Source organism: Arachis stenosperma, chromosome 7 (assembly GCF_014773155.1).
Source record: "Arachis stenosperma cultivar V10309 chromosome 7, arast.V10309.gnm1.PFL2, whole genome shotgun sequence".
Classification (NCBI taxonomy): Eukaryota; Viridiplantae; Streptophyta; class Magnoliopsida; order Fabales; family Fabaceae; genus Arachis; species Arachis stenosperma.
Genome location: NC_080383.1, coordinates 7577190 through 7649278, shown reverse-complemented (window position 1 = coordinate 7649278; position 72089 = coordinate 7577190). Strand labels below are relative to the sequence as shown.

The following is a 72089-nucleotide window of genomic DNA, read 5'->3' as shown; positions in this document are numbered from 1 at the left end:
CGCCTTTCGTGTCCCGTCGCGTCATCGCCAGCCACGTCCAGCTCGCCGCCGTCGCATCGCCATCAGAGGCCAGAACTGAGTGAGATGCCTCTGAGAGAGGGGACGAGCGTGAGAGAGGGGACGAGCGTGAGAGAGGAGACGAGGAAGAAGGACTGCCACCGTTCTGCCTCGCTACCGTCAAACTGCTACAGCTGCCGCGCCTTGTCTCCATCGCCGCTGAGCCTCAACAGCCGCCATGCCAAGTCGCCGTCACTGAGGAGAGCACGAGGAGAGAGAAGGGAGAGACTTCGCGAAAGGGAAGGAGAATACGACAGAACTCGTCGCCGGGAAGAGGGGTAACGGTGGTGTGTTGCCGCTGCTGCTGCCGTTGCTGGTCCTATGCTTCCGGTTTAAGCATCTTATCGGAGCTAATGTTGCCATCACCGTTGTGGTTTTTGGAAAAACGCCGCCGAATAGTGCCTTTGTTTTGGTTTAGGTCTTTTCCTTAAACTTGCATCGTTTCCACTTTTGCTCTGCTACTATTCCATTTATGCTACCTTGTTTCCATTCTATTTCAGCCGCTATAGCTGTGACTATTACAAAGTTGTTGCTGCGGAATTAGTTGGAGTTGTTGCTACTGCCTCGGTCTAGATTCTACGTCCTTTCGATCCATTCTATTCCAACCATTTTCACCCTTTTAATTTGCCACTCCGGTTTCAGTTTCTTCGGTCCCCTGGGACCAAGTTGTGAGTAGACTTTACATTTATAACTGTTTGGCTTTACGTCTATAATTATTTGGATATATGGTGCTTGAACTTAATACTTATAAAGATTATTATGAAATGATTTTAAAATTGGTTTTACTAATCGATTTATTAGAACTAAATGCTTATCCTTGTTAAACTCATTTTAATATGCACATGAGACTATATATTTTTATGAGACTATATGTATGTTGAAGAAGTTTTATATTATTTTAAAGTATTTGATTTTATTTAAATATGTATTTTTGAAGTATTGAAATTTTGTTGGTACTCACTTGTTTTGGAATTGTGAAATATTTTGAAATGCCTTAAGATTGAGAAAATATGAATGAATATGATTTGGATGACAAAGTATTATCTGATTTGATTTGATTCGATACCTTATATATTTGTAAGATCAAAGATTTGTTGTGTTTGAAATTATATGTTTTGAATTGGTTTGGGAGGCTCGTATTAGAAAACCGTAGTTAACGGCGGTTATGACGTTAACCTAGATGCATCTGGCTCAGACCTCAGCTAGCAGGGGCGTTGCTAGCCTAACGTGTAGGCCACACGTTGGATCTGTTATTCCGTACGGACACACTAGAGGAAAGGGCTACCCATAGAGGTGGAGCCGCCTAAGTGTGGACTTTTGATTTGATTTCTGTATGAGAACTCCCTTATTGATTCACTTATTATGAATTATTATTTTCTAATTAAAATTATTTTTGATATAATGTTTATATATGGTCTCATGTCGATTATAGATGTATTGTCTGGTCACTGGGCTGCAAAACTCATTCCGTTTTTCTAAAAAATAATTTTCAGGAACAAATACTTGAATGGGTGAGCCTTCTATTCAAGAGTAATGATCTGCAATTGGTACTCCATTTTTATTGAGTTCTTAGACGTCATATGCTCCATATATCACAGGCAGGATCCATCCATATCTAATTATTTTACCTTTTATTAAAAATATGAAATTATTATTTTAGAAAGTGTAAATTTTTTTAAAATATTTGTAACTTTCTTATTTAATTTATATTTGAGTTTGATAGGCTTGCTAGGGAACTGTTTCCCTGAGCGCCAGTCATGGTTCATTTTGGGCTGTGACACTCCTGTTCCTCTGCCTTCTCCATCTCCCGATGATTCCAGACCGGACGATGATCCTGCTCCTACCGTCATGCCTCCTCCTCCCGCTCGTTCTTTTAGGGTAAGGAATCCACCTCCTCATCTTCTTGATTACCATTGCTTTTCTACTATTCTTCATCAACATGAACCTAAGACATTCAGAGAAGCCTCCTCAAACCCAAATTGGCAACAAGCAATGCAAGAAGAATTACAGGCACTTGAAAAAGCACACACTTGGGATCTGGTTGATCCTCCTTCTGATCAGAAAGTTGTGGACAGTAGATGGGTATACAAGATCAAGACTCGCTCTGATGGCTCTATTGACCGTTATAAGGCCCGCTTGGTTGCTCAAGGTTGTACGCAAGAGTATGGTATTGATTATGAAGAGATTTTTTCCCCTGTTGCTCGTCTTACGTCTGTTAGAGCTCTTCTTGCCATTGCCGCGGTTAAAAAATGGTCTCTCAGTCAGATGGATGTGAAGAATGCATTTCTTAATGGGGATTTGAAAAAGATAGTCTATATAAAACCTCCTCCGGGATATCCTTGTCCTTCTAATAAGTTTGTCTCCTTCGCAAGGCACTTTATGGACTTAAGCAAGCTCCTCGTGAATGGTTTGACAAGTTCAGCACTACCATATGCAGTCTTGGTTTTACTTCTAGCCCTCATGAGAATGCGCTCTTCATTCGTAAAAGCGAACGTGGAGTTGTTCTTCTACTTTTGTATGTTGATGACATGATAATTACTGGGGATGATGTTGATGGTATTTTTGATCTCAAGGCCTCACTTCACCGTACCTTTGAGATGAAAGATCTTGGTTCTCTCAGCTATTTTCTTGGTCTCGAGGTCATCTCCACCGATGATGGCATCTATCTCTCTCAGGCTAAGTATGCTTCAGATCTTCTTGCTCGTGCTGTGATTACAGATAGTCGCACTGAATCTACTCCTCTTGAGCCTAATGTTCGATTTACCCCTATGGATGGCACTGTTTTGGATAATCCGACTCTCTATCGACAGTTAGTTGGCGGTCTCGTCTACTTGACTGTCACCCGACCAGATATCGCCTATCCGGTTCATGTACTTAGCCAGTTCTTGTCAGCTCCTCGTACTACTCACTATGCGGCAGTTCTACGCATTCTTCGCTACATCAAAGGCACTCTCTTTCATGGTCTTTATTTTTCTACCCATTCCTCTTTGTCTCTTCAGGCTTACTCCGATGCTGATTGGGCTGGTGATCCTACTGATCGTCATTCTACTACTGGTTACTGTTTGTTTCTTGGCGACGCTCTCATTTCTTGGCGTGCTAAGAAGCAAACGTTCACTGCTCGCTCAAGCACAGAAGCTGAGTACCGTGCCCTCGCTGACACCACTGCTGAAGTTGTCTCGGTTCGTTGGCTTCTCGAAGATTTGGGTGCTCCTCAGTCGTCTCCTACTGATATTTTTTGTGATAATCGCAGTGCTATTCAGATCGCTCATAATGATGTCTTTCATGAACGCACCAAACACATTGAGCTTGATTGTCACTTTGTTCGGCAACGTATCCTTATTGATGCTATTCGTCTCATTGCTGTTGGAACACTAGATCAAACTGCTGATATCTTCACGAAAGCTCATCACCCGACTCGTTTCCGGACTTTGTTATCCAAACTCAAGTTGGTATCCTTAGCTCCCACTTGAGTTTGAGGGGGGATGTTAGAGAATCATTAACATCAATTAGGATCAATTAATATCGTCTATATTTATATAGTATATCTGTATATTAATTATAGGATTCCATGCCTTTATTACTCTGATTCATTTAACACCTATAAATACCTCTTGTATATTGTACCTTTGATCAGATTGAATAATACACTCTTCAGATTATTATCTCATTCTCTTGTTTCTAACAAACCAATTTATTCAAAATTATAATACAAAAAAAAATGAGAACTATATTAAAATTTTACCTACGTGAATTATAAAATTACAAATTTATGTAGATTACAGATAATATAAGAAAAACTTTGTTAGCATAAAATAATTTATTTATTAGTTTGCATGCGTAAACAGTCAACAGCTACGTGTATATTCCATGTCATCAATTCATTACTATTAGTAACTAATGAAAAAGAATTATATTATTGGAGATTATTTTGTGTATTTTGAAATTTGAAAAACTAAAGTATTTAACTTAAAAAATTTCAGGAAATAATTTAAATAATTAATCGAATTTTAATTATAGAAAATAGTTTTAAAACTTTAATTAGATGGTGAGGAATTGTTGGACTTCTTCAACTCTTCTTAGCACCAAGTCTGAAGGCTCTTTGTTCAATTGGCATGTTATTGGTAGTCCAACTCTCACTTGACTCGTCCACGTAAAAGATTTGTCACTTTGGTTAAGATAAGTGTGATAGGAAATTTGAAAGGAATTGAAGAAAATTATATATATATATATATATATATATATATATATATATATATGCATTGGTTGTCACTCTTAATTAGCTGTTGTTTCTTCATTCTCCATAATTCATATCATGCAACTTCCCTGGTTATGACACTAACTTGTTATTCAACGCGCTTTGTGGAAGATCAGTCCCTACAATAATATACTAACTTGTTATGCAACTTCCCTTTTGATTTTTCTATAGTATTATACATGTGCATGTAATCTCTTCCTCACTCTCTAATCATCAAGTACAAGACAGAGTTTCAGAAATTTTGAATGTTTAGTAATTTTTATAATTTATAAAAAAATTATATCATGATTAATTAATTAGATAATTAAAATTTAAATTAAATTAAAAGTTAAAATTAATAATGATAATTCAATTAATTTCATCTAATAATTATTAAACATATTATAAAAAATAATTTATCATTTATTTTAGAAAAAATTTGATAGAATTTACTTTTTTGTTATATATACATCATCATATATGCATATCACATGTGTATAGCCTTATTATTTTTATGTAGGAATTAAGTTATACACAGATAGAGGCATACTTAAGATAGAAAATACTGAACTTTGAGGAATGACGAAAATTTTGCTTCGAAGTCTATTTTTATGCAGTGTTGTCATAATTATTTAACGGTGAAAACTCAGGTACAATTGGCTTTACGTGAAGTTAATAGGTGAAAGTCGTTAGATGAAAATTTAGTCAAAATCAGTCAAATCATCTTTCTCAATTATCAACTTAAAGTGAGTTTCCATCTTATTTAACTGCACAGTCTATAAAATTCAGCTTGCATTGAGTGCTATAAGCGTATAGTATACACCATTAGTCATCGAAATAGTATCTAATAATGACGATTATGACACCATTAGTTAACGTGTTATTTTTATGCATGGAATAATTAAATGCGATGAGGTTGTGGAAACTACACTATCAAACTAAGTTTGAAGCATATTCCATATGCAGAGAGGCTGATGTATATAAATTTGCATAGATGAGTTGCATTGGATGCCATGCACCACTCACATGCATATACATAAAAAATCTAAACATTATTACTGTGACATCATCATGATGAGGTGTTTTACTCTCTTGTTGCTTCTCCTTTATACTTCATCTTCCACTTGCTTATCGGTGATGCCACTATGCAACCACCATGACAACTCAAACCTGCTCCAATTCAAGAACTCATTTGCCATCAAACCTTCATTGTACGATGATTGGGGGTGCTCCTCTTATTCCAACAAGACAGCGTCGTGGAACAATGGTACGAATTGTTGTGAGTGGGATGGTGTCACGTGCAACGCCACGTCAGGGCACGTGATTGGGCTTGACCTGAGTTGCAGCAGCAGCATGCTTGAAGGCGAGTTTCATCCCAACAGCACACTCTTCCAACTCACGCATCTTCAACAACTCAATCTTGCCTTCAATGACTTCTCTGACTCTCCAATATATCGGAAAATTGGTGATCTTGTGAGTCTCATGTATCTCAATCTATCATGCTCATCATTTGGCAATCATATTCCCTCCACGATCTCTCGCTTGTCTAAATTACGCTCACTTGACCTTTCAAGTAATTATGAGTTGAGACTTGATGAATCCACATGGAGCAAACTCATTGGTAACACCACTAACTTGGAAAAGCTGGTTTTAGATGGCGTAGACATGTCTTCTATCAGTGAAACTTCATTGTCTTTGCTCATGAATTTCTCATCCTCTTTGTTGTTCCTGAGTCTTGCTGACACTGGATTGCACGGAAGATTTCCAACTGCCATACTTGGTTTACCTAATCTTGGAGAACTAAATTTGTATTTCAATGAAGAGCTGAAATGTGAACTTCCAAAGTCTAACTGGAGCAATCCTCTAAGGAGCTTGGATCTCTCTGACACAGCTTTCTCAGAACAAATACCTAATTCCGTTTCCCATTTGAAGTCTCTTAACCAACTACGGCTACACGAATGCCAATTTCATGGATTAATTCCTGTGTCTTTGTGGAACCTCACTCAACTAACACAGTTGGACCTTTCAGGAAATAAACTTCATGGTGAGATTTCATCTTTGCTTTCAAACCTCAAACATGTCACCTTCTTAGATCTTAGTCATAATACATTTAGTGGTCACATCCCAGATGTGTTCGACAACTTCACTAAATTAGATTTCTTGATACTTTCTTCTAACAGTCTAGGAGGTCAAGTACCACCATCATTGTTTCGTCTAACCCAGATTTCTTTTTTAGATTTGTCATCTAATAAATTAGGAGGCCAGTTGCCATCATCGTTAGTTGATCTAACTCAACTTTCTTACTTAAGTCTGTCTTCTAATCAATTAATCGGCCCAATTCCGAGCAAAAATGCCACACTTTCAAAACTAGAAGAACTACATTTGTCTAATAACTTTATAAATGGGACGATTCCAAACTGGTGTTATTCTTTGTCCTTATTGACGGTGCTAGATCTTAGCATGAACCAGCTCACAGGACCAATTAGCAAATTCTCCACTTATTCATTGACTTCTTTATCTCTCTCTCATAACAAATTTCAAGGTGATTTTCCAAATTTGATCTTTGAATTTCAAAAAAATCTCACTCAATTGGATGTGTCATCTAATTACTTGAGTGGTCTTGTGGACTTTTCTCATTTTTCAAAGTTGGAAAATTTAAATTATCTTGATCTTTCTAACAATAAATTTCTCTCTGTTGATATTAATTGTAGTGTTGAATATATCTTACCTCAACTTGAATATTTAGATATATCTTTTTGTAGTGTTACTATTTTTCCTTCATTCCTACCTAGACTACAAAATCTAAGATGGTTAGATCTTTCTAACAATAAAATCCATGGAAAGATTCCATATTGGTTCCGTGATAATCTCTTGCACACATGGAAGAGCATGTACTTGATTGATCTCAGTTTCAACCAGCTGCAAGGAGATCTTCCAATTCCACCAAATGGCATCAATTACTTTTCAGTTTCAAACAATAACTTTACAGGAGGCATTTCTTCAACAATATGCAATGCAAGCTCCCTCAATATGCTAATCCTATCTCACAACAATTTGACTGGCAAGATCCCACAATGTTTGGGATCCTTTCCTTCGCTTCAGGTTTTGGATTTTCAAATCAACAACTTTTATGGAAGTTTACCTGAAAACTTCTCTAAGAGTAATGATTTTGCGACTATTAAGTTGAGTGGCAACCATTTAGAAGGACCAGTACCACAGTCTTTGGCAAATTGCACAAAACTGGAAGTTCTAGACCTTGGTGACAATAACATAGAAGATGTATTTCCCAGTAGGCTAGAAGCTCTTCAGGAACTACAGGTACTCAGTTTGCGAAATAACAAATTTCATGGTACCATCACTTGTTTGAGTAGGAAGCACCCATTTCCAAAGTTGAGAATTTTTGATGTGTCTAATAACAAGTTTAGTGGCCTTTTGCCAATGCAATACTTTCAAGAGTTTCAAGGAATGATGACTCTAAATGATAATACCCAAATTGGTGGTTTGGAGTATATAAGTACCAATCCTAATACGAGCATTGCACAATATAATGACTCTGTTGTGATTATTATGAAAGGTCAATTGACAGAACTGTCAAGGATATTAACTATTTTCACAACCATAGACTTGTCGAATAACATGTTTGAAGGAGAAATCCCACAAATTCTTGGAGAATTGAATTCTCTCAAAGGACTTAACCTTTCACACAACAAAATCAGTGGTATGATTCCACAAACTTTGGGAAATTTGACAAGTTTAGAATGGTTAGACCTCTCATGGAATCAACTGAAAGGTGAAATACCTCTGTCTTTGACAAATTTGAATTTTCTATCTGTCTTGAACCTTTCTGAAAACCAGTTGAAGGGAGAGATACCAACCGGAAAACAGTTCAATACATTCCAAAATGATTCCTACAGAGGAAACCCCATGCTTTGTGGTTTCCCTTTGTCAAAGTCATGCAGCAATGATGAAGAACAACCACCTTCAGTGTTTCCTGAGGCAAAAGAATCATTATTTGGGTGGAAGTCAGTTGCAGTGGGATATGGATGTGGAGTGGTATTTGGAATGTTCCTTGGAAGGTTGTTTATAAAGACTGCGAAACCCTTGTGGCTTGCCAGACTTATTTGTGGCTATACTTAACAAAACATGCACAGCAGATCAGAGGCCATGCAAATTGTATGAGAGTTGTGGTTTGCTAGACTTCTTTGTGGTTATGGCTAACAAAACACCCTACTCCCAACTGAGGCCATGCAAATGGTAGGAGAATCTGTTTGCTTCATGTTTTTTCTTTTCTTCTTTTGTGTCCTATAATGCATGTGAGCTCTTTTGTTTTGTGGGATGGAGTGTATTATTTCTGTCAATTAGTAGACTTTATATGAGTTATGTATTATTATTTGTCCTCTCAATTTTTGCAACATGGTATATTCTCATTTAGCCCTTGTATTGTGTAATGGCCTCAATGTTTTTACCAACAGAAAGAATGTGATCTAAGAAAGCAAGTGAATCTATTGTCTTTTAAATTTTGTTGAGATAATCAGTACAGAAAGATATATTTTTTTATAGACTTTAATTGCGATTTAAGGTGATTGATTTGGATTTTGAGAAAAACTCATGTATCTTCTTCCATATTTGATAGGCAAAATTGTAGTTCAGCAGTTGATTCTTGAATGGTTCATCCATGGAGTTCAGCATCCATGTCATATGATAATGATCACGTAGTTTTTATTCTTTATACTTTTTAGATTCTATCCCAATCATTTTCTTTGCTTTAATGTTGAATTGTAAAGGCACTTTTATTTGTAGAAGATATTCCAATTTATTTGCTTCAATCTAATGCAATGCTAGTTGTTTTCATATGAGAAAATTATTCTGGTTGAGTTTATCAAAATTGGATGTGAAAAGAAAATATTTGTGAGTGAAAACATTTAGGTAATGATATAATTTTTGCCATGGATCCTTATCAAGTTCTGATTGCCATGTAAAAATCAATTCTATCAAGTTCTAAAGAAGAAACAGTGAAGAATGATTTTGATTATTGGAATGATAATAGCTATTGGAACTACATATTCTAAACAAAAGAGTCAATACTATATACAGTGGGATGGATTTTCCAACTGCATGTTTGTAGAAAAAATAAAAACTCAATGAACTACGCATTTTCAAAAAGATGTTAGTTTATTTCTTATTGCATTTGGTAAAAATATAATATGAAATAAAAGTGGGCTGGGAACAAAACTAATTCTCAATAATTAATATGATTGAGTAGAGGCGGGAGTTATTCCAGTGGGAGCTGGAACTCGTCCATCAGCTGCATGAGAGGTTAAGGTCGGTGAAGATGTCAATTGGTAGAGAGGATAACGTGGTTTGGAAGTTTGATAGTAAAGGCATTTTCTCAACGAACTCTTTTATGAAGATCCTACAATCGGAGACTCTGTTAGATGAGATAACAAGCTATAGTTTCACAAGTGCCATCTGGAGAGGTGTGGTACCTTCGTGAATTGAGCTTTTTGGCTGGTTTGTACTTGTTGGTAGAGTTAATACGAAAGACAGGTTGAGTAGGCTAGGCGTGATCGTTCACAGTGATAATATTTGTGTACTATGTAAGAAGGAGGTGGAATCTGTTCAGTATTTATTCCTACTTTGTGAAGCTTGGCAAGTGTGGTGCAGTTGGTTGATCTCCGTTGGTCAAGTGTGGGAAACTTCTGGAACTATAAGAGAACTGTTTGAAAGGTGGCTTGGCATACATAGGCGTAAACATGAGCGGAAGCTGTGGCTGGCTGGGTTCTTTGCAGTAATTTGGAACATCTGGTTGGAACGTAATGCTAGGATTTTTAAAAATGAGAAATCAGGTGTTGAGATCTTACAGAGAAGGACAATTCTAAGCTATACAAATTGGACTGGCAGTGATCCTGGTGGTGGTTACTGACATGGCGGGAGATGACGTTATGATTTCCTTTTGTAATACTTTTGTTTGGCTTTGCTCCATTTTGTTGTGTTGAGCTTCTTTTTGTTTCAAAAAAAATAATTAATATAATATATGATTTTATATTTTTAGTACTGATGACATTTTGATTGAAAACATAAGCTAACTGAGATTATATATGATATTGTTATGTATGATTGTTCTTATAAAAACCAATTCTCCTTCTTGTGTGAGTTTTTATTGGACTGGAAATATTTGGGATTTGAAGTTTTGGAGAACAAAACAATAGAACAAAAGTGATCAACTACTCAGATTTAGCATCAGTAGTATTTGTATCTTTGGTAGTAAGATGTTCTGAGTAAGAAAGAAGCTAACTCTATAGATATCCAAATTAAAAGTCCTGCCAGTTTTTATTATCTAAAACAATTGGACTCCATAATTCGAAAACAACAATCAAATATGCAGAGGTTTTGTCAAAAACAGCTCCAATGCTACACTACCGTGGGAATTCTTAGATCCATACTCGCTTATTAATTATTCATACGGTCTAAGAAAGATTTTTAGAATATTATGATTCATTCTCCAACTCATCCTTAATTATTATTATTTGAACTAAAAACAAAAGCTTCTATATATTAGTCATGTATGGAATATGTGTCATTAGAAGATTACAATCTTGAATGTGAAGTATATCATTTTATAGGAATAAGGTTTCACAGAGAGCCATGTATGGGTGGAAGGTACTTGTTAAATGATAGCTAAATGATAGCTACTCCTACTTGCAAGATCTATATAGGTCAAAGATTTTTATATGAATTTCTCTTTGTTATTAATTAATGTCTCTAATTCATTTAATTCTTCCCTTCCAATCAAAATTTTTATTTAGGACCAAGAACCACATTTGTCTATGTCCAATTTGTTTAATTTAGCCAACACCTAGCTCACGAAAGAATATCAAATATTTATATGTAAAATTCAAATATGTAGAGATTTTGTTGAAAACAACTCTAATACTACACTACAATGGAAAAATGATATCTCGGCGGGATTTAGGAATATTGGATGGTATGTATGATAAACAAAATTTTAGTAACTTACATTATTTTTTTTATTAGTTTAATATTAATGGTAATTAATTATAGTAGGAATATATAAGGAGTACATAAGGTTAATCTTAAAATATTTTTTTAATTTTTCTGTTTTTATTCATTTAAAATTTTTAAAATGAAAAAAACTAATTTTTTTCCAAAAAAAATATTTTGTGATTAACTTTATATACTCTTTATATACTCGTATTATAATTAATTATTATCAGCGTTAAACTAATAAAAAATAATTTAGATAGCAGACAGAATTAAAACAAAAGTAAATAAACTAACATTTAAAAAAATTCATAATCTTTTAAATATTCTCTACGTTTCTTGATTTTTTCTGTCACAGATAAATCTGACTAATTTAGAATTATGTAAAAGATGCGTAAATTACAGCAAAACTTGTCTTCGTTGTCTTACATCTGATGGAGCACTAAAAATCGCTTGCTGCTGGCGAATCAAGTTGAACTCCTAATCTCTTTCTTCTTCTCGGAAGCTTTAAAAGACCTCCTTTACCTTTTTTCCAGCTTTTCCTTTTTTTATTTTAGTGATGTTCACAAAAAAATAATTTATAAAATTTAATGAATTACAATTCTGATAAAAAATAATTTTAAATATAACTAAATAAAAAAATAAATGATAAACACAAAAATTTAATATATTAATACTAAAACTAAAGAAATTAACCATGCACATCATCTTTGTTGTTATCACCGTCTTCGTTGTCTATTTTTTCCTTTTCTATCTCCTAGTTGTCGCTACTGCCATAGTTGTCTTCTTCATCTTTATCGTCTTTATCTTCCTCTTTTTTCCATCCTTCGTTGTTGTGGTTATCTCCATAGCTGTTGTTAGCAGCCACCTTCGCTGCTGCTGCCTTTTCCATGCTTTCTTTACCTTTTTATCTTCTGATTCTGACTTTTCGTCTTTTTTCTCTTTTTCTTAAATTTTTTTTCGTTCTTTTCTTATGATTAATTATCGTTAATCTTATGTACTCCTTATGTACTTCTACTATAATTAATTATCGTTAATATTAAAATAATAAAAAAATCTATATAATAGATTTTTTTGTCTTCCCTCTCTTCTTCTCTCTTACTCTCCATCTTCTGGTTAGTCATTGTAATATTAATGCTAAAACCGTTATCTCCAAATTTTTTTCAGAAATGTTTTGATAAATCCAAACATTTTGAATGTTATCTTATCCCACTAAAAGAATCGCATGTATTCTTATGTACTTGGCATCTTTCGTATTGAATTTTATTAGTTATGTGTTTAAAATTAGAGTAAATATCCTTTAATTTCTTTCTTTCTTAATATTATATTTCACTTAATTTCTCTTAATTGTTTTCCATAAATTTAATGTGATTCGATTTTCTTACGATTACAGTGATAAAATTTTAATTGGAGTGACCATGCATGCCTTGGAAATTTATTATGCTGTCTAGAGAATAATTTACTGTAAGTTTTTAATTTTTTTTGTGTAGTAAAAATACACAAGAATATATGGTACATAAAATGTAATAAGTAAATAAATATTAATATTTGTTGAGTTATTATATTTTAAATATTATGTACTCCATATGTATTTCTATAATAAAAAAAATTACAATAAATAAATATACATCTACTCTTGAAAAAAAAAATTTAGATAACATTCTTTTTTAAATATTATACAAATGAACTCTTCTTAATAATTTTAATATTAAAGATATTTTTTAACAATTAAATCTCTTCAACAATCTTTTATAATAAATTTTTTTATATTAAGTTTTTTGAATATTAAAATTATTTAATAATTTTTTATGTGATAATTAATTATTGGTTTAATTATTCTACAAATCCCTATAGTTTCACCTAATTTTCAATTGGATTTCTATACTTTTTTCTTTTCAACTGGGTCCCTGTACCTTAATTTTTTTTCAATTAAGTCCCTGCCGTCAGAATATTCTTGGTAAAAAAAGAATATTTTTGTCATTTAGTTGGAGTGGCTAGGTGAACTAATATGAATTTTTTCCAAATACCAAAAGCACCCCTCGCATTTCATTCCAAAGGAAAAAAAACCCTAAGTTGCTCTCGTCTCATGTGTCACCTGCGTCGGTCCGTCGTTGGCGTCCGTGTCTGGCATCAACTGCAACGGACGCTTGGTGGTGTGCTATCCGTCGCCTCCTTCCCTCAGCGCTGGCCCATCTGCGTTGTTCTGTTCGGACGTCTTCTCCACTGTTTGTCCGGCCAAGGCGTCGCCGCGCCACACCGTGCCGAGCCTCCGAGCACCTGGCCTCTCGTCCTCGCGTTGTGCCTCTGCTCCATCTCCCGTCACTCAAACTTTCTGCAAATAGGTGACAGAAAAAAGCCTCTTTTTTTCAGTTTTAAAATTTGATGTTTATGCTAATTTTATTTTTTTTAAATATGGCATTGGTTGATTGTTTTTGCTGTGATGGTGCTGCTTTAAATGGATTCTGTTTCTTTTTTATTAAATGAATTCTGCTTTAAAAGGGGGATTTGTGAAAGTGTTATTTTGTGAAAGTGTGAAGGTGTGATTTGCAATAGTTTAGTTTTGTGAAGATGCATAATTCGACGGTTCTTTTTTCATGTTTTGGGTTATGGAATTAAGCAAGATAGGAAGATGTATTGCAAGATTTGAGCTGGGGATTATATTATGATAGTTTTCTTGTTCAAATAATAAATTGTGTTGATGGTTTCACAATCATTGCCTTGCTTCTTTTCCATGTTCTGGATGTATTCTGAATTGGGATGACTTCAATTCTGATAAAATTTTTCTAATTATGTGCTTGAATGGAGCTACTAGGGTTGGAAAATAATATATAAAAGAAAAGCAAGCATAGGCTTAGGGCATTAATAGGTCAGAGCATGGGGAATCTTGCGCACAGCAATTTTTAAAAATATGGCATTGGATAATGAATTTTGTTTATTCTTGAATGTTGATTGTTGTTGTTGTGATGATGTTGCTTTAAATAGATTCTGTTTCTATTTTTATTACCTGTAGTGATGGGGGACTCAGATTTTACCATAGACATACATCATGGTGGCAAGTTTGCTGAAAAAAAGAAGAAGGCAAAAAAATATGAGGGTACAATCATACCTAAACCCAAAAAGAGGCTTGATGTCATTGCTACGCAAGCTATGGAGTGGCAAGCAAGATGGGCTGGAGGACTGACATACGAAGTTTCTCATAAGAATCGGATGATTGTAGAGAGATTTGTGGTTGACTTGTTAGGAGGACGGGTACATCTGTTACATGTAGCAACTGCGAACAATATGGACATAATAGAAAGCATTGTCCCAATCCAATAGTGTCAGGTATCAAGCAAATTTAAATATATAAACTGCTATTTTACTGTTTTAGTGGAATAAATTACTGTGTTATAAATTTCTGTTTAATCAACGTAGATTATAAATAGATTATGCTGTCTTATAAATAGAGTTGAATAAGCTGTGTGAAAATAGATTATGCTGTGTGAAAATTGATTATGCTTGTGGAGTTGAATATGCTATGTGAAAATTGATTATGCTGTCTTAATCAATGTTGAATATGATGTCTTATAAATAGATTGTTGAGTTAAGAAATTAACTAAATTAATTAGTGATGACAAACATTATTTTTGGGCAAAATAAATAATTAGTGTTGAATATTAATAATTGTATGTTGCTAATTATTTATTAAATATTGCAGGCCAAAATTCAATTTTATAGCCCAATTGGAATGAAAATAAAATAGCAAGGTTGGTGGATCAAATGACACAAACAAAGCCCAAAAGAAAACAAAGTTGAGGAATCAAACGGGCCAAGTAAATTACAACCCGATCTAAGCCCGAGTTGATATTCAGCAAGCAAATTCTCTCTCACTTGCTTTTCACCAACTCAACGTTCCTTTCTCTCTAACCATGTCATATCACAAAACTCAGAAAAGTGAGAAAGAGAAAGAGAAAGCTTCTTCCCTAAGGTAATCATCAAAGAAGCAAGAAAGAGAAAGTCCAAGCTTGAAACTCAGAAGTCTAATCAATCATTTCAAACCAAATTAAGCTTAGGTTAAAGGTAACCCATTTCTTTTTACATGCAACACACTTTCTTCTCTTCATCTTTAACTCTCTGCCACTCCGTTTTGAGCTATATGAAAAGAGGATTTCTGTTCTTCTCTGCTGTAAATCCACGGTCTCAAACATGTCTTAGAGACCAAGTTGGTTTTCAAGGGTTCAGATTCGGTTTACTATTGGAAGACTTTTGTGGTTACTGTTTTATGGCTTTCGGTGAAGATGGAGAAGTCAGCAGCAAAGTTTCTACTCTAAGGTTTAATGAGAAAAAGTGAGTTTGTGGGTTGGTGAGGCTCAAGGTTCAAGGAGTTGACTTAGGAAGAAGAACCCAACAACATGCAAGGAGATAAAAGAAGACTTTCTGCTCATTCAGAACCAAGGAGAGAAAACCAGAATTTGGTGAGTTGTGTTCTATGAAGAGTTCCCTGTGAAGTTCCTCTACTTGGGTAATCCTTTCTATCAAAGAAGTATTCGACCAACACTGAAGAACTAAATTAGAGGTTTGCAAAGCTGGTTTATCACATAGCAAAGAGGCTGTTGATGAAGTCAATCTCCTTCATGTTTTACAGATTGTGATGTACTTTTCTATGTTTATCTTTCTGTAATTTCTTGTGAGAAAAGGCATAATGAGAAAGTTCAAGTAAAAGCCATGAGTGAAAAAAGGCTGAGAGTTACACTTGAGAGAAAAGCCTAGAGTTATTTTCAGATTTCTTTAGGTATGTCTATGTCTTGTATCTTATACCTGTAAGGTATCTCTTTCTTAGTTGGGTTAGCACTAAGAGTGAATAGTTAGGTATTAGCATAGCCAATGTCAAGTTAGGTTAGAACTTGAGTGTGAAAGGATTGTGTCAATCCTGTGGAATTGGTGTATGTAATACATTTAACTATAGTGGAAATTCCTCCATTGTTGTGGAGGAGACTAGACGTAGGTTGCATAGCACAAGGCAACCGAACCAGGATATATGCAGGTGTTAGCTTTTCTCTTCTCTACTGTGTTCTGTTTTCTGATATTCATGAGACAAAAATAAATTGTCTCATAAATTTCTGCTATTGAGTACAAATAGAATCAGAATTGAAAGTTTGTATTAAAGGGTCATAATAGCAACTTAAAAGGAAGGCATAGATTCAACCCCCCTTCTCTAAGCCTACCACAACCTTCAATTGGTATCAAGAGCTAAGGTCTCAAGAATCAAGCTTAACCGCTTGGAGCAAAGTTCCAATGGCAAACAACTTAGGCACAACCACAGTTTTCTACACCCTCACTAAAGGCCAGTCAAACAACCGGCCACCTTTCTTCAACGGGAAGAACTATGCCTACTGGAAAGAATGGATAAGAATCTTCATCCAATCCATTGACTACAACGTATGGAAGATCGTTGTGAGTGGTCCCAAGATCTCAACAAAAACAAGTGCTGATGGAGTGGTGACTCCAAAAGAAGAAGCTGAATGGAATGAAGATGATAAGAAGAAGATGGAGCTGAATGCTAAAGCAATCAACCTTCTTCACTGTGCTATCAGTTTTGAAGAGTACTGGAAGTTGTCTAGATACAAGACAGCCAAAGAAATCTGGGAAAAACTCCAGGTTACACACGAAGGCACTAAACAAGTCAAAGAAACGAGAATTTATATGCTGCGAAAAGAGTACGAGATGTTCAACATGAAGGATGGAGAAAGCATTGATGAAGCGTTTGAGAGATTTTCAATCATAATCAACAACCTTGATGCTATGGGTACAAACTATGCAGAATAAATCTTGGTGAGAAAACTCCTTAGAAGTCTCACAAAAGAATGGGAAACCACTGTCACTGTCCTAACCGAGAGCAACAACCTAAGCCCCATAACCTATGATGAGCTGAGAGGAAAACTCCTTGCCTATGAAACCATACACACAAACACCGACTCAAAGAAAAAGGGAATAGCCCTCAAGTCAAAAGTAGAACCAAAAGAGACTGAGTCTAGTGATGGTATTTCAGATGATAAACTCTTATTTTTTACTAGGAGATTTAGAAGGATGATGAAGAACAAAGGCAAGTACAAGGGTTCAAGCTCAAAAGAATACAAGATGGACTTAAAGCAAGGTGACATGTCATCATTGCAAGGAGGCTGGACACTTCAAGCTAAACTGTCCCAAGCTCAAAAAGGAGGACAAAGGCAAGAAAGAAAGGAAAAGAGTGCTCATGGCAGCTTGGGAGGATCTTGAGAACGACTCAAATGAAGAAGAAGAATCTGAAGGTGAAGACAAAGACTGTTTCATGGCTGGAAACAACAATCCTGATGAGATTTGCCTAGCATCCAAGAACAAAAAGGACATGTGGTACATGGATAGTGGATGCTCAAGGCATATGATTGAAAGGTCAACTTATTTCATCAAACTAAACAAGTATGATGGAGGTTTTGTGACCTTTGGAGATGATGGTAAGGGTAAAATTATTGCTGTTGGAAAAGTAAGTAATGAACAATCTACTTTCATTGATGATGTATTTTTGGTATGTGGTTTGAAGCACAATCTTTTGAGTATAAGTCGGCTGTGTGATTTAGGATATTTAGTGACTTTCAAAAGACTTGAGTACTGTGTTGTTAATGAGAAAACAAATGAAGTGCTTTTTGTTGCCAAGCGTTTTAATAATGTGTATGGACTTACTCTTGATGAACCAAAGGATCAAAATGTAGCCTGTTTTCATTCTAAAGAATCTGAAAAGTGGTTATGGCACAAGAGATTGGGTCATGCAAGTATGTTTCAAATAAACAAACTTGTAAAGAAAGAATTAGTAAGAGGTCTTCCTTTGATAAAGTTTGACAAAGACATCACTTGTGATGCTTGCCAAATGGGAAAACAAACAAAAAGTTCTTTTAAACCAAAGGAAGACATCTCTACTAAAAGGCCACTTGAGTTACTACATATTGATTTATTTGGTCCAACAAGAACTCAAAGCCTAGGTGGTAAACATTATGGTTTAGTGATTGTGGATGACTATACTAGGTTTGGTTGGGTTTTATTTCTTGCACATAAAAATGAAGCCTTTTTGGCCTTTGAATCTTTTTGCAAGAAAATTCAAAATGAAAAGGATTTAAAGATTTCTTCTATAAGAAGTGATCATGGAACTGAATTTGAAAACAATTTATTTGAATCCTTTTGTGAGGAATTTGGAATATCTCACAACTTCTCTTGTCCAAGAACACCACAACAAAATGGTGTGGTGGAAAGAAGAAATAGAAGTATACAAGAAATGACAAGAGCTATGCTTTATGAGAGCAATGTTCCAATATTCCTTTGAGCTGAAGCAGTTAACACAGCTTGCCACATTTTGAATAGAACAATCATAGGGAAATTTTTGAAGAAAATCCCTTATGAACTTTGGAAAGGCTACCCACCAAACTTAGACTACTTGCACATCTTTGGATGCAAATATTTTGTTTTATATAATAAGGATAATTTGGAAAAATTTGATTCAAAGGCATATGAGTGTTTGTTTGTAGGATATTCCACAACTAGTAAAGCATATAGGGTTTATCATCAAGATTCTAGGATTATTGAGGAGTCCATACATGTTACATTTTGTGATACTAACTTGGTGCAAAGTATATTGGAAGATTGTGATGCAGGGAATCAATCTCAAGATAAAAATGAGACTGCTCAAAATCATGAAAATGGAAATTCTGTTCAAGCTCAACCAGAAACTGCAGATGCTAAAAATTCAAGAGACAATTCTATTTTGTCTCATGAATCTAAAGAAAATCCTGAAGCAAGCAGCATCCATAATCCCTTGGTATCTGAATCTACCTCCAAGTCCACCAGACCTCGTGAATGGAGATTCTTGAAGAATTATCCAGAGAAATTTGTTATTGGGGACATCTCTCAAGCGGTTAGAACTAGGTCTTCAACTAGAAAGGCAAATGAAGGAACAAACATTGCTCTTTTCTCACAAATGGAGCTTCAAAATGTCAAGGAAGCACTTAGTAACCCTTCTTGGGTTAAAGCAATGGAGGATGAGCTTCTTGAGTTTGAGAAGAATCAAGTGTGGACTTTGGTTCCTAGGCCAAGTGGAAAGAAAGTGACCGGCACCAAATGGATTTTTCAGAACAAGTTAGGAGAAGATGGCAGCATTGCAAGAAACAAAGCAAGGCTAGTGGCACAAGGATATGACCAAGAAGAACGAATAGACTTTGATGAATCCTTTGCCCCTGTTGCCCGAATAGAAGCAATAAGACTTCTCTTAGCTTATGCTGCATTTTGTGGTTTTAAATTATATCAAATGGATGTGAAATATGCATTTTTGAATGGTGTGATAGATAGAAAAGTGTATGTAGAGCAACCACCTGGTTTTGAAAATAAAGAGTATTCTAATAATATTTTCAAACTATCTAAAGCTCTCTATGATTTAAGACAAGCTCCTAGAGCTTGGTATGAAAGGCTTAGCTCTTTTCTTTTGAAAAATGGTTTTCAAAGAGGCACCACAGACACAACTCTATTTATCAAGAATTCTAATGATTCTTTCATTTTAGTCCAAATATATGTTGATGACATTATTTTTGGATCAGCCAATGAGTCCCTTTGCTCTGAATTTGAAAAACTCATGACAAGTGAATTTGACATGAGCATATGGGTGAACTTAATTTTTTTTCTTGGGCTGCAAATTAAACAAATTGAAAATGGTATTTTCATTCATCAAGAGAAGTATGCCAAGGAAGTAGTTAAGAAATTTGGTATGGAAAATGCCAAACCCATGGGAACTCCCATGCACCCTAATTCTAAATTAGATAAGGGAGAAAATGAGAAAGATGTAGATGAGACTAGGTATAGAGGAATAATTAGTTCTCTTATGTACTTTACATCCTCTAGACTCGATATTGTGCAAAGTGTTGGATTGTGTTCAAGGTTCCAATCCAAACCTAAAGAGTAAAGAGTCACATCTTTCCGCAGTTAAGATGATCATTAGATATGTTCATGGCACATCCAATTTTGGTCTTGGTATCCTAAGATTGATGATTTTTCTGCAGTTGGTTATTGTGATGCAGATTTTACTGGTGATAGAGTTGATAGAAGGAGCACTTCAGGCTTATGTTGCTTCCTTGGAAAGTCCTTGAATGTTTGGTCAAGTAAGAAACAACCAACAGTGGCCTTATCCACTTCTGAGGCTGAGTATATAGCTGTTTCTTCTTGTTGTTCTCAGCTTTTATAGTTAAAAACACAGCTTGCTAATTACAAGTTAAATGCTGAAAATATTCCCTTATTGTGTGATAATATGAGTGCCATTAATCTTTCTAAAAATCCAGTTTTGCACTCTAGGACTAAACATATTGAAGTGAAATTTCATTCAATAAGAGAACATGTTCAAAAAGGGGATATTAGCATTCAATTTGTTAAATCAGAAGAGCAATTGGCCGACATTTTCACTAAACCACTGCCTGAAGACAGATTCTGCATGCTTAGGACTAATCTTGGAATTTTGAGTTATGATTCATTGTTTGAAAATTGCTAATGTGTTTGCTGGAGTATTTTGTCTCATAAACAGGTATGAGACAATTCTGGGCAGGTTATGAACGTTCCTTTCAAATCAGCATGTTCTGGGCTTATTTCAAGTGAAAGTTAATCTGAGCCTACCTCAAAATCAGATCTAGAGTGGTCCAATATGTTTCCTTAAATCCAACCATCTCTGGGCCCAAATATGAATGTTACATTTTTGTGTGGTTGATAATTTTTTTTTTGGCTCGAGTGTTTAATTTTTGAATGGGCTTTCATTAATATTTTTTTTGGTCCAAAAAGATTTTCAATTTGATTTTTGTTCAAAAAGGGTTTTCAAAATTTAAAATAAATTTCCTGTTTTATTTTAAAATCAAATAAAATCCTTCTTTTATGAGGTTATGTCTTTTCACGTCATATCACAAGATGATGCAGTTGCATGGTTTAAGAAAAGTTCTTTTGGGTACGGTTACCAATAATCCTTCTCTTTCCTCCATAATCCTTCTCAAACCCTTCGGTTTCCTCCACTACCTCCATCACTCCTTTTTCTTCTTAAGTCAGAAACCACCAAATGAGGAAGAAAACCATTGTGCAAAAACCTCCTAGAGAGAATATACACAAGCTTCATGCAAAGTCTAAACCCTCAACTTGCTCTCAGGACAGAACCTTCACTCCATCTCCTTCTCCTCCTACCTTACCTCCTAGAACCGATCCAATGGCTCACACCAAGAACCCTTCGAGGTTCCCTTCTTCAGTCAAGTCGATGCCAAACCCTCAACCTCCGAAGGAACCTTCATCAAACGGCCAGCCACAACTGAACCTACCTCCGAGCCACCACAACCCAGGTCAAGGTCTGTTCCTGTGCGATCTCAGCGAGGTAAAACTCGAGTTCCTCTTAAATCAGTTAGTGAACCTGATCTTGGGCCTTTTGATCACAAAGCTCATTTTTTTTACCTCTCATTCAAACTATAACCCTTATAGATTCAAATCTGCCATGAATAATGACTTTTATGATGGAGTGATTGAATATCGTACCCTGTGTCCTTCTTTTCTAGCCGATTTGCCCACTTTGAAAAGAAAAGGTTTTCCCTTTGTTAAGAACTTGGAATTTCTGGACTGGAATCATCTTTTTGACATTAAAAAGCCTGTTTATCCTCTTTTGGTCAAAGAATTTTATGCTAACATGACATATCACGAAGGCACTGTTCACTCATATGTAATGGGCCGAGACATTGTTCTAAATAATGAAACAATCAGTGACTCATTGAAGTATATTGATGTTGGGCCTTGTGCTTATGCATCTGTTAAGTGAGATGAAGGAGTTGGTATTTCCTACCATGATGGTTTGGCTAATATTTGTGAACATGTCTCCTTGATTAATGGCATTACACCCACTCACAAAGCCCTAGGATATGAACGTGCTCAGTTGCACTGAATGGTCAACCACATCATACTTCCTCAAAGTGGTTCATATCAAAGGGTTTCCTACACTGATCCTCTTGTTTTATATGCCCTTTGATGATTGGATTTTTGACGGTTTAGAATTTCACTAATAAAATCTCGTTGTAAAGTATAGTTTTTAAACCAAACAATAATCCTTTCATACAAAAAGTTGTTTGTCACTAGTACAAACCCCTAAAATTTAAATTGAAGTATTCAACCTCGGGTCGTTCTCCCTAGGAATACAATAAAGTGTCTTGTTATTGGTTGTGAGTTATTTGGGGTTTTGATATGAAGCATGAAAGATAAATGACAAGAAAGTAAACTAAGGCCTAAAAAGATCTTGGCAAGGGTTGGTGGTCAAGGATCTCTATCCTAATCACTAACCACAATATGAGAATTGGCAAGGATTAATCTCATTAAATTATCCTCTAACTAGTAGTAAAGGAAAGTCAAATGAGCTATATCAATCCTAGTCCATAAGTCCTAACTCCACTAATCCAATTAGTGAGAACTAGAGTCAATGGATCCCAATCATCAATTACTTGGACATTAGTAACTCAAGAGGTCCTAAGTACCTTTCCAAGCCAAGAGTATAAAATTCTACTCTAAAGTCCAACCAGCATTTCATCAAACACTTGGAAGGCATAAAAGGAAAGCATAGTAAAATTGCAAAGAACAAAATCTAACAACAATTATGAAAGGAATTAACAACACAAATCAAAAGGAACACAATTATTATGAGTTACCTTGAATTGAATTGAAAGAGAAAGGAAGGAACAAAAGTGGATCTACAACAAAGTATAAGAACAACATAAAGGAAGTTACAACAAAAGAATAGAGGAAGATGAATGTAACAACAAAGAATTGAAAGGTAGAAGTAGAAGAAAGCAAAGATTAAAACCTAGATCTAAGAACTAATCCTAATCCTAATCCTAGAGAGAAGTGAGAGCTTCTCTCTCTAGAAACTAACTCTAACTACTAAACTAAACTAATGGTTAAAGTAAAGTTGATTCCTCTTTAATCCTTGGCATAAATAGCATCAGAAATGAGTTGGATTGGGCCCACAAGGCTTCTAAAATCGCTGGCCACGTTTTGCTTTAAGTGGACCAGGTGGCAGCAACGGCGCGTGCGCGTACTATGCGCATGCGCGCCACCATACGTGTGGCAACTATGACAAATCTTATATCGTTTCGAAGCCCCGGATGTTAGCTTTCCAACCCAACTGGAACCGCATCATTTGGACCTCTGTAGCTCAAGTTATGGTCGTTTAAGTGCGAAGAGGTCGGCTTGACAGCTTTCCGGTTCTTTCATTTCTTCATGAGTTCTCCAACTTTTCATACTTCTTTCTTCATTCCCTTGATCCAATCTTTGCCTCCTAAACCTTAAATCACTTAACAAACATATCAAGGCATCTAATGGAATCAAGGAGAATTAGATTTAGCTATTTTAAGACCTAAAAAGCATGTTTTCACTCTTAAGCACAATTAAAGGAGAAGTTATAAAACCATGCTATTTCATTGGATAAATGTGGGTAAAAGGTTATAAAATCCCCTAAAATCAATGCAAGATAAACCCTACAAATGGGGTTTATCACCCTTCTCACCAAAACTAAAATTTTATTTGCATATTTGATGGTTAGATACATGTTTGATTCTGTTAGGAGTGAAAAAGACAAAGCACTTCCTTATGGCATATTTCTAACTTGCATATTTGAGTATTTTGGTATTGACTTGACCAATGAGGAGTATCAAAATATACATTCATATCTAAAAGGAGGTGGTACATTGAAACAGCCAAAGGACCTACTCGATCTGAGAGGGTGGTCTTAGATGATGAAGATGATGAATTTGTCCTTGAGGAATCTCCTGCTCCTTCCACCGAGGGTACTTCCATCTCTATTGGGAAGAAATTCGCTCTGCTGAATGTAGTCAAGGATGTTGTTCAGGAGTTTGTCTCCCAATCCAATCATATGATTTTCATGAGTAAGGAACAAAGGAAGCTAGTTAGCAAGCATGAGAATTTCCTAAGAAAATCAAGGGATAGAGTGGCTGTGTTCATGACTTTCATTGATAACCTTTAAAAGGATGAAGACCCTGCCACTGATGACAAAGAGGAAGCTGGTTCGGAGGGGAATGGTTCTGATGCCTAGATTTGTCTCATGAAAACTGCTGCTGCTGCTCTCTTTTTGTCTCAGAAATTCTGTTTCTTTTGCTACTGCTAAACTATTTTTTTTAGGTGACTGTAATAACTCTAAATACTGCTACACTTTTGGTTGTTTAGTTAGTACTTTGAACTGTGCTCTAACTCTTTCCTGTAGGTTTACAGGGAGGTATTTTTGTTGTTCTTGTTTATTTTCTGCCCTTGATGACAAAAAGGGGAGTAATAGCAAGGGATATGAAATGTTGATGTTGTTTTTTGACTGCCTTTGACCGATGAAGTTTATTGGTATTACTGCAGCCACTAGTATTGTTTTATTTGGTGACTTTGTTTGACTGCTGTATTAGAACTTGCTTTCATGATGTGTTGGGCTGATTCTGTGGTGTTGTTAGTTCTACATCCCTTGTACAAGATAAATGTGTGTAGCTCTTTATTATGTTCTCTTTAAGTACAATATAAAACAGGAACAAAAAGGAAAGCATAAATCCAGGGGGAGCTACTATTGAAAAGGAAAGGGGGAGCAACACAAAAGTAAGAAACATTAATCAAAAGGGAAGCTTTCTAACTTTACTAAAATTTAATTCCTTTTGGTTATTGCTTAAATATGTTTGTCATCAAGGGGGAGATTGTTGAGTTAAGAAATTAACTAAATTAATTAGTGATGACAAACATTATTTTTGGGCAAAATAAATAATTAGTGTTGAATATTAATAATTGTATGTTGCTAATTATTTATTAAATATTGCAGCCAAAATTCAATTTTATAGCCCAATTGGAATTAAAATAAAATAGCAAGGCTGGTGGGTCAAATGACACAAACAAAGCTGAGGAATCCAACGGGCCAAGCAAATTACAACCCGATCCAAGCCTGAGTTGATATTCAGCAAGCAAATTCCCTCTCACTTGCTTTTCACCAACTCAACGTTCCCTTCTCTATGACCATGTCAAATCACAAAACTCAAAAAAGTGAGAAAGAGAAAGAGAAAGCTTCTTCCTTAAGATGATAATCAAAGAAGCAAAAAAAGAGAAAGTCCAAGCTTGAAACTCAGAAGTCTAATCAACCATTTCAAACCAAATCAAGCTTAGGTTAAAAGTAACCCATTTCCTTTTACATGCAACACACTTTCTTCTCTTCATCTTCAACTCTCTGCCACTCCGTTTTGAGCTATATGAAAAGAAGATTTATGTTCTTCTCTGTTGTAAATCCATGGTCTCAAACATGTCTTGGGGACCAAGTTGGTTTTCAAGGATTCAGATTCGGTTTACCATTGGAAGACTTTTATGGTTTCTGTTTTATGACTTTCGGTCAAGATGGAGAAGTCAGAAGCAAAGTTTCTACTCTAAGGTTTAATGAGAAAAGGTGAGTTTGTGGGTTGGTGAAGCTCAAAGCTCAAGGAGTTGACCTAGGAAAAAGAACTCAACAACATGCAAGGAGATAAAAGAAGACTTTCTGCTCATTCAGAACCAAGGAGAGAAAACCAGAGTTTGGTGAGTTGTGTTCTGTGAAGAGTTCCCTGTGAAGTTCTTCTACTTGGATAATACTTTCTATCAAAGAAGTATTCGGCCAACACTGAAGAACTAAATCAGAAGTTTGCAAAGCTGGTTTATCACATAGCAAAGAGAATGTTGATGAAGTCAATCTCCTTCATGTTTTACAGATTGTGATGTACTTTTCTATGTTTATCTTTATTTAATTTTTTGTGAGAAAAGGGATAGTGAGAAAGTTCAAGTAAAAGCCATGAGTGAAAAAAGGCTGAGAGATACACTTGAGAGAAAAGCCTAGAGTCATTTTCAGATTTCTTTAGGTATGTTTATGTCTTGTATCTTGTACCTGTAAAGTATCCCTTTCTTAGTTGGGTTAGCACTAAAAGTGAATAGTTAGGTATTAGCATAGCCAATGTCAAGTTAGGTTAGAACTTTAGTGTGAAAGGATTGTGTCAATCCTGTGGAATTGGTGTATGTAATACATTTAACTATAGTAGAAATTCTTCCATTGTTGTGGAGGAGACTGGACATAGGTTGCTGGTGCACGAAATTGCAATCACACTTTTGCAACTCCGCACAACTAACCAGCAAGTGCACTGGGTCGTTATCAGCAAATTATATGGTATCTTGTAAATCTTAGTCAGGATATCAGAAATTATCAGGATTGATTGTAAAAAGCAAAAGAACATAAAATGGTTACGTGTACTGCAGTAATGGAGAATAGGTTGGGGTTTTGGAGATGCTCCATCTTCTGAATCTCTGCTTTTCTACTGTCTTCTTCATCAAACACGCAAGTCTCCTTCCATGGCAAGCTCGTGTAGGGTTTCACCGTTGTCAATGGCTACCTCCCATCCTCGCAGTGAAAGCTAATGCACGCACTCTGTCACAGTACTGCCAATCACCGGTTTGGTTCCCTCCCCTACCGGAATAGAATCCCTCTTTTGCGTCTGTCACTAACGCCCAGTAGGTTACAGGTTTGAAGCACGTCACAGTCATTCAATCATTGAATCCTACTCAGAATACCACAGACAAGGTTTAGACCTTCCGGATTCTCTTGAATGCTGCCATCAGGTCCTGCCTATACCACGAAGATTCCGGTTAAAGAACCCAAGAGATAAATTCAATCTAAGATAGAACAGAGGTGGTTGTCAGGCACGTGTTCATAGTTGAGAATGATGATGATTGTCACGGATCATCATCATCCGGATTAAGAACAAGTGTTATCTTGGAATGGAAGCAAGCATGATTGAATAAGAAACAGTAGTAATTGCATTAATCCATCAAGACACAGCAGAGCTCCTCACCCCCAACCATGGGGTTTAGAGACTCATACTGTGGAAGTAAACGTGTAAGAAATGTTATGAGGTCATAAGGTACGGATACAATGTCAAAAGATCCTATTAATAGTAAACTAGTGTCCTAAGGTTTACAGAAATGAGTAAATGACAGAAAAATCCACTTCCGGGCCCACTTGGTGTGTGCTTGGGCTGAGCAATGAAGGAATTTCGTGTAGAGACCTTTTCTGGAGTTAAACGCCAGCTTTCATGCCAGTTTGGGCGTTTAACTCCAAATTTATGCCAGTTCCGGCGTTTAACGCTGGAATTTCTGTAGGTGACTTTGAGCGCCGGTTGGGCCATCAAATCTTGAGCAAAGTATGGACTATTATATATTGCTGGAAAGCCCAGGATGTCTACTTTCCAATGCCGTTGAGAGCGCGCCAATTGGGCTTCTGTAGCTCCAGAAAATCCACTTCTAGTGCAGGGAGGTCAGAATCCAACAGCATCTGCAGTCCTTTTCAGTCTCTGGATCAGATTTTGCTCAGGACCCTCAATTTCAGCCAGAAAATACCTGAAATCACAGAAAAAACACACAAACTGATAGTAAAGTCCAGAAAAGTGAATTTTAATTAAAAACTAATAAAAATATACTAAAAACTAACTAAAAGATACTAAAAACATACTAAAAACAATGCCAAAAAGCATACAAATTATCCGCTCATCACAACACCAAACTTAAATTGTTGCTTGTCCCCAAGCAACTGAAAATCAAAATAGGATAAAAAGAAGAGAATATACTATAGACTCCAAAATATCAAAGAAACATAGCTCCAATTAGATGAGCGGGACTAGTAGCTTTTTGCCTCCGAACAGTTTTGGCATCTCACTCTATCCTTGAAGTTCAGAATGATTAGCATCTATAAGAACTCAGAACTCAGATAATGTTATTGATTCTCCTAGTTAAGTATATTGATTCTTGAACATAGCCAGTGTATGAGTCTTGGCTGTGGCCCAAAGCACTCTGTCTTCCAGTATTACCACCGGATACATACATGCCACAGACACATAATTGGGTGAACCTTTTTAGATTGTGACTCAGCTTTGCTAAAGTCCCCAATTAGAGGTGTCCAGGGTTCTTAAGCACACTCTTATTGCTTTGGATCACCACTTTATTTCTTTTCTTTTTCTCTTTTTTTTTTCGAATTTTTTTTTTTTTTTGCTTTTTCTTGCTTCAAGAATCAATTTGATGATTTTTCAGATCCTCAATAACAGTTCTCTTTTCTCCTCATTCTTTCAAGAGCCAACAATTTTAACATTCTTAAAAACAACAAATTCAAAAGACATATGCACTGTTCAAGCATTCATTCAGAAAACAAAAAGTATTGTCACCACATCAAACTAATTCAACTAGTTTCAGAGATAAATTTCGAAACCCTGTACTTCTTGTTCTTTTGTGATTAAAACATTTTTCTTTTAAGAGAGGTGATGGATTCATAGGACATTCATAGCTTTAAGGCATAAACTTAAATTTTATTAACCATGAACTAAGAACAAGACTCAAATATAGATATAAGATGAAACTAAAATAAAAATAGGAATGGAAAACAAAAGAAAACGAAAAACATAGGCTCCTAATGATAGAGGTTTTCACAGAGTTAGGACTCAACAACCTTGATTTTGAGAAGTGGATGCTCCCTCAGCTTGAGAGGAGAGCTTTTGGCGTTTCATCTCTTGGATTTCACGCCCCTGCTTCTCTTGTTCCTTCAGCAATTTGCAGAGCATGCAGTTTTGATTCTGCTGTTCTTCCTTCAGTTGCTCCATAGTCTCTTGCAACTTGTTAATAGATGCTTCTAGGTTGGCCCAGTAGCCAATTTCAGGGAGTTCAGGGAGGAACTCATGCGCCCTCCTTCTGATGGAGTTGTCTTGCACTTGTCCTTCCATTGACTTCTTGGTGATTGGGTGTTCAATGGGTATGAACTCATCTACTCCCATCTTCACCCCAGCCTCTTTACAGAGCAAGGAAATCAAGCTTGGATAAGCCAATTTGGCTTCAGTGGAATTCTTATTTGCAATTGTGTAAATCTCACAAGCAATCACATGATGGACCTCCACCTCTTTTCCAAGCATAATGCAATGAATCATCACTGCTCTCTTGATGGTGACCTCAGAACGGTTGCTAGTGGGCAATATGGAACGCCCAATAAAGTCTAGCCAACCTCTTGCAATTGGCTTGAGGTCTCCCCTCTTGAGTTGGTTTGGGACACCCTTAGAATTGGTTATCCACTTGGTTCCAGGGAGGCATATGTCCTCTAGAACTTGATCCAACCCCTTATCTACTCTCACCATCCTCCTATTAAAGGAATCAGGATCATCTTGTAGTTGAGGCAACTTGAATATTTCTCTTATTTTGTCCAGATGGAAGTATATAACTTTCCCTCTGACCATGGTTCTATGGGTATGGTAAGCAGTTCCAGTCATTCTCTGCTTATCTGTTAGCCACAGATTTGAGTAGAATTTCTGAACCATGTTCCTTCCAACCTTTGTCTCAGGATTGGTTAGAACTTCCCATCCTCTGTTTCGAATTTGCTCTTGGATCCCCGGATATCATCTTCTTTCAGATCAAATTTAACTTCCGGGATCACTGACCTCAGGCCCATTATTTATGATAATGGTCTTCATGTTCTTTGGTTAAGAACTTCTCTTCATTCCAAAGATTCTTTGGATTATTCTCTTTCTTGCCTCTTAAATTGGTTTGTTTTCCCTTAGGAGCCATGATATTGATGAATCTTGGCTTAGTGATCACGGAAAAGCACACCAAACTTAGAGGTTTGCTTGTCCTCAAGCAAAAGGAAAGAGAGAAGAGAGGGGGAGGAAGAGAAAATTCGAATGGTGTGGGCAAAAGGGGTTCCAAACGTGAATTTATAAGGGAGGGGAGAAGAGATTTCGAAAAAATAAAAATTGAAAGGAGATTTGAGAAGATATGAAAAGAAATTGAGAAAAGGGTGAGTTTTTGAAGAAGATTTGGGATTAATTTGAAATAGATTTGAAGAATGGTTTTGATTTGTGAAGATTTGAAAGTGAATAATGAAAGGTGAAGTGCATTTATGTAGAAGAGTATGGTTAAAAGAGGAATGTTTGAAAAAAATTGAGTTGAAAACAAAAATGTGGTCCCCCCACCTTTCTGGCGTTAAACGCCCAGAATGGCACCCATTCTGGCGTTTAACGCCCATTTGCTACCTTTTTTGGGCGTTTAACGCCCAGCCAGGTGCCCTGGCTGGCGTTAAACGCCAGAAATCCTTTATTACTGGGCGTTTTTCCAAAACGCCCAGGATGTTGCGCACCTGGCGTTAAACGCCCAGAATGGTGCCCATTCTGGCGTTTAACGCCCAGAATGGTACCATTACTGGCGTTAAACGCCCAGAATGGTGCCCATTCTGGCGTTTAACGCCCAAAATGCCCCTTACTGGCGTTTTTTCGCCAGTAAGCTCATTTTCTCTGCTTTTTGAGCTGAATCCTTCTGTAACTCTGTGAATTCCTTCATTTTTTGATACTTGCCTCTGTAAGAACAATTCATACAACTTTCTAATGACTGGGTTGCCTCCCAGCAAGCGCTTCTTTACTGTCTTTAGCTGGACTTTCACTGAGAATCACTCAAGTCTCAGTTCTGAGCATTCCTGCTCAAAATTTCCTTCAAGATAGTGCTTGATTCTCTGTCCATTAACAATGAACTTCTTGTCAGAATCAATATCCTGAAGCTCAACATATCCATATGGTGATACTCCTGTAATCACATACGGACCCCTCCACCGGGACTTGAGTTTTCCTGGAAACAATTTGAGCCTGGAGTTGAAGAGCAGAACTTTTTGTCCTGGCTCAAAGACTCTGGTTGACAATCTCTTGTCATGCCACTTCTTTGCCTTTTCCTTATAAATTTTTGCATTTTCAAAGGCATTGAGTCTGAACTCCTCCAGCTCATTTAGCTGGAGCAGTCTTTTCTCACCAGCTAACTGTGCATCCATGTTTAGGAATCTGGTTGCCCAGTAGGCTTTGTGTTCCAGTTCCACAGGCAAATGACAGGCCTTCCCATACACCAGTTGGTATGGAGAGGTTCCTATAGGAGTCTTGAATGCTGTTCTGTATGCCCACAGAGCATCATCCAAGCTCTTTGCCCAATCCTTTCTTCGGGCCATCACAGTCCGTTCCAGGATTCTTTTTAGCTCTCTGTTAGAGACTTCAGCTTGCCCATTTGTCTGTGGATGATACGGAGTTGCCACTTTATGGCTGATTCCATATCTAACCATAGCAGAGTATAGCTATTTATTGCAGAAATGAGTGCCTCCATCACTGATTAGCACTCTGGGGACGCCAAACCTACTGAAAATGTTTTTCTGGAGGAATTTCAGTACGGTTTTGGTATCATTAGTGGGTGTAGCAATTGCTTCTACCCACTTAGATACATAGTCCACTGCCACCAGAATGTAAGTGTTTGAGTATGATGGTGGGAATGGTCCCATGAAATCAATTCCCCATACATCAAACAATTCTATCTCTAATATCCCCTGTTGAGGCATGGCATATCCGTGAGGCAGGTTACCAGCTCTTTGGCAACTGTCACAGTTACGCACATACTCTCGGGAATCTTTGTAGAGAGTAGGCCAGTAGAAGCCGCACTGGAGAACTTTAGTGGCTGTTCGCTCACTTCCAAAATGTCTTCCATACTGTGATCCATGGCAGTGCCATAGGATCCTTCGTGCTTCCTCTCTGGGTACACACCTGCGGATCACTCCGTCAGCACATCTCTTAAAGAGATATGGTTCATCCCAAAGGTAGTATTTGGCATCTGAAATTAATTTCTTTCTTTGCACACTGCTGTACTCCTTGGGTATGAACCTTACAGCTTTATAATTTGCAATGTCTGCAAACCATGGAGCTTCCTGGATGGCAAAGAGTTGCTCATCTGGGAAAGTCTCAGAGATCTCAGTAGAAGGGAGGGACGTCCCAGCTACTGGTTCTATCCGGGACAGATGATCAGCCACTTGGTTCTCTGTCCCTTTTCTGTCTCTTATTTCTATATCAAACTCTTGCAGAAGCAACACCCATCTTATAAGCCTGGGTTTTGAATCCTGCTTTGTGAGTAAGTATTTAAGAGCAGCATGGTCAGTGTACACAATCACCTTTGATCCCACTAAGTAGGATCTAAACTTGTCAATGGCATAGACCACTGCAAGTAATTCTTTTTCTGTGGTTGTGTAATTCTTCTGTGCATCATTTAGAACACGGCTAGCATAATAAATGACATGCAGAAGTTTGTTATGCCTCTGTCCCAACACTGCACCAATGGCATGATCACTGGCATCACACATTAATTCAAATGGTAATGCCCAATCTGGTGCAGAGATGACTGGTGCTGTGACCAGTTTAGCTTTCAGGGTCTCAAATGCCTGCAAACACTGTGTGTCAAACACAAATGGCGTGTCAGTAGCTAACAGGTTACTCAAAGGTTTAGCAATTTTCGAAAAATCCTTGATAAACCTTCTATAGAATCCTGCATGCCCCAGAAAGCTTCTGATTGCCTTAACATTGGCAGGTGGTGGTAATTTTTCAATTACCTCTACCTTTGCCTTATCCACCTCTATTCCCCTGCTTGAAATTTTGTGCCCAAGGACAATTCCTTCAGTCACCATAAAGTGACATTTCTCCCAGTTTAAAACCAGGTTAGTCTCTTGGCATCTTTTCAGGACAAGTGATAGGTGGTTAAGACAGGAGCTGAATGAGTCTCCATATACTGAGAAGTCATCCATAAAGACTTCCAGAAATTTCTCTACCATATCTGAGAAGATAGAGAGCATGCACCTCTGAAAGGTTGCAGGTGCATTGCACAGACCAAAAGGCATCCTTCTATAGGCAAACACGCCAGAAGGGCAGGTGAATGCTGTTTTCTATTGGTCCTGGGGATCTACTGCAATTTGGTTGTAGCCTGAATAGCCATCCAAAAAGCAGTAATAATCATGACCAGCTAGTCTTTCTAGCATTTGGTCTATGAATGGTAAAGGAAAATGATCCTTTCTGGTGGCTGTATTGAGTCTTCTGTAGTCAATACACATGCGCCACCCTGTGACTGTCCTTATAGGAACCAGTTCATTTTTTTCATTATGAACCACTGTCATGCCGCCCTTTTTGGGAACAACTTGGACAGGGCTCACCCAGGGGCTATCAGAAATAGGATAAATAATCCCAGCCTCTAGTAATTTAGTGACCTCTTTCTGCACCACCTCCTTCATGGCAGGATTTAGCCTCCTCTGTGGTTGAACCACTGGTTTGGCATTATCCTCCAACAGGATCTTGTGCATGCATCTAGCTGGGCTAATGCCCTTAAGATCACTTATGGACCACCCAAGAGCTGTCTTGTGTGTCCTTAGCACTTTAATCAGTGCTTCCTCTTCCTGTGAATTTAAAGCAGAGCTTATAATCACTGGAAAAGTGTCACCCTCTCCCAGAAATGCATATTTCAGGGATGATGGTAGTGGTTTGAGTTCAGGCTTAGGAGGCTTATCTTCCTCCTGAGGAATTTTCAAAAATTCCTTTGCCTCCTCTGGTTCTTCCTGATCAGTTTGAGCTTCTTTGAAGATGTCCTCAAGCTCTGATTCTAGGCTTTCAGCCATATTGATCTCTTCTACCAGAGAGTCAATAATGTCAGCGTTCATGCAGTCCTCTGGTGTGTCTGGATGCTGCATAGCTTTTACAGCATTCAACTTGAACTCATCCTCATTGACTCTCAAGGTTACTTCCCCCTTTTGTACATCAATGAGAGTTCGTCCAGTTGCTAGGAAGGGTCTTCCTAGAATGAGAGTTGCACTTTTGTGCTCCTCCATTTCCAGCACCACAAAGTCAGTTGGAAAGGTAAATGGCCCAACCTTGACAATCATGTCCTCTATTATGCCTGATGGGTGTTTAATGGAGCCATCAGCAAGTTGGAGGCATATCCTGGTTGGTTTGACTTCTCCAATCAACCCAAGCTTTCTGATAGTGGATGCAGGTATTAGATTGATGCTTGCTCCAAGATCACATAAAGCTGTCTTGGTGCAAGTGCCTTCCAATGTGCATGGTATCAGAAAGCTTCCAGGATCTTGAAGCTTTTCTGGTAAGCTTTTTAGAATAACTGCACTGCATTCTTCAGTGAGAAACACTTTTTCAGTTTCTCTCCAATCCTTCTTATGGCTTAAAATTTCTTTCATGAATTTAGCATAAGAAGGTATTTGCTCAAGTGCCTCTGCAAATGGAATCTTTATTTCAAGAGTCCTTAAATAGTCTGCAAAGTGGGCAAATTGCTTGTCCTGTTTCGCTTTGCGGAGTTTCTGAGGATAAGGCATCTTGGCTTGATATTCTTCAACCTTAGATGCTGCAGGTTTATTCCTTACAGAAGTGGTTGAAGAAGCCTTGTTAGAGGGATAATTATCAGCACTCTCAGGTGTCTGATCCTCCTTGGGCGTTTGGACGCCAGGAATGGGTGGAAAATGGGCGTTTAACGCCAACTTTTCCCCCTTTTCTGGCGTTTGAACGCCAGAACTGGGCAAGGAATGGGCGTTTAACGCCAGCTTTCCTTCCCTTTCTGGCGTTTGAACGCCCACATTCCTCTCTGGGCTCTTACTGTCCTCAGAGGGATTTTGAACAGTGGTTTGGTTGTCCTCTGTCACTTGTTCCTTGTTTGGCTTTTTACCCTTTTGAGCAGTGTTATTCAGGGTCTTCCCACTCCTCAATTGAACTGCTTGACACTCCTCTGTTATTTGTTTAGATATTTGCTATTTTGCTTGATTCAACTGTAGTTCTATGCTCTTATTAGCAACTTTAGTTTCATGGAGCATCTCTTTAAACTCTGCTAACTGTTCTGTCATCAGGAGCAATTGTTGATTAAGCTCATTCATCTGTTCTTGAGGATTAAGATCAGTGACTAATGCCATGACTTCCTCTTCTGGAGAGAACTCATTGCTAGAGTACAAATATTGGTTTCTAGCAACAGTGTCTATAAGCTCTTGAGCTTCTTCAATTGTCTTCCTCATGTGTATAGATCCACCAGCTGAGTGGTCTAAAGACATCTGAGCTTTTTCTGTAAGCCCATAGTAGAAAATGTCTAACTGTACCCACTCTGAAAACATTTCAGAGGGACATTTTCTTAGCATACCTCTATACCTCTCCCAGGCATTATAAAGGGATTCATTATCCTCTTGTTTAAAGCCTTGGATGTCCAGCCTTAGCTGTGTCATCCTTTTTGGAGGGTAAAAATGATTCAGGAATTTGTCTGATAACTGTTTCCATGTCTTTATGCTTGCTGTAGGTTGGTTATTTAACCACCTTTTAGCTTGATCTTTACAGCAAATGGAAACAGTAATAGTCTGTAGACATCCTGATCTACCTCTTTATCATGTACTGTGTCAGCAATTTGTAAGAACTGTGCCAGAAACTCAGTAGGTTCTTCCTGTGGAAGACCGGAATACTGGCAATTTTGCTGCACTATGATAATGAGTTGAGGATTTAGCTCAAAGCTGCTTGCTTTGATGGGAGGTATACAGATGCTACTCCCATATGCAGCTGTAATGGGGTTAGCATAAGACCCCAGAGTCCTCTTGGACTGATTAATTCCACTTAAGTCCATAATGGACAAAAGGGAAATGAGAATAATTGCAAAGAGATAAATTTTGTTTATTTTTTTTTTTTTTGAAATAACCGAAAAAATATAAAATTAAAATAAAATAAAGGAAAATTAAAATGAAAATTCGAAAATCAAAAGAGAATAAGATCAAAGTAAATTGAGAACTGAATCAATTAGTAAAAAAAAAGATTTTGAAAACAGCAATTAAAGAGATATGATTGAAAAATTTTTATGAAAAAGATTTGATTTTTAAAAAGAGGAAAGAGAAAAACACAAAAAGACACCAAACTTAAAATTTTAGAAAATCAAACACTAATTTTTTTCGAAAATTTTAAAGGAAAAACACAAAGAGGACACCAAACTTAGAACTTTTATGAATCAAAAAGGGACTAAGAACAAGAAAAATTCGAAAATTAAAAGAAGAAAAACAAAAAGCATGCAATTGACACCAAACTTAGAATATGAAACTAGACTCAACTAAAAGACTCTAAACCAACAAAAAGAAAACAGTCCTAATCTAAGCAACAAAATAAGCCGTCAGTTGTCCAAACTCGAACAATCCCCGGCAACGGCGCCAAAAACTTGGTGCACGAAATTGCAATCACACTTTTGCAACTCCGCACAACTAACCAGCAAGTGCACTGGGTCGTCCAAGTAATACCTTGCGTGAGCAAGGGTCGATCCCACGGAGATTGTCGGCTTGAAGCAAGCTATGGTTATCTTGTAAATCTTAGTCAGGATATCAGAAATTATCAGGATTGATTGTAAAAAGCAAAAGAACATAAAATGGTTACGTGTACTGCAGTAATGGAGAATAGGTTGGGGTTTTGGAGATGCTCCATCTTCTGAATCTCTGCTTTTCTACTGTCTTCTTCATCAAACACGCAAGTCTCCTTCCATGGCAAGCTCGTGTAGGGTTTCACCGTTGTCAATGGCTACCTCCCATCCTCGCAGTGAAAGCTAATGCACGCACTCTGTCACAGTACTGCCAATCACCGGTTTGGTTCCCTCCCCTACCGGAATAGAATCCCTCTTTTGCGTCTGTCACTAACGCCCAGTAGGTTACAGGTTTGAAGCACGTCACAGTCATTCAATCATTGAATCCTACTCAGAATACCACAGACAAGGTTTAGACCTTCCGGATTCTCTTGAATGCTGCCATCAGGTCCTGCCTATACCACGAAGATTCCGGTTAAAGAACCCAAGAGATAACTATTCAATCTAAGATAGAACAGAGGTGGTTGTCAGGCACGTGTTCATAGTTGAGAATGATGATGATTGTCATGGATCATCACATTCATCCGGATTAAGAACAAGTGTTATCTTGGAATGGAAGCAAGCATGATTGAATAAGAAACAGTAGTAATTGCATTAATCCATCAAGACACAGCAGAGCTCCTCACCCCCAACCATGGGGTTTAGAGACTCATACTGTGGAAGTAAACGTGTAAGAAATGTTATGAGGTCATAAGGTACGGATACAATGTCAAAAGATCCTATTAATAGTAAACTAGTGTCCTAAGGTTTACAGAAATGAGTAAATGACAGAAAAATCCACTTCCGGGCCCACTTGGTGTGTGCTTGGGCTGAGCAATGAAGGAATTTCGTGTAGAGACCTTTTCTGGAGTTAAACGCCAGCTTTCATGCCAGTTTGGGCGTTTAACTCCAAATTTTATGCCAGTTCCGGCGTTTAACGCTGGAATTTCTGTAGGTGACTTTGAGCGCCGGTTTGGGCCATCAAATCTTGGGCAAAGTATGGACTATTATATATTGCTGGAAAGCCCAGGATGTCTACTTTCCAATGCCGTTGAGAGCGCGCCAATTGGGCTTCTGTAGCTCCAGAAAATCCACTTCGAGTGCAGGGAGGTCAGAATCCAACAGCATCTGCAGTCCTTTTCAGTCTCTGGATCAGATTTTTGCTCAGGACCCTCAATTTCAACCAGAAAATACCTGAAATCACAGAAAAACACACAAACTCATAGTAAAGTCCAGAAAAGTGAATTTTAATTAAAAACTAATAAAAATATACTAAAAACTAACTAAAAGATACTAAAAACATACTAAAAACAATGCCAAAAAGCATACAAATTATCCGCTCATCAGTTGCATAGCACAAGGCAACCGAACTAGGATATATACAGGTGTTAGCTTTTCTCTTCTCTGCTGTGTTTTATTTTCTGATATTCATGAGACAAAAATAAATTGTCTCATAAATTTTCGCTGCTGAGTACAAACAGAATCAGAATTAAAAGTGTGTATTAAAGGGTCATAACAGCAACTTAAAAGGAAGGCATAGATTCAACCCCCTTCTCTAAGCCTACCACAACCTTCAATTATGCTGTCTTAACATATGGTGTGTGAAAATTAATTATGCTGTGTTATAAATAAATTATAAATGGATTATAAATTGATTGAAAAAAGAGTTGAATATTCATGTTGCAATTGGTTGTGTTTTACCTGGTTTCAGAGCCTGATGTTGCTGCTGCCGCTAATGGAGAAGATCCGGCTGGTGTTGACACTGTGGCTACTGCTATGGCTGCTGCTGATCCTGCGACTGCTGTTGACACTGATCCTGCTGCTGACAATAGATCCGGTGTGAATATCCTAACTGTGGCAAGTGCAGATTCTCAGCAACCACCTAGAGCATCTTCTCAACCTTTACCAAAGGCAAAGGTGTTTGGTGTGAGGAGAAGTGGGCGGCTAAAGTTAGGAGTGAGAAAGCAAAAAGGGGCACCTAGTCTACATATAGACCTAAGTGATGACTGAAGTATGTTTAATTTTAGAGGAGTGCTAGGGGGCCAGCAGAATTTGTGATGTTTAGCCATCAATTAGCCATCATCAATATTTTTAATGGTGTGAGATGACATCTAATGGTATAAGATTAATAATTTTTCTTTTGATGGTTAAGTGCTGGCCAGATTTCAACAAAAGTGCTGCCCCCTAGACTTTCTCTTAAATTTATTGTTAGGATTGTTGGGGTTGCTATTAAATAGTATATCTTGTCATGTTTTGTATCTCTGTGGCCACTGTTTATATGTGGATAGTACCACTATTTTGATATTTGGAATTAGGTTGGACCACTTTTAATTGTTGCACTTCTTGGACCTTTATTTTGTGATATTTTGTGTACGTATGGTTTACAGAAACACTTATTTGATGAAAATTATAGATATGTGGCAGATTATATGGCCACTTTTTTCTGTAAGTTGTTGTCACCTATGGAACTTTAAATATTCACATTGATAAAGTTTTTTTCCAACTATCATTTTATTGTTATACACACACAAAATACATCAAAATGCAAAATTTATTCAAACTAAACATAATTAGCTTTAATTAGATTGAAGCCATAGAATCTCTTACATTACAATTTCAGATAACTTTAAACTCTTGCAAACCACATTCCAATTATTAAGACTAGCAAAAACATAAATAACATATATTGAATTTTACATTGAATTTTCATATTGTCATCCAATCTCCCAACTTGTTTTTGGAGAATATTTAACTCATCACATAATCTACCCACACAAGCATCTATTTCTCTACCTTCAACAATTAATCTCTCCATCTCCACATTTAGTCTCTCTATCTTTCTATCTTGTGCATCTAATTTCCAAATTTCACCCCCCCAACTTAGCATAATTTTGTGTTCCAACAACTCCAACAGCAGCAGCAGACACGTTACTTCTTGCACCAACTTCATCAACCCACTCAAAAAATTTACATCTCTGTTAGGGCAAGAAATAAATCTTCTATTAGGATTCTTTGTTGTTCCTGAAATTTGAAGACTTAGAGTATCACCACAAAAACAGTGAACCCTCCTTTTCTTTTTCTTTGACCATCCATTCTTTGCATCGTCATCAACCTCAATCCACTCAAAATCATCAATTCACTAAAAAAAGTTGCATTTCGGTATCTTCTCACAAGTAACATACCTCTTACTATAGTCAGAAATGGCTGAGGAACAGCAAACGGTTGCTACCTCTCCATAGAAACACAGGTGTCTTCTTTCCTTTGGGTTGGAGCTCTTAGAAACACAGCTTCCCGAAGAGAGAATGAATGAGGTTCCTTGACTTTGAGCCATAAATTTGGAGAAGATGAAAACTGAAAATGGAAAATAGAGAGGAAGAGAAACCTCAGATAACTCAGAAACATAGAGTGTTTATAGGGGAAGAAATGGGTAAATAAGTCATTTCATAACTCACTAACGTTTTTTTTTAACGTTAAACGTTAACAAGGACTTAATTAAAAAAAATTAAAGTACAGGGACCCAATTGAAAAGAAAAAAAGTATAAAGACCCGCAAAGTAATTAAATATTAGTTATTTAATTAAACATCCTAATAAAATAAAATAACACAAATTTCATTTGATTGGGCAACTATAATGCAACTTAGTTGGGTAATGCAATTTTCATTTCTAACCTATAATGCAATATTAATTGAGTAAATAACACACACACACATATATATATACATCATTATTTCATTCTTTTAAATAGATTATTTTTTATTAGTTTAATATTAATGATACACAACTAGAAAATGGATTAATACAGACAGATTTACAGACGGATTTGGTCTTTATTACAGACGGATTTTTGGTTACCGACGAAATTACCGACAGATTTTGTCCCTCTGTAAAAGCCCCGTCAGAAATTATTTACCGACGGATTTTTTTCCGTCGAAAAATTACAGACGGATTTTTACCAGTTACCGACGGATTTTCCCTCTGTAAATTTTCTATCCATTTTCCAAAGGCGACGAACTTTCCGGCGGATTTTCCGTCTGTAATTACAGACGGATTTTCCGACAGATTTTCTGTCTGTAATTACAGACGGATTTTTTGTCTGTAATTACAGACGAATTTTCAGACAGATTTTCCGTCTGTAATTTGAACTTTGGAAAATCATCCCACGTTCTGATTACAGACAGAAAATCCGTCTGTAAATCCGTCAATAAGGTAAAATATAATTTTTTTTATTTTTCTAATTGCAAAATAAACTTGTTTTCATACAAAATAAATATAAAAAAACTCAACTCAACTCAAATAAATTATATATTATTTTTTTCTTCTTTGAGATATATGAAAAATAGATTATCTATATAATATCTCTTTGCATATAACTCTACTTATTCAATAATATACACTTGTACATCCATATGGAGTGAAAATTACATTCATGTCTCACAAACATTAGTAGAGTAGTATCCTTAGAATTTTCTAAAATTTCTTGAACAATGCAAGCTAAGCTAGAGACCACTCATATGGTAAGTGTAGAACTTTATGGCAGCTATGTACACTTTCTTATGGCTGCTATGTACACTCTATTGATTCTACAATGTACACTCTATTGAAGCTGCAATGGCCGCAACGGCAGCAGCTATGCCTGCCACGGATACTGCAGCATGCAACTGAGCATTATGAGTCCTAATTTCCTGCTTTTTCCTCTCCTTTTGATCCTTCAGCCGTTACTTTGTCAAAATTTTTCTCAGCAAAGGTACATGCTAGAATTGCTTGTCACCCAACCAAACTTATTATTAGATACTCCTTTCAATTTTTTTGTAAATATATATGTGCTTTAAGTTTCTATAATAAGTAACTAATAATAATATATGGTATATTGGCAGTACTTGTACAACAACAGCTAAACCATCAGCTAGAAGGGAGGATGTCAACCAGACCTGAAGACAAGTTTGGAATGCAGCCATTGGAATTGGGCCTAATCTTGCTGCCAATGATGCAGCCAATGTCACACAGAATGTCACTGCTAGTGGGCGCCATTAAGCCACGGAGGAGCTTGATGCTCTGCACACACAGCAAACAAAGCTTGATGCTATAGAAAATATGCATTAACCAACACCAAACCTTTAAATAAAATTCAGATTTCCAGCAAAATAATTTTTATGACCAAATATGCAGCTTAGTCATTAAAAAAGGCTCCAGTATGATTCAGCATGTTAAAGATACAAAATCGATCATTAAGTCCAATAATCTCTAGGAGTGAAACATTGCAACCACAGTATTGAAGGATTCTAAACATCAAGCATGAATTTAAGAATTGAAGAATTTCAAACACCATATTACTTGAAACAATGCATATGAACCCCAACTCCGGGCGTATGCAACAAAAATTACAAAATCAAACTCACTAGACGCCTGTGTCAGTTTTTCATTGTTTCCCTTCCCTTAATACCATGTCAACTTTCATTTTCAATAACTTGTGTTTTGTTGTTGTTGCTGGTTTAGGCATATACAAGTCTGTTAACAGAAAGCCGTAAAAAAATATACCTGAAATGCCACACCAATGCACTCCCCTTGGTCATTGAATGCTGGGCCACCGCTGTTGCCTAAAATCAAAAGTTGTAAACGATGGCTATTAAATCAATGCACATAGTTCCATATAAGAGGAAGTTGTTTTTCCAACAGTTCTTAGAATAATAAGAGGCTGGAGAATTTTTTTTGCTGGAGAGGAGGTGAAACAATCAAACAACTATAAGATCTACTGACCAGGAATTATTGCAGCATCAATTTGAATACCCAACAAATCAGACGATCCATGAGCAAATAGAATCCTACAAGTTACAAGTGGATAAGTGTGTCTCCTCCAAGTGGATATCCCACCACAGTAACAGAATCCTACAAGTTACAAGACAAGTATACAGAAATTTCAGTTGATCAGCATGCAAATAGAAATATATTCTATGACAAATTATATGGTATATATTCTTTTAACATTTTCCATTGAAACACTGAGAATTTTCAAATTAAAAAAAAAGGGAAAAAAATAAAAAGAAAGCTATTTCAAACCTGAAGATGCGGCTTATTCACTAATACTTCTTAATACAATTTTAGCGACTTATTCACTAATACTTCTTAATGTCCTTACTCACTACTATATGAGATATTTAAGCAAAATTCTCTTCACGTAATACTCATTTTTTTAATGAAAAAAGGACAAGACCTTCATAGAGACACACCTTAGCCACGTATTTTGTATCATCCCCTCTTCTCTTAACTTTAACCTGCAATAAACCACAACAATGAAAAAGTTGGCAGCTATTTATAACCTTTCGGCAACTAATTCTAAGATCTATGAACATAATATAATTTATTAATAAAATTTATATTGTAGGATCTACATCCTGGAGAAAATAGGACCCTTAAGGAAATTACCTGTGTATCATGTTCCACACAATGTGCATTGGTTATTAGTTTCCTACCTCCAATCATAAATGCACTGCAAAAAAGGTGGCTTGTAAGATTAAGAATGAATCCATTTTTACTATTCTACTGTTAAGGTTTTCAAAAGATAAAGAGGATAGTTTTATATGATTAATATAATTTATTTAAAATAAAGACCTTTCTTAATATGAAAATATGGCAGTTAAATATTATTAGTTATTAATTTCCGTTATTAGTTATTAGGTCGAACATGAACAATTGTTTGAAGAGAACGGATAATAGTGAACTAGAAAAAGCTGATATATGTTTGAATGAAAATGAATTCCAAATAGAAAGTAAAAGTTACCATGATTATGCCTTTGACATTCTCCTTTGTTAGTGTGATGCAGTTCTGCAAATCATCATCAGATTCATTATTCAACTTATTTCATTAAAAATTACCGTACATATTTTTCCCAAAATTTCATACAAGTTGGCGCCAATCTGCTGAATTTTCTGCAGCAAGCAATTTAACAACTTTATATGCCAAATTTTGCAAGATTTAATAGAGGATTTAGCAGTTGGTATTTAACAGCTAGAACAAGGACTAACTCAATTTCATGAAGAGCATCATTGCCTCATTGACTCGATTTCTAGTTCATAAAAGATGAACCTGTCTGATTTTCAGCTACTCTGCCTTCGAGTGAAAGGCATATCAAGACATTTTTCTCATGAAAAACTTTGCCAAATATCATAGAACAGAGAATTCCAGTATTAACCTGCTTACTTTTGTTTACTTTGATTTTTCTATTCAAGACTAATATCAAATTAATATCGGGTGTCAAACAGGTTCATAACTATTACATAAAAAACAGGTTATCAAATTAATATCAACATTTATACAAGACTAATAGGATACGAAGGATCATAGAATATGCGTTAGATTTAACAAAAAAGGGGTAAGAACCTTGGATATAAGCCTTGGCTTGAGTCCCAAGCGAGCAGCACAGGTTAGAGCATTTGCTGCATTGCCACCTCCTTCAACATAAACAAACAATGCAAACAATTAATACCAAAGAATGTTGCGTTCTTTAACCCCGAAAATAAATAAATAATTAAAATTTCCTATCTTAAACCACGAATATGGATGAACCTTGAAAGAAGTGCTTCTGATTTTTTCATCAGGTTTGGGATAAGCAGCAACAGTGGTCAACAAATCAATTGACACTGATCCACACCCTAACTGCACATAAACAGAGAGGGAGAAATGAGAATTAGAAAGGGAACATGTTTTGAGCTTCAAAAAATGAAAATGGAAGGAAGGTAAAATAGAGAGAAGCAGCACAAGGATGAGGTTTTCATTTTCAGGAATGGAATCGGAGGACATGGTAACGATAATTGTAACGGACACTGAACTCAAATATCTGCAACAGCCAAGAGAGCCTCGTTGACTGTAAAATGAAAACCCATACACAACAAAGCAAAGCTCCATTTAATTAAATACGTTAATACCAAGACCAACAGATAGCTATGTTATAACCTGCTGGAATTCCAGTAACACAAAGAATCCACACTGCTCCACGAACAGGCGTGGTGGTGTGGTGGTATGCACCACGAACTATGCTGGAACATAGTGAAGGAGCTCGCACTGCTGAATCCAGTAAGTGAGCTAACAGTTGACATTTGGCATAAGTGCTAATTCCTTAAGTAACTCAGCAATAACCATAACATTTGGCACCAAAAATGTACACTTAATGAGAATTACTAGAAAGATGAACTTGTAGAGGATTCATAAAAGGGTACACAAATATCAGAATATTTTTCAATTGGCTTCCATCATTTTCTTTTTGCTTTCTTTTTTCCTCTTAATGCCTAATGTTTTACAAATGAAATAACACATTGAACCAGATTAATGATGTAGCAAGCAACTGCAAAGTTACCTTTTCAACAAGGAGGATGTGAAAGAAGAAAAGATGTTCAACAGGTAAGGTAGCAATCATAGTCAGAATGGTGCAAACAGACTGAAAACAAAAGAAATGAAATATATTCCGATTTTCGAATAGACCTTTTAGTAGTTAATCTGAATGAATAGAATCTACTGCAGCAGAAGAAAACTCTACAACAAGCAACATAAAAAAAGAGTTAATTTATATATCTCAATCCATAAAGCATGTATATTCAAACAACAAAAAATGAAAAGCTGAATAAACAGAGTTAAATAAGAAAAAGAAATGATCTGAATAATGAATGAAGCAGCAAGTAGAATACCGAGCTATATGGTGAAAGAGTGAGATAGCAAAGGAGTTGGAAGAGCAAATACAATACCGAGCTATATGCTAAATAATCAGAATTTAGCAATCTTAGTACCTTGTCTGGATGAGGAAGGAGGCAAGACCCAACAGAAAATGAAACCTCTGACCTATCAACATAAGCAAACATGAAACAACAAAGAAACCTATGTTTAAGAAAGGCCCAACAAGTCTAAAACCATGAAAGAGAATCAGATAAGATATAGTTTGGTCAGTAGCTGACCGAATTGCAGGGTTGAGCTCAGAAGAAGAAGAAGAAGAACAAGGAAGCACGGCTCCCACACCCAACATCTAAAACAACATGTGAGAGGTGAAATCTTAAAGCAAATATTACACAATGTATATTACCAAAGAAGAATTTGATCTTTGAGTCTTTGAAGCTTTAGCAAGTTGCGATCTTGCTTGTGCAGTTGCTGCATGAGACTGCTCAATGTTGGACCCAATATCATCTAAAAAAATATAAATTCTTGGCATCAGATCAGATGAGAAGTTCTGGACAAATAAAAAACTTGGGATTAAGACAGAGATGTACTCAATTAGAATAGAGGTGAAAGTTACCAATCATAGCTCCCTGTTCATGCACAAGCACAGCAAGATCTTTAAAAATTTCATTTACGTCACCAATTTGCTGCTAAATTTCTTGAATGCCTTGCTCTCTTTCTTCAATGATAACCTCATTGAAGGCAATCTCATTATCTAAAAACAAGACCTCCTGCCTGCAGCAAGATAATGCAATATCTCAATTCAGTTCTCTTAGAAGGAATAGAAGAATTGATAGTGAATTAAGCAAAAGTAATCATGCTCACAAAATCTAATGTTTTAAGATGTAAATAGATAAGACACAATAATTATGCAAAGCAGTAAGTCAGAATAATTACAAGGCCTTGTCCAATTCATGAAACAACAATTTTCTAAATAGCAAGGTATCCAATAAAAGCTATGATTAACATAAAAAATTTCTAAATAAATAAGAGGAAAATATTACTACACTTGAAGCATTCCACAAACATAAAACAAGGCAAATGAAACAAAATGGAGATAATTATTTACGCACCTAGGTTTTTGTCAAGGGTCTTGGTGAACTGGTTCAAAGCTGGTGGAACCTTCAACCTCTGCTTCAGGATCCTCTTCTTCCTCTGGATTTGTACGGGTTCGTAACCTTCTCCTGAAGAAATGCATGAGAATTAAAACAATGAATAATAAAAAAAAAGAATGAAAACCTAGATTCATAATCGTGACAGGGAAGGGACAGGGCTAGGGCTAGGGATAATGAAATCAGAATATATAGAATCACAATGGAAGGGGTTAGGGATATGGACGAGAAGGAGGCGGAGGCCTACCTAAACTAACGGCGACGAAAAGAGATGATGACAAACCTCCGGCGAGGAGAGAAGAAGTAGTGACGAGAGCGGCGCGGAAGGAGCTCGTAAGACCAGAGCACGGCGGAGAGAGCTCGTACGACGATGGCAACGAAGGGAGCAAACGCGATGAGGGCGACAGAGAGAGCTCATGCTACGCGAGCCGCGGCGGCGGCGACAGCGGAGGATGTCACATCTTCAACAGAGAGAGAAGGCAGGGAGTAATCCAAAGAAAACGTGAAAAAGTGATGGAGGCTGTCACATCTTCAATGGATCTTCTACGGTGGCGGTGGAGGCTGTGTCTGTGTAGGGGCTGCGGTGGCTGTGCCGCTGAGGGGCTGCGAGGCTGTGGGGGTTGCGGGGAGCTGCGAGGGCTGATGCGGGGGCTGCGTGGCTGCAGTGGCGGCAGAGACTGCGGTGGCTGTGGGCGGCGGGGTGCAGGGCGAAGTGAATGGCAAGTGAATGGTGTGAATGGCGAGTAATCAATGGTGTGAATTTGGTAAACTAGGGTTTTCAATGTTTCCGATGGATTTCATTTAAATTACAGACGGATTTTCCGTCTGTAATAATTTAATAAAATGCGCATCTTGTCTACTTAATTACAGACGGAAAATCCGTCTGTAACCATTTCACGGAAAAAAAAATTAATTTTTTCGACGGAATTATAGACGGATTTTCTTTTCTGTCTGTAATTTATGCTAATCTATTTTTTTTGTTTTTCGACAAAAAAATCCTTTTGAAATTTCGTCTGTATTTCAGTGGGATAAAATCCGTCGGAAATATCCGTCTATAATAACTAATTTTCTAGTAGTGAATTAATTATAATAGAAATACATAAGAAGAACATAATATATAAGGTATAATAAATCATTATTTATAACAATTTTCTCTAATATAAAAGCCAAGTATTTTTTATACTTGCAATTAGTTTGTGCATCTTAAATACTTGAATCGAATGACAATTAAATTATCAGAATTTTAACTTCAGATAAATTAATTCTTAAGGATTAAGAGATTGTTTGGATGTCATTTTCGTAAAAAAAAAGTTTTACGAAAGTAAAAGTAATTTTATGTTTAGATATCTTTTATGAAAAAAATTTTTTATTTATCAATTATATTTGGATAAAATAAGATAAAAATATTTTTTGTTCATTTATTATGTAAAAATTATTTTTTTTAAAAAAAAGATCTTTTAAAAAAAATATAAATAGTAATTTCTTACAATTTTCTTTTATTGTTTTAATATTTTTATTTTTATTATTAAAAATTTTTCAAATACATTAAAAAAATAAAAAATATTTATTTTTACGGGCCTGCTACACATACAAGCCTACAAGCAACCAAGTTGGCCCAACCCAAACACGAATCACGCGCATGAAAGAGAGATAAGATGCCGCGTCCAAATCACGCGCTCAGCATTCGAACGGTTACGTATGGGAGACTCTTCCACTTCTTCCACTTCTTCCATTTCTCAAGGCACTTTCAAAACAACGAAACCCTCTCATTTTCGAGCGAAAATCAAGTTTCAAAATATAGAAATCGTAGTTCGAAAACTGCATCAAAACACCATCAACCTCTCTGTGAAGAATCTGAAGAAAAAACAAACCAAGAATACTCAACGTAAGTCCATTAAAATACTGTATATTTTACTTTTCTTCTACGTCGTTCTGCTAGGGTTTACTATTACTCTTGCTTCTTTGTTATACGTCGTTCTTCTAAGTTCTACGTCGTTCTACATTGTTATTCTAAGTTCTCTTGCTATTTTTGTTGATTTTTGGGGGTTTATTCCGTAGATTCGGGGGTGTAAACTGCTTAACCTTGGAATGTGGCTTTATATTAAAGCATGGTTGAGTGATATCTGTCTGATATCTATATGGATGTATCTGAATAATATCTATGGGTGTATCTCACTGTAATCAATGGGTGTATCTTGCTTGACATCTTTGGGTGTATCTGAATAATATCTATGGGTGTATCTCACTGTTATGAATGGGTGTATCTTGCGAATATCGCTGTATCTGACTCATATATATGGGTGTATCTTACTGTTATCAATGGGTGTATCTTAATTGTTATCAATGGGTGTATCTGAGTCATATATATATATGGGTGTATACTACTGATATCTTTGGGTGTATTTTTAGTTTCAGAGAAAATGGTAGCAAGAAACCAAACCAAAGACCTGAAATATGCCACACATCTCCTGAATGATAAGTTCAGAAACATGACTGAGGAGAAGAAGGCAATTGTAAGGGATCTTGGATTTGGTGGGTTGATGCACATCCCACCACTGAGGGTGGATCACCAACTCTTAAGGGAGCTGGCAAAAAACTTCAAACTTGGGGAGAACAAACTGAAGACAGGATATGGTTCTTTCCATATAACCCCAAAAAAAATAGGTGATGCGCTTGGCATCAATGCAACAGGTAATTAGCTCAAAATTATAGATGTATATTAAGTTTTTGCTTGGGTGTATATTAACCTGATGCTTGGGTGTATTTGAACCGACTTGAATGCTTTGTTGTCTTCCTTTTTGTAGGAGATCTATTTCCTGAGAAAGTTGACTATAAGAAACTTTCTGATGATGACAAAATAATTTATAGAAGATTCCAGGGTAAGACCCTCAAAAGTCTTACCGATGAAATGATGGAAATCGGCATTGGCAACGAACGATGTTCGAGGATAAACAAAGATGGCGCCCGTGCACCTGGTCCCGATTTTTAAGATGGACGGCATAGAGGAGAGAAACTGGGGGGGGGGCATGTTTTGACCTTCATGATCAGGGGCATAACAGACTATCAAGAGAAGAAGAAGAAGGCAATCAATGGCTGCCTCTTTGCCCTGATGATAATCTACTTTCACCTTTCAAAAAACAAAGGGAAGAACAGGGTTGAAAGACCACCAAAGCCATGGATTGCCAACTGGACTAAGGAGCAGTTGGTGAAAAGAATGAATGAAGAGAGAGAGGAAATTTTGGTGAGTAATCATAATAAGTTGGTGTACTTTATTTACCCGAATGGTGCTAACTAAAATATCTCATGTTTCAGGGGATTCTGAATTTGGCAGAGACAAAAGAAAAAATGAGAAAAAAAGAAAAAAAACAAAAAGAACAAGAAATAAAAAAAACAAAAAAAAGGAAGGCGAGCTCAACATCGTCTTCGGAGACAGAAACTACCGACAGTGACACTTCTACCTCTGAGTCTGAGGCTCAAGAACACTCGGAGGATTCGGGAATTAAACACCCCGTCAAAAAGGGGAAAAAGTAAGTACCATACTTGGGTGTAATTTCTTTTTGGGTTTGGGTGTATTTTGTTTGTCCACGTTGGGTGTATGTAGTTTATTAAGCAGGGTGTGTTTCGTTTGCTGCGTTGGGTGTATATTGTATACTCAGTTGGGTGTGTCTCATGAATTCAATTGGGTGTATTTTTAGTATGTTCTAAATGATGATTGTTTGCCTGCAGAATGGACTCAAGAAAAAGAAAGCAGAGGCAAGAGGACTCAGATTCTGATTCAGAATCTGAATCTGAACCAAGTGACGAGTAATGTCCTGAAATTATTACTCCTTTCTTTTGGCTTCGTTATAAAGATTTCGTGTATTAACTGAAGCGTCTGTTATTGACTTATAGGAGCGAAGAATCATCACCTGGGAAGAAGGAGAAGAAAAAGAAAAAAACAAAAACAACACCAAAAGAGTAAGCACTTCTTTCATTAATATTCTGTGATAAAATTAATTTTTTATTTCTGATTGGTACTGTTTTTTTTTTCCACCCAGAATACCACAAAAAAAGAAAAAAGTAGTTGTGGAGGATTCACCTCCTGAAGAAGATCAATACTTTTACGGGTACAGTACCTCGTAAGCTATCCTACGGTCTATCATCGTAATTATTTTTATTAACGTCTTATTTTATGAATGTAGTGAGACATATGAAATATCGAGTGACGAACTCGATGAATTGCTAGGGGAAAACGTTCATAAATCTGCTGCAGAGGGGTATGTCTTGCTGTGCTGTGTATTTGAGATTTTGGTGTCTTTTGTTTGCTAATAATTGTATCTTGTTTCGCAGGGACAACCAGGCTGACCTGCGATCGACAGAAGGTCGCAATGTGTCCTCTGAAACGTAAGAAGCTTTATTATTTAATAAATTCTTGTTATCGTGATTTGGATGTATTCTGTGAAACAATATGGGTGTATTTTGTGCATCAAGTTGGGTGTATCTTGTTCACTAAGTTGGATGTATATTTCTTTTGAATAACATGAAATCTGTTTAGACTACCGGCTGTCAACTTGGGAAGTGATGATACTTCCTCTCAAAGACGCACAGAACAGAGTAGTGTAAACCAGCCGTCTCAGAGCATGTAATTTCTCTTTCAAATAAACGTTACTTTTCTTCTTCTAATAACTTCTACTTCTAATTCTGTATACATTTTTTTTAGAAAAAAAAGCCCTTTATTATTTTATTCAAGAAAAAAAAGGCAGCAAAAAAAGCAAAAACTGCAACTATGTAAGTTCTCAAAAAACAAAGCCCGTCTTCTTTTTGAATTGTTCGGGTGTATTTGTTGACCTTCTTTGGGTATATTTTAGGTTGACTCCGGATGATTCGAATATGATGGTTGTTAGGGAACAAACGCCGTCGGAAGCGCTTGCAATGTGAGTTATCCAAGAATATTTCAACCTTATAACCTTATTATTTTCAAATACGTTGTTAACCTTTCATTTTTATTCTTGTTTAGAGTCCCAATCCAGTTTTTTGTGCCGCCATCCCAGCAAACAACCACTGACGCAGATTCCGAACCAACCCCTATGCTACAGATTGAAGGGGCTACAGAAACGTAAGAAAATAGTATTGGGTGTATATTTGTTTAGGGTTTGGGTGTATATTTGCTAACAGTTTGGGTGTATACTCTTCCTGATCGATTTTTTGTAACTGTGCAGCACTCCTGAAACCCCCAAACAACATCAAGAAACAACACCCAAGCTTCCCCCAGCTCCAACAAAAATGTAAGTTAATTAGACTAGAATCAATCTTTGCTTGTCATCCTTATATACTTATTCTTACTCTTATTCTTATACATAATGATGCAGTCATCCAGACGCCGAGGACGCTGCTGCACTGTTGATGATGGCACGGACAGCAAGTTATGTTCCTAAAACAGATCCGGGGATGCCATCATTCAGCCTCGGATTGACAGATTCAAGCCAGGAGGGGGCATCAACGCAGGAGACAGAAAGGGAAAAATCTCCAGGAACTGCAACTATGCTAGAACAATTGGACAGTTTGGTCCAAAAGATAGCAAGCAGTGCGTCAAAGGTAAAAGACGAAAGTCCAAAAATTCAGAGGGAGACTGGGGGAGAAAGTTCTGCTAAGTTTGAAACCCCGGGGGGAATAAATCAAATTCCGGATGATATGAAAGAAAAGTGCTACATCTGGGGGACGAGACTGAAGGAAGATGCAAAGGGCAATACTAACGAGTTTGAGGAGATATGCACTCTGACTGGCCAAGGAGAATACATTTTGATGAGAACGCACCTTGCATCCCTCCAGGCAAACAGTGATATAGAATCTCAGGTAATTTTAGACTAACATTAATGATTTTACACCAAAGTCAACTGCAATGTTTATTAATTTAAAATTAATTTCTAGATTGTATTTGCCATCTGCCTCATCCTAAACCAGAAAAAGGAAAAGAGGTTTCAGGCACAAATATACTGTCTCCCCCCCCGATATTGTGGTAAGTGTTACTTCTACGAACTTTGGATGTATTTTATGGATTGATTTGGGTGTATTTTTCTAGCTTAGATTGGGTGTAAGTTGTGTATTTTCATGTTTTCATTTCTTGTATTGCAATTCTTGCAGAGCATGGCACTTTCGGATCACCCAAGGGGGGAATTCATATCTCCGAAAACGAACAGAGAATTCAGGGTGGAAGCCTACCCCAATTTCATTCCATTCATAGATAGAAAAAAATTAAGTTCGCATCCATATGTAAGTTTTTGTTTCGTAAATTTGTTAGTACGCTTATTTACTTATATGCCAAATAAAATAACAGACTGTTAAAATGTGGCAATCTTTCAGATTTTTGCTCCTGTTTGCCACTCGGGACATTGGTGGTTATGGCTGATAAATACAAGAACGCGGAAATGTCAAATACTTGACCCGCTACACAAAAAAGCTCCAAGCCCTGAGAGAAAGGACATTAATAAATTCACTGTAAGTTCCCTCTGTCTTCTTTACTTTAATAGATACGTCTGTTTTGAAAGTTGAGTTGGGTGTATATTCCATATTCAATTGGGTGTATATTCCATATTAAGTTGGGTGTGTCTTGTCCATTCATACGGGTGCATTACTGATTTGTTTTGGTATTTAAGGGATATGTATTTTCAAGATTGATAACATATGCCGGCGGGAAACCTCTCGAGAAAGGCGAGAAGGAGAAGGAAATTAAAGCGCCATATGTTAAAATTTCAGGCCAAAAAACAAGGTATAAATTTGTGACTCTGAACCTTAAACTTTCCTAAATGAGATTTGTAATTTATTTTCTTCGTTTTCAGCTATGACTGTGCTATCTACGTAATGAAGTGGCTTGAGTTAATAGAGCCGGAAAACATTAAAAAGGGGAAGTATGAATGGGATAATTGGACACAGGTAACTGTCTTTAGAACTATATAACTCTGTATTACTTTACTGAATTAATATTTCTGTTTAAACATAACATACTTTTTAATTGTAGGAGGAGGTGGACCACTATAGAGTGGAGTATGCTTCCCGGATACTATTCAGTGAGTTGAATACACAGAGAGATCAGGAAATTAGAGAGAGTAGTGATATAAGACTGTCGAAGCCATCCTCTGTATTATTGAGTCCGTTTTGTCAGATTAATTCTGCTGATATAGAAACTGGGTAGTTTGTAAATTGAACAAATGATGTAAATGTTTGCCATTTATCAACAACTTCTATTCCATGTATATTTTTCCCATAGTTAAACTATCTGTGCTGATAAACTGTCTGTGATGTATTCAAAAATTGTATTACAGGTGGTAAAACATAAAGCAAAAAATCAAAGCATATGCATATTGTAAACTGTTACACCCAACGCAAGTCTAATAATACACCCGAGGTTGAATAAAATATACACCCAATTGTCTGTGCTGTATTCAAAATGAATGAATTACATCTACTAAAATATGAAAAAAAAACATCAACTGAAATATACGCCCATAACCTGTGAATTTTTACAACTTTTGTTCTATATGTATCTATATATGTGTCTATATGTAAATTGTCAATTCACAAAAATACACCCAAAGGTAACAGTGATTTTACACCCATACTCGTTATAACTATACACCCAAAGAGTTATCCGCTGCTGCTGGTACCCTGAACTGATAATTTATAACTTGTCCCTGATATTGGCTGCAACTTGAATGCGCCGCTGATGCAGCATCAAACAGGTTTATCTGAATATAACAACACTCACGCATTAGCTAAACTATTAACTAGAAAAATAAACTCAATCGCCACAAATCTAAAGAACATTACATTTACCTCGCTTAAAACTTTCGTCTTCTTCTTCTTTGTGGCATTTGCAATCTAATTCTCCAGCTTTGAACCTAGCCTGTTTTTTGGACGTCCTCTTGTTCGAATCCTTGGCGGGCTTTGAAGCTCGTTAACGGATTCCAAGTTGGCGTCTTCGTGGGATAAAGAAGATGTCCCCTTCCTTTTGGCTTTTAATGCTTCCATCTCGGCCATGACGTTATCGTACGCACGGTGCAGAATTGCAGACAGCTCCTCCGATTCGGAGGCAAATTCGCAAATATTTTGCGAACGAAAAACCAGTTGGTCGAACCTCTTGCTTCTTGGCTCCATTAGTGGCTCGTCGTGGCTGCTCTTGATGTGTGTGTGTCGCCTCTTTACCTTCTTGCTCCATCGTTCCAGTATGTATCTAGGGAGCACTTGGCTTACTTGTTCGAAGCTTAACACGCTTAGTGCGTGACGGCACAGTATCCCTCTCGACTCGAATAATAAGCATTGGCATTTTACCTCGGCTGCAACTGAGTCGTAGGTAACCGCGAACTTGTCGAATATTGAGCTGGAAACTTGTTCTCCGACTTCGTATACTGAATAGCCTAGAGCGGAATTCTTTAATCTGGTGATGCGATTCGCCTTTCCTCTGAATTGGGCTTGGACTTCCCTAAACTTTGCGTGGGTGTACGCATCTTGAAACTGAGCTTCGATGGAGGATTTGGTTGCACACGGTATGACCGTATGAAAATCTGCAGCATCTGATTCTCTCTCTGCTTGCTCCCTGCTTCCGAGGCAATTATCGTACTGTTTGACGAACTGAATAAGCGAGCTGTTCCGGGTGATGTACTTGTTAAAAAATGAATGCATGCTCTCGCTCCTTTGTGTGCTTCTCATCCCTGCCCAGAAGTGGTGGTCCAAATAGATAGGAACCCATATGTGACGGTCTTCGTACAGATCTGCATAATACACCCAAACACACACAGTAAAATACACCCGAGAGATCGAACAATTTACACCTCTGCTGCAGATTTTAAAAACACATTACCTGAAAGCCACTTGTTGTCCGCAAGACCAAAATTCACCAGAAAATCGTTCCAATTCCTATCGAATGAGTCTTTGCTGTGAGAGTTCCAAACAACATGGCTCATTTGTTGTTCGATATCGGCATGTCCCTTGTACCCGTTTAATTTGCTTGGAATCTTCTTCATGATGTGCCAAATACACCACCGGTGAACTGTTGTTGGCATACAGGCCTCTAGAGCCCTTTTCATTGATGCGCACTGATCGGTGAGAAAACCTTTCGGAGCGTTTCCTCCCATGCAACGAAGCCAGCATTGAAATAACCATTTGAATGAATCAATTTCTTCGTTCTTCATCAAAGAGCATCCGAGAAGTGTTGACTGACCGTGGTGATTCACCCCGACAAAAGAACCACAGACCAAATTATACCTGAAACGAATTACCATGGTCCAGAATGCAAAATCATTAGGTACACCCCAACAAATGCTTAGAATACACCCAATTACACAGCCAATATACACCTCTGCTGCGGGATTCGTAAAAATAAATTAATTTAGCATCATAAACAGGGACAGTTTGTTACCTGTTTGTATTGTAGGTGGTGTCGAATGAAATGACGTCTCCGAAATACTCACAGGCGGCTCTGCTTCTTGCATCGGCCCAAAAGGCCAGCTTAATCGATTGATCCTCCTCGAGTTCGAGCTAAAAAAAGAAATTCGGATTCTTCTCTTTCATCCTTAACAAATATTTCCCGAATTCCTTTGCATCTTCTTGTTCGGAAACATTCCGCACTTCCCTGGTAATGTAATTCCTCGCGTCCTTTTCGATGAAATTTAACTCGCGGTGACCCCCGGCAGCCGCAACAAATGATTGGTAGGTTTTGCTTGGTCTGATACCGGCCTCGTCGTTATTCTCTATCGTACAACGAATGGACATGCTTAGTTCTCTGTGCTGTTTGAGCATCTCTGCTTTGCTTGGACAGCAGGGGTGTGAATGATCCAGCACAACCTTTGAAATGATCCAAGCACCGACATCCTTCAATGTGTGTATATAAATTCTTGCAGGACAGTTTAAACCGGCTGTCGGATTGGTCTTCTCGGTTGGAGATATTTTAGATTTCCATTTTCCCTCTCTGCTACATGTAATCAGTTGATTCTTAATCTCGTTTCCCTTCCTATTTGTGCACCGAACTCTTGTAGAGAAACCTGCAGCCTTGGCGTAGTTCCTGTAAAATTTTCCGGCATCTTCAAGGGTCGTAAAGGTCATTCCGACCTTCGGAACAAGCTCGTCATCAACAACAGAGAGAGGCTGCACAATAAACCGTGTCAGAACTGTGAATACACCCATAGATATGATACAAATACACCCAATCATGTCTAATATGATACACCCAAAGAAGAAATTGATCTACACCCGAGCGTCTGCTATAAATTCCAGGTAATTAAACAATGTTCAGCAATTTTTAAACTACACAATGCTATACAAATTACTGTAAATCAAACCTCAGGAACTTCGTTAGATTCAAATTCATAATCCACATCGCCTGGATTCAGCACAGAATCTGAGCTTGAAGGATCCATTATCTTCAAAACGAGTTCAAACTTTGATTTCAGAAAACAACAAATCAAGAGAGAAAACGAAGCTCGAGTTGCAGAGAGAGAAAAAGAGAACGTAAACGAAGAACATACCAGTGAGAAAAGAAGAGGAAAAGATCGATGGAGAAGAATGAGGGAAGACGCGCGAGAAGAAGAACAACCAAATCTCAAAATAACGAAAACGAAGAAAGAAACAAATATTTTAAATTTGGAAGTTAGATATACGCGGCATATTATATAGCGCGTGTAATCAACGAAGGTGGAGGAGCGCGTATTTTAAATTTATCGTTTAATAAACTTGTAAAGCATACAAGCCCTAATGGCTTGTATGCAGAACTTTTCCGTTATTTTTATTAAATTTTTTTATCAATTTAATGACACTTAAACAAACACTTAAAACTGTTACATAAGTAATCACTAAAAAAAAAGTCTATTATATAAGTTCTCAAAATTTCAAATCTTAGACTCTTTACATCTTTTTGTCAATTGACCTTGTGAAACGGAATCAATATATTTATCTATCCAGTTATATAAACTGACGTGTCCCGTTTTAACTAGCTTAGCATTGGGAGGATGTCATTAAAAATTATTGGAAGCTCTCTTATATTGTGTGTTTTCTAGTAAATCATCAAAAAATTTTCCTTTTATTTACAATAAACCCTAGCTAAACTCGTCAGCAATTGTGTGGCAACAAAAAGAAGGTCATTGGTGGTCCAAGTATTTTCTGAGATAAATGACAACTACTGTTGTTGGCACTTTGAGTTTTTTTTTTTTTTTCTTTTTTTATCAAATCCAATCTTTGTGGTCCCAATGTATGTGTAGTCTCAGGTTTAAACACTACCTATAATACTTCATTCATGCTAAAGCTACAAAATCACCTTCACCCAAAGTCGCTGAACAAAACAGTGATAGTAATTGTAATCATAAACCCAACCATAAAATATACAAAATTCGTGCATCTACCACCAACAAATTTATTGAATCATTCTTCTTACAAGTCTCTTCCGATCCAGTTGCAAAATTCTCTCTTCCATATCTATCAATCTAAACTTCAAGCCTTTCTTAAACACTTTGAACATCATCATCACCAATAGTTTCATCCAGTCATTTGAAGAATTTACAATATGATAAATTATTCTGCACAAAGATGAAAAAAAAAAATTCAATTCCAAACATTTTTCTTCTTTTCAAGCAATAAAGCACAAACAAATCAATTACCTTATAGTTGGACACCAAAAAATAACTTATTTGAATTCTTTACTATTCTAAATTCGTATATTGTTGTATATAATTGACCGTTACTTTTGGAAGCAATTTTGTCGCTGAATGCTCTCTTATGTGTTGAATCACCTCTAACAATCCTTTCGCTTCTTTCCATTATGTGTTGCTATAGAATTTAAAAGACACTGACTTTAATTTGAAGATGCTCAATTGGGGAATTTAGACAATTAGGATTTATGTGCTGATATAACTCAATCAAATTGGAGGACTAAATTGTTTCTAACATTTGAGATCATTTCAATGGGACATAGAGAGACATGTCAATCAGAGTTAACGCTGCATATAAACAATTTCATTAATTTTTACGTCAGAAATTGACAGAGAATAAAACGGTGTCAAATATTTACAACTCTTGAAGACTTATTTAGTAATTTTTATTTTTTAGAGACTAATTTATTCGAAATTTATATTTTTAAAAACATAATTAAAATTTTGTATGTAAATTTTTTAAAATCAATTTAAATATTTACTAATAATTTTTATTGCATGTTAATTGGGATAATAATGTTAATAGGAATAGGTTGTGGCGCTCTAAACTGCCAAGAAAGATTTTAATTCTTGTTTGGGATGCTCCCCCTACAAACATGGTAAAAGTTAATTGCGATGCTAACATCTTTTAGGATCATAATCTTACCGACTTTGATTGTGTGCTTCGGACGGATAATGACTTAGCTTTTAGATAAAGGGTTGTTCTAACTCTCTTGAATTTGATGAAAATTGAAGCATATTATAATTCCATGGGATACTCTCTATGAATTTGTATTCATCACTTGCATTGGATGCCATGCACCACACACACACATGCATATACTCCTTCCCAACTTCAAATAAATAAAAAATCTAAAAAGTGTAACATGATGATGATGATGAGGTTTTTTGTGCTTTGTTTTAGTATCTTGTTGCTTCTTTTTCTTCTTCAAACTCCATCTTCCACTTGTTCATGGGTGTTGCCACTGTGCAAAAATGGTTTACCAATTTGATAAAAAAGTAATCTCCATTAATGTGATATATATATAATTTCAGATTATCAGTAGGGATGACATTTTGAATCTTTGATTGAAGACACGGTAAGATTATATATGACATTATAATATTCTTTCAGTGTTCTTAAGTTTCATGCATGCACTCTATAATGCAAGATCCCTCATCCAAAATACGCCATTTTTATCAATGAATATTGAATAGACTATACATGAGTAATCTATTATTTTAACTTGTGAATTAAAGATCAAAAAACCTATTATTGATCTGTTTCTTTTGTTTAGATTTAAAATAAATTTGTCATAGCTTGCTTCAGTTATTATATAGCTTACTGATGTATTAGAGAATATATTATATATATATACTCAGTACTCACACATTCAAAATTTCAAATGTCAAGCATACCAAAATTTACAATTTTCGAATAGAATCGAAACTAAACTAAATACGGATGGGATCATTTTACAAATTTTATGTGCCAAATGGGTTAGAATGTTATTTTCGATTTACAAGAAATTATCATGGCTTAAGTTCATTTTATGTGAACTAGATTTAGATTCTATTATGTTATTTTCGATTTAAATCGCATAAAATCATGGATCTTTGAACTTTGCTCGCATATTATATTATGTTTTATGTGAAAATTCTTAATAAAAAGCGTCATGTTGTCAATTTATTATGGTTTACTAATTTTATGCTTTCATTTAATGTATTTTGAATTTTAAATTAATCTAAAATAATCGGAACACTTTTAATAAAGACGTTCGTCTACATTTTATCGCATTTGGTAATATATATAAAATGAAATTCGACTGTGAATATAACTAATTCTCAATTAATATGATATATATAATTTTAGACTTTTAGTTGAATGGCACTTTGATTGAAAACACCATCAGATTATTATATATGACATTCTATGCATGATTGTTCTTATAGAAACCAATTCTTCTTCTTCTTGGCAAGAATTTTAATTACAGAAAATATGATTATAAATTTTAATTAGAAGGTGAGTAAGGGTTGGACTTTTTCAACTCTTCTTAGTGCTAAGTCTGAAGAGTCTTTGTTCAATTGACATGTTATTGGTGGTCCAACTCTCCCTTGTTGAGCATCCATTAAAAAGATTTGTTACTTTCGTTAACAGTTGAGGTTTTTTGTCTGTTATGTTTGTAATATTTTTTTAAAAGAAAAATGTTAGAAATATTCAAATTTATTATTTTTTATCATTATTTAGTCATTAACTCAATTTTTTTAGTCTAATTTTTTAGTAATACAACAATAAATTTTATTCTACACTTTTAAATATTGATGGTTAAAAATGATTAAAAATAATAAATTCTGATTGTCCTCTAACATTTTTCTTTTTAAAAATATCTCTAACATTTAATTTTATTCAATTTTATCATAATGTTTTTTATTTATTCAATTTTATCTTTAATATTTTCAATTTGTGTCAAAAATATTTTTAAAATTAATTTTGTCCCTAAAATTTTATATAGAATTAATGTTCAAAAATAATTTTGACACAAATAAAAAACGATAAAGACAAAAATTGAATAAAACTAAATGTTATGGGTATTTTTAAAAAAAATCGTAAAAAAAATCGTAAACCTTTGATTAAGATAAGTGTGATAGAAAATTTGAAATGAATTGAAGAAGATTAAAAATAAAAATATTATTTTGCATTGGTTATCCCTCTTAATTAGCTTGTTGCTTCTTCATTCTCCGTAGTCCATACCATGCAACTTTATTTCCCAGATTCTGACATACCTTCTTGTTATTCAACGCGCTTTGTGGAAAATCAGTGTCCAGAATAATATACTATCGAATCAAACAAATATTTCAAATCAAAGTATGAGAGCTCTTTCGAAGTACTATTTGGCATTTTATTTGGCTTATCTTGACTGGGAAAGAAACCCTTGTGGACTTAAATCATAGAAGAATATGATGACTTAGCTTCATGTTCTGCAATGTGAACTTCTTTGTTTATGGACTAAAGTGTATGATATAATTTGTGTTTTAGCTTCATAATTATTACCCTGTGTTTTAGCTTACAAATAAATACATCATAGATCATGCATAACAAAATTTACAATTTCGAACACATAATCTTGAAATATATATAGATCATGTATGCCCGTAAGATAAATATATAGTAACCTAGTTCTATACATCAAAGATCCAAGTTACATCACTTGATCCCTTACAATTAATAGAAACACAATATAAATTAAATTAATTTTTAAAGCCATCATTAGTCAAGCTTATTCCAGAAAAAGATTTATTTGTTATTAATTCGTTCCAACTATCCATTCGACAATGGCTGGGTTTCACTTTCTCTATATATAATGGTCTTATAATGAATGGACTTCAATTTTTAATAATACTAATGTCACTAAACAAGAATATAAGAGACAGAGACAATGATAGATTTTAATCTTATACCATTTTTTATATACATCATCACATATGTATAGCCTTATTATTTTTATGTAAGAATTAACTTATATACAGAGGCATATTTAAGATAGAAAATACTGAACTTTGAGGAAGGACGGAAAATTTTGCTTACAACTCTATTTTAATTTTATGCAGTGTTGTCATATATAATTATTTAACTACACAATTTTATATAATTCAGCTTGCATTGTGTGCTATAAGCGTATAGTATACATGCTGAAAGAAATAAAAAAGTCATTGAAATAGTTTCTAATAACGACGATTATGACACCAATTAGTTAAACGTATTATTTTTAATTTATGAATGGAATAATGCGATGAGGTTGTAGAAAAATGTTGTGGAAAAATGCGAATAGCCAGTACCAGACACTACACTATCAAACTAAGTTTGAATCATATTCCATACGCAGAGGCTTATCTATATAAATTTGCATTGATGAGTTGCATTGGATGCCATGCACCACACACATATACATTAAAAATCTAAAGATTATTATTGTGACATCATAATGATGAGGTGTTTTACTCTCTTGTTGCTTCTTCTTCTTCTTGTTGATACTCCATCTTCCACTTGTTCAACGGTGTTGCCACTATGCAACCACCATGACAACTCAAACCTGCTCCAATTCAAGAACTCATTTTCCATCAAACCTTCATTGTACGCTGATTGGGAGTGCTCCTCTTCTTATTCCAACAGCAACAAGACAGCGTCGTGGAACAATGGTACGGATTGTTGCGAGTGGGATGGTGTCACGTGCGATACCACATCAGGTCACGTGATTGGGCTTGACCTGAGTTGCAGCATGCTTCAAGGCCAGTTTCATCCCAACAGCACACTCTTCCATCTGACGCATCTTCAACAACTCAACCTTGCCTTCAATAACTTCTCCAACTCTCGAATATATCCTGGAATTGGTAATCTTGTGAGTCTCACCCATCTCAATCTATCATCCTCATCATTTGGCAGTCATATTCCGTCCACAATCTCACACTTGTCTAAATTACTCTCACTTGATCTCTCGTATAATGATGAACTGACACTTGATGAATCCACATGGAGCAGATTCATTGGTAACACCACTAACTTGAAAGAGCTACTTCTAGATGAGGTAGACATGTCTTCTATCAGAGAAACTTCATTGTCTTTGTTGATGAATTTGTCATCCTCTTTGTTGATTCTGAGTCTTGATGACACTGGATTGCATGGAAAATTTCCAACTCGTATACTTGGTTTAACTAATCTTGAAGAACTAAGTTTGTTTGGCAATGAAGAACTGAAGGTTGAACTTCCAAAGTCCAATTGGAGCACTCCTCTAAGGATCTTGGACCTCTCTTGGACAGCTTTCTCGGGAGAAATACCTGATTCCATTTCCCATTTGAAGTCTCTTAACCAACTATGGCTAGAGTCTTGCCAATTTGATGGATTAATTCCTGTGTCTTTGTGGAACCTCACTCAACTAACAGACTTGGGCCTTTCAGATAATAAACTTCATGGTGAGATTCCATCTTTGCTTTCAAACCTCAAACATCTCACCTACTTAGATCTTAATGATAATGCGTTCAGAGGTCACATCCCAGATGTGTTCGACAACTTCACTAAATTGGATTATTTGGATCTTTCTTCTAACAGTCTAGGAGGCCAACTGCCATCATCATTATTTGATCTAACTCAACTTTCTTACTTAGATATGTCTTCTAATCAACTAATCGGCCCAATTCCAAGCAAACATGCCACACTTTCAAAACTAGAAACACTAGATTTGGGTAATAACTCTATAAATGGGACAATTCCAGACTGGTGCTATTCTTTATCTTCGTTGACAATGCTAGATCTTAGCATGAACCAACTCACAGGGCCAATTAGCAAATTCTCCACTTATTCATTGGAATATTTATCTCTCTCTGATAACAAATTTCAAGGTGATTTTCCAAATTCGATCTTTGAATTTCTAAAAAATCTCACTGATTTGAATATGTCATCAAATGACTTGAGTGGTCTTGTGGACTTTTTTCATTTTTCAAAATTGAAAAATTTAAAATTTCTTGATTTTTCTAACAATAAATTTCTTTCTGTTGATATTAATAGCAGTGTCGACTATGTCTTACCCAAACTTAAAAGATTATTGTTCTCTTCTTGTAATATTACTGTCTTTCCTCCATTCCTAACAAAACCACAAAAGCTAAGAAGTTTAGATCTTTCTAACAATAAAATCTATGGAAAGATTCCCAATTGGTTCAATGATAACCTCTTGCACACATGGAAGAGCATGTACTATATTGATCTCAGTTTTAACAATCTGCAAGGAGATCTTCCGATTCCGCCATATGGCATTCAAACGTTTTCAGTCTCAAACAACAATTTTACTGGACACATTCCTTCAACATTTTTCAATAATGCAAGTTCCCTCAATACACTCATCTTGTCTCACAACCACTTGTCTGGCACCATTCCTTCAATGTTTTGCAATGTAACCTTCCCCCATGCACTCATCTTGTCTCACAACCACTTGTCTGGCGTGATTCCACAATGCTTGGGAGCGTTTCCTGATCTCATGATTTTGGATCTTCAAGTGAACAACCTTCATGGAAACATACCTACAAATTTTTCTCAAGACAACAAATTTCAAACAATAAAGTTGAACAACAACCAACTGGAGGGTTCGTTACCAAGGTCTTTGTCTAACTGCACATGGTTGGAAGTTTTGGATCTTGCAGAGAATAACATAGAGGATGTGTTTCCTAGTTGGCTAGAAGGTCTTCAGGAGTTACAAGTACTCAGTTTAAGAGCAAATAAGTTTCATGGTATCATCACTAGTTTCGGTGCCAAACATCCATTCCCAAAGTTGAGAATATTTGATGTTTCCAACAACAAATTCAGCGGCCCTTTGCCAACCTCGTTCTTTGAGAATTTTCAAGGAATGAAGGATCTGAGTAATAGTACTCACCATCCTCGTGGTTTGTCATACATGGATAGCAGGTTCGGTAGGTTGTACAATGATTCTGTAGTGGTTAGTATCAAAGGTCAGTTCACAGAGCTAGTGAGAATATTAACCACTTTTACAACTATAGACTTGTCAAATAACATGTTTGAAGGAGAAATCCCACATGTCATTGGAGAATTAAGTTCTCTCATAGGGCTTAACCTTTCTCACAATAAAATCAGTGGTATGATTCCAATAACACTGGGAAATTTGACAAGTTTGGAATGGTTAGACCTCTCATGGAACCAACTGAAAGGTGAGATTCCTATGGCTTTGACCAATTTGAATTTCCTGGCTGTCTTGAACCTTTCTGAAAACCAGTTGAAGGGAATGATACCAACAGGAGAACAGTTCAATACATTTCAAAATGATTCCTACAGAGAAAACCCAATGCTTTGTGGATTCCCTTTGTCAAAATCATGCAGCAATGAAGAAGAACAACCACCTTCAGTGTTTCCTGAGGCAAAAGAATCATTATTTGGGTGGAAGTCAGTAGCAGTGGGATATGCATGTGGAGTGGTATTTGGGATGTTCCTTGGAAGGTTGTTTATCAAAACTGCAAAACCCTTATGGCTTGCCAGACTTCTTTGTGGTTATACTTAACAAAGCAAGCTCAGGAGAGGCCATGTAAACTGTAGGAGACTACTGTTGTTAGCTTCATGTGTTTTGCTTTTTTCTTTTAATATTTTTCTGTAATGATGTTAGTTTCTCTGTTGGTGGAATAAAATATGTAATTTCTATTAATTAATGGACCATGGATGGGTCATGTATTATCTTTCATGTGTATATTCTTTATAAAATGGATCATGTATATTGTCAGCTTAATTTTTGTAACTCATTTTGTGTGGTTTTATTTAATATTAATTATATTGAAATTTAAATCAATCTAATATAATCTAAGCACTTCGAAAAGATATTAATCTACATCTTATCGCATTTGATAAAAGGATATTGTGAAATGAAATTGGGCTATGTGTAGAAAAGGGATGTACTTTGATTGAAGACACAATGAGATTATATATGACATTATAATATTCTTTCAGGGTTCTTTATTAGTTTCATGTTGCATTGACCAAGTTAATTTCAATTATTGTACTGAGACTAGTACTTTTTGTAAAAATGAGTTGTTAGCAACTTAGCATGCAATATCTAATGCAATATCCTTCAAAGCATTGTTCTGTCTCACACAACTTGTCTGGTAGCATTTCCTTTTCTGAATATTTTGAATCTGCAACTGATGAACAATCTATATGCAATAATTAACTATAAGGCTACAGCTGATAAATAAAGAAGCAAAACAAGGTTAAGGTTGAGAGTTTCTGAGATAAATTAAAGCAGTGTGAGTAGGCACAGATAAATCTAGCATGTTGGGAGCATTTTGAAAAATTTTGGTTCACTCGTGAGATAAAAAGAAATGATAAGCTACTTTTTTAGTCTTTAAACTTAATATTTTAAGATACATATAGAAGGCTGAATTGCAACAAAAGAAATGGAATTATTAAAATTTTAATAAAATTAAAGTTTCACTAGCATCGAAAGTTTTTTTGCCTTTTTTTTAACCAACAATAGAAAAACTCGAAGACACAATCTCTTAGATAAATATGAAAAGACTATGTTATTTAATTTATAACTCATTGATAATCTTTTTACCTTATTCAAAAAGAAAAATAAATTTTATTATCTTCTGACATCTATCAAAACTTATTATTTTTTGTTATATAAAACATACCTAATAAATCTGGATACTATACATTCCATCTCTAATATTCACTTTTCAGTTTTCACTGTTATTACATGCAGTGACAATACTTTCTAATTAAAAAAAATAAAAATAAAAATATTGCAAAAATAAAAAATATATAATTTTAACTTTAACAACACTATTTTAAATATCGTCAATCTTATAAAACCATATTATAAAATCTAATTATATTGTGTTGGGCATATTTGTCACCATATGCTTTTAAAAAATTGTTGATTTTACTCGTCACAAAAGAAAATGGTCTCTTTAGGACACTATGCCTTTAAGGAGAAATAATTATTTAATTGTTTATGTCAAAAAAATTCTCAGGAAAACAAGTTGGTCTCTTTTTTTCCATTGAGGAAGACTAGGGACGACTTCAATTCTCCGTAATTCCGTATCACTCAAGTTTGATGACTTTTCTTCATTGAAAATATTAAGAGCATCTCCATCTTTGAGTTTTATAAAATATCACAATAATATTTGTGAAATCCTATGTAATAAATAATTATTAAAAGACTACTATAAAATTTGTCACTCTAATATTTAGTTTTAATTTAATTTAAATTTTATATAATAAAACAAAATTTAATATATTTTCTATCAAAATAAAATGTTTTTTGATATTGAAAACGGTCTCATTTTATCAATTATTTTTAATACAAAATAAAATTTAAAACACTCAATTGTAGTTGATCTTAGTTTCTATTCCATCATTCTAGGTGTAACACCTCAACTTTCGATACGTCATGACCAATGTCAAATATTCAGGTATTACTCGTCATGCGAGCCCACTTAGCTCTAGATTTAGATTTTGTAAACAAATATTAATAAAAGTCTTTATCGGTTTAATCATGAATAAACTATTTTTCGTGGATTAGCGTTTAGTTACTCACAAGGTTAGTTTCTTTAAAGTTGTGATGTAAGAAAACATATGGCAACAGAAAAGAGTAAAGTATTGTTTTTGTCCCCAACGTTTAGGATAAATCGTATTTGTGTCCCTAATGTTTAAATCGTCCTATTTGTATCCCTAACGTTTGTAAAAGTGATTTAATGTTATCCTGCTGTCAATTACACATCATGAACGCTTTAGTTTGAGTTTTAAAAATCTATTTTTCAAGTTAGAATACAAATATCTAGAATAGAATCGATGATCCACTCCGAAAAATAGCTCATCAAAATTTGAAACTAATTACTACAACATTTACATAATTCACTTTTCTAGAGACATAATTGAATCTAAATACAAATAGTGGGTATAATATTAAAATCGAACACATCCAAATGAGACCTAATTGAGAATGAATACATTCAAGTGAAAATAATTGAAAAATATAATCTGATTTGTTAGTATAATTGATAGTAAGATAACATTGAATTACTTTTATAAAAGTTAAGGATACAAATAGGAGGATTTAAATGTTAGGGACATAAATAGGATTTACCCCAAACGTTGGGGACAAAAACGATACTTTACTCCAACAGAAAATAACAAATATAAATATATATATATATATATATATATATATATATATATATATATATATATATATATATATATATATATATATATATATACACATGAGTTAAGTTTAAGGATACGTGCCGTCTATCATAAACCGAGTATCACACCCAGTTATATGTACAAATACAAAAGAAGAAGTCAGTCCCAACCCTCACATGGGTTTCCTAAACTCGAACCGAACTACTAAGATGTCCTACCCCTCTAAAAGTACTACCAAAGCGAGGGGAAAGTAATACTAATTAAGATTGATGGTAATCAGTGGCTAAGAGAATGGTGGATTGAATCTTAGCCCCTTTTTGCTGTGTTACTTTCTGCCCTTTGAAATAGCTTTAGGAGATTTTTCTTATTTTTATCTCGTGCCTAGTCAAGAGACATTTTCATTTTGTCTCATAACTAGACATGAGATATTTTTCAATTTTGTCTCCTATGCAACAGAACTAAAAATGGAGTAGAAGAGAGAGAGAGAGAATCACACCAAGAAGTATCCTAGTTCAGCTGCCAAGTGCAATGCAGCCTACATCCAGTCTCCATCACAACAATGATGAAATTTCACTATAATCATCTTTAATTACATACACCAATTCTCCCTAAGAACTACCCTTCCTATCCGGGACAAGTTCAGAATCTATCCCCAATCCTGAACTTGACTTGGTCACCTGCCAAGCTTTCAACTGCTAAGTGCTAACCTAACTTCCAAGAGAATTCCCACATAATCATGATACACAACACAGATGTACAAAGGACCTCTAAGACATCTATGGCTTTTTCTTTAATTTTGTATCCTCTGCCTTTTTCCACTCACTGGATTTTTTTTACAAACCTCACACTGTTTGCCTTTTTCACTATGAGAATCAAGACAGACAAAACTAAAGAAAATACAAAATAAAACACATTGAAGGAGAAGAACTTCTGTTAGCTTGGGTAGCTATGAGAACTCTATGCTTTCTCTCCTTGCTTCAAGCCTTGGCCATTCACCCTTATTATAGAAGGAGAAGCTTCCAAAGTTGAAACCGGTCCAACCGAGCCAACTTCTTCTTCTTCAAATACAAAAATCGGTTCGGACAGAGAGAATAGAGAGAGAACCGAAAGCAAAACCAACATGCAATTACCTCTCTCTCATCCCTTCTCATCAAGCTTCATCAATCTAAGCCTTCCATCTTGACTTGGTCTCCAAGAAGGATTTCTGACCCTTGATGAATACTTGACCATTGACAGCTCCATCTGCTCCACTTCTGCTTCTTCCTCCACGTAGCTAAAGTAGCTACCTTCTGTGATGGATAAACAAAAAGTAGAGACGAGCCATACATACCCCAGGGATCTTCTTCTCTGACCGAATTGGAGCTTCTACTATTTTAGACATGGTGATCTTAAGGCTTCTTCACCACATCCTACTATTAGTGGTAAAGATCTCAGCCACGACATACTGTAGATCTTCTTTTTGTAAGAGCCATCATCACCTTGGCCTCTTGCTTCTTCCTAGCTTCTCTACTACTATACTTCTCATCTGATAACTTACTTCTTCTTTCCTGTGACATGACTGATGCGTGAGCATCTTATCTATCTTTTCCTAGTGAATTTACATCTAAATTATTGAGTTTAATTTAGAATTAATTATATTTTAGCCACTATGGATGCTATTTTGAGTTTTGTGCAATTTTATTTATTTTAGGTAGCATTCAGAGGGATTTGATGAAGTTTCTGCAGAGAAAAAGAATAAACCAAAAAGATGACCAGCGAAGACCGATGCGGACGCATGGCTCACGCGACCGCGCAGAATGGAGAAATCGTAATGACACGATCACGTGCCTGACGAGAACGCGTGAACTGGAATCTGCATAAATGACGCGAGCGCGTGGACGACGTGGACGCGTCACATGCGCGATCTGCAATAATACAGAAAACGCTGGTTACGAATTCTGGGCTGTTTTTGACCCAGTTTCCAGCCCAGAAAACACAGATTAGAAGCTGCAGAATGGACAAAGCAAGTGGTCCCCACCCATCAACTGAAGATCTGTAAATTAATTATAATTTAAATTCAAATCTTATCTTTTAGAAAAAGATATTATTTTAGTTTTTAGATAATTAGATTTTAAATTAATTATGATTAGTTATAAATAGGGGAGACTTCTCTTCTATTCACATTACATTAGGGGGATTCCATTAGGGAATTCTATACAAATTTACAATCCTAGTTTTCTTCTCTGAACTATGAACAACTAATCCTTCCTTGTTAAGGTTAGGAGCTCTGTCTATTTGTATGGATTTATTCGTTTGATCTTTCTAATTTAATTCATGTCTTGATTTATATTTCAATAATTGTTTTCGCTCTTTACTTTATGAATATGGGTGGATCGGAAGTATGACCCATGTTCTAATTGAGTTCTTGTAAAACTTGGAAAAGCTCTTTACTTGAACAATAGCTTGAAAACATATTATACTGAATTTCTAATTATTTGTATTTAATGGGATACGTGACATATAATCCCTTTATTTTTGGATAATTAGAATTCTTTTGGCATATAAACTAGAAATTGATCATCACCCTCTAATTGGAATTAATTGACCAAGGAATTGGCAATTAATAAATTTTAGAGGAGACTAGGAAGGTCTAAGGAATTAGGGCCTAGTCACATATAGTTTGCCATAAAATTATATCTTGCATGATTAAATTAGTTAGTGATAAAAATAAATCTAGAAAACAGATAACTCTGAAACCTTAACTACTTTCTCAAACATTTTATTCCCAACTCATTTATTTGTCTATCCTTTTGATATTCTAAGTTCGAACTTAAACCTTTTGAACATCTCAAAACTAATGTTTGCTTTCCTAACTAATCTAATCAATCAATCATTGTTACTTGATCCATCAATCCTCGTGGGATCGACCCTTACTCACGTAAGGTATTACTTGGTACGACCTGGTGCACTTGCCGGTTAGTAAGTGTGGGTTATAAATACCGCACAAATGACCAAGAACTAGAGAGAGAAGAGTGAAAAGATTTCAATGGAATTGATGAATGAAATTAGAAAGAGTTAATTCTCCACTCCCCATGCTTAGAAACGTGTGAGAATAATAAAAGGCATCAAATTAATTTTAACATTCTCTTTTCAATTATTAAGGCATTAAATCAAGTTAAATGAATTTGAATTCCATTTCTTAGTGGGGTTAGGTAGCTGAACTCAATCAAGCTCCAATTTCATTCTTTCTTCCTTGAATTCGGACCAAGCTTTGTTGGTCTTTCAATTTGAAAGTTTTGGGCTTACTCATTGTTATCCTGGCCCAATTAACATAAGAGTATTTCAGCCACTATTTTTAAAAAATATTTTATACCAAAGGCTGAATATTTTGCCAACATTTTTAGACTCCAAATTTCTTTATGCCCAAAGATAAAAAATCTGCATGCAACATAGAAATTATTAATTAAACAATTTTGAAGCAAAAATCAATTTAATAATTTCTAATTATTATTTTGATAATGTTTGATCATCATAATAAATTGAAGTTTTTTAAACTCAACAAAGATCATAAAAAAAGGAGCAAAATATTCACTGTGACTAACTCTGGAGTGATCTCCGAACATCGTCCAAGAAAGTGATCCAAAGCATGCTCCATATGAAGACTCCGTCGCGCGCCGGATCAGCTCAGGATAGAACAAAACTCAAAGAGCTCCTCTGTCGGACTCGTATAGGGAGGGAGGAGAAAGAAAGAAAAGAAGGGTGAGAACCTAGAGTTCTCAGTAAAGTAAAAAGAGGCCTAAGGTCTTTGTCTCTAAGTTGTCGTGAAACAGAAAAAGAACAAATACAGAAGCGCCGGGAACAAATATACATACAGCAAGTAAATAGTATAGACAATTAGAAAAGGGCAATAAATAATTCATATAAAATTCATATACGCAAACAAGATGATGCATGCCTGATCCTAGTGCAGGCCATGAGCTCATGCGTCGGTTGTCTACCCGTAACTCGACGTTACTTGGAGTGAACCCCGAATATAGTTTCTTAACTGTGTTGGTTAGACCCCTTGGCATCACGGTTACCGTGTCAGTTAGGCCTCTTCATAATAACATATTAATGTGCATCACAGTTAGAAACAGTGCTATTAGTTAGGCGAACATACCCGCATTAGTAATCTCAGGCTATCCGTTAGGCGGATACTTTCACATTAGCAGTTTGGCACAAGGCCATTCAATATACACTTTTCATAATTTATTATTCATTTCAATTATCTCTTTCATATATGGTTTCTCATTTTCTTTCTCTTTATCATGCCTCCACATCACCAACACTATAAAACATACCTCCGTATCACCGCCTAACTATATATACCTCCGC

The 72089-nt window shown here is 35.9% G+C and overlaps 3 protein-coding genes across 3 annotated transcripts; all 3 read left to right on the top strand.

The window, feature by feature from the left end:
• The first annotated feature begins 5773 nt into the window (after positions 1–5773).
• Positions 5774–8456, top strand: LOC130941675 (receptor-like protein Cf-9). The gene is made up of 2 exons (XM_057870240.1): positions 5774–6335; positions 6768–8456. The coding sequence occupies exons 1-2, from the start codon at positions 5774–5776 to the stop codon at positions 8426–8428; spliced, it is 2223 nt and encodes a 740-aa protein (XP_057726223.1). The 3' UTR covers positions 8429–8456.
• Positions 8457–9623: 1167 nt separating this feature from the next.
• Positions 9624–10214, top strand: LOC130939326 (uncharacterized). The gene is made up of 2 exons (XM_057867435.1): positions 9624–9721; positions 9821–10214. The coding sequence occupies exons 1-2, from the start codon at positions 9624–9626 to the stop codon at positions 10212–10214; spliced, it is 492 nt and encodes a 163-aa protein (XP_057723418.1).
• A 51737-nt stretch (positions 10215–61951) lies between these two features.
• On the top strand, positions 61952–65316 carry LOC130941543 (receptor-like protein 35). Its single transcript, XM_057870094.1, has one exon. It carries the CDS (start codon positions 62020–62022, stop codon positions 65092–65094), a length of 3075 nt encoding a protein of 1024 aa, XP_057726077.1. The 5' UTR covers positions 61952–62019; the 3' UTR covers positions 65095–65316.
• Positions 65317–72089: the final 6773 nt, after the last annotated feature.

Coding starts and splice junctions, on each gene's coding strand:
- LOC130941675 (XM_057870240.1), top strand. CDS start 5,774: ATGTATCTCAATCTATCATGCTCATCATTTGGCAATCATATTCCCTCC. Junction 6,336..6,767: donor TTCAGGAAATAAACTTCATG/GTGAGATTTCAT, acceptor ACCAGCTCACAG/GACCAATTAGCAAATTCTCC.
- LOC130939326 (XM_057867435.1), top strand. CDS start 9,624: ATGTCAATTGGTAGAGAGGATAACGTGGTTTGGAAGTTTGATAGTAAA. Junction 9,722..9,820: donor ATCCTACAATCGGAGACTCT/GTTAGATGAGAT, acceptor ACTTGTTGGTAG/AGTTAATACGAAAGACAGGT.
- LOC130941543 (XM_057870094.1), top strand. CDS start 62,020: ATGATGAGGTGTTTTACTCTCTTGTTGCTTCTTCTTCTTCTTGTTGAT.